We start from the raw sequence: 72,089 nt of genomic DNA, 5'->3' as shown, positions 1-72,089 counted from the left end.
GAGTATTTTGGTTTCCCTCCAAAATTGACCCCCTCCCCTGCCCTCAGAAATAGGGGAACGAAGGGCCTCTGAGCCTTCCCCTTGAGGCAAATCCCATTTATTTTTGATTCTGAGTATTTTTGGTTTTCCCTCCAAAATTGACCCCCCCGCCCTTCCCTCAGAAATGGGGGAAGGAGGGGCCTCTGAGCCTTGCCCTTGAGGCAGATCCCTCTTATTTTTGAGTCTGATATTTTTTGATTTTCCCTCCAAAATTGACCCCCCTCCCCTGCCCTCAGAAATTGGAGAACGAAGGGAACGTTAAACTATTTTAAATTGACAACACTGTCCAAACATCACATGTGTATTATACAGTACACAATCACCCCATCTCCTCCAAAACACTTTTCAGCCATTTCTAGTTAAAAATTTTTATTTCTAAACTATTTTAAATTGACAACACATTGAAGTATTTGCAAATGTTAATCCCTTTTCTTTTTTCTCCACCTTAATAGGATCAAATACGGGAATCCTACACTCCAATTCACAAATCTCATTACCCCTTTTTAAATGTACCAGTTTCATAAGAATGTGTACGTGAACTCATGACGTACATTCATTGTGCAATTGACAACAAAAACATAAAAAAACCTGTTTGACCACATTATGTCATTACGACCAAACTCTCAAAAGAAAAACTTGGAGTCGAAACAAACTTGGGTGCGGAATCCCCGTTTTAGCCCAGAAACCTGTCTGATTGGCCAAGAAACCTGTCTGGTAGGCCAATAAAGCTGTCTGGTAGGTTTTGTATGAATTCGATATTCAATTGACAACAATAGCAATAATCCGCCATGGAAAGGTGCCATGGAACGTAAAGGCCCAGAAACCTGTCTGATTGGCCCAGAAACCTGTCTGGTTGGCCAAGAAAGCTGTCAGGTAGGTTTTGTATAATTCCATATTCAATTGACAACAATAGCAATAATTAGTCTGGTAATCTGCCATGGAAAGCTGCCATGGAACGTAGAATAACATGGAGATTGCTATATGTTTACGCAAATCCAGACGAGGCACCCTACTTATAAAGCGACCAAACATGTTATATTTTGGAAGTAGATATTCAGGGACGAAATGGTATAAAGCAGCCAGACTGGTTTCTGTGGCAACACCTATTTTCTGGACCAATCATAGACAAGGAATATAGAGGGTACTTAATACATGGTAACATGATTAGCATAGTAATCGGATTCAAATATAAGGAGTGATTTTCATTGTAGTTCATATTAGTAAGAGAATCGAATTCAGAGAGAGAGTAGTTTATAATTATTTGAGACGATATTAACAAAGGAAATGAGTGCTATGTTTACACTATTGGAGGTTGATGGTGGAGCAGGTAGCAGCAATGATACAAGGGCGAGAGTACCAAGTGTAGCAGTGGAAATTACACGAGGATGTAGACTAAGGCTTGATTAGGACGATATGTATGCAAGATATGTGATATCATTAAGCAAATTTAAATTGGAGGAGCAATTATACTTTGCAGCGAACTGAACATTGTGTATATAAATAGACTTCAAGCTGCTTTAGATACAACGGTGAAATATATCGAGGAGAATAAATTCTATCAGTGATTACTAATATTGTTGTAATAAAATTGTTTCTAAATCGAAGATATTTTTTCTATAGTTGGTTAGCGTGTATTTTTAAAATACAAAAAGAATCCAGGTTAGTCTGAAGTTGGCCGTGAAAGTGTTAGGACTCTAAGAAATGGATAAATTTGAGAAAGAGAAAATCATGGGGAATCTTGTGTTTATGGAAAAACGTTTGATTCTAGATGATGATTTTCTGGAGTTATCTATTCAAAGGAAGATATTTTCTCCGGGAATGCTTGTTGATATAATAAAAACTGATTCTCCGTCATTAGACTATTGCATGAAGCTACTACTTCGTGGTCCAAAGGCATTTACACATCTATTGAAATATTAATCACGACAAGACAAAATGATATAGTGGATTTGCTTTTAAACACACGCTAGCTTTGCAATTTAAGACTATGATTTATTCACGAGAAGGATGTTGTTCAAAGACGATTTACTCCTTTCGCTCTCCTTTCTATCCCACTCAATTTGTTGATCGTAGCTCAGTTTCATTTTGGCGGTGAGAGTTTCAACACATGAAAAATGTTCCAAACATGTCCGCTATGCATGTATACACTGGGCAGCTGGTCATTATGTGAGAATTGTACAATGATTGATGAGTAGGATGAAAAGTGCAGATTATTCAACCCGTGTAAATTGCATAGAGGATATGCCGTACAAATTAAAGGTTGTAATTCCTGTCTTGAAGGGGTGTGTGACACTCATCCTAGAGGGCACCTTTGCTCTAATTGCCAGTATGATAAATGTAATCAGTGAGAGAATACATATCCTGTATGAATACATGTCTTGTATGGTTGGAAATAGTCCTAAAGTTGGTTTTAGTTTTTTACTACGAGACTGGTGTCGTCGTGGTTTCAGATTGCTTTGGGAGGAGGAGTCCGGTCTATATTTAAACTGTTGGACTAACAAAAGAATTTATTTTCTACGTCTAGTCCGCAAAGACAATGGCTGCTATGATTACAATCTTATTTATTTTTATTTGGCTGTTAGGGAATGTGATTTACCACTTTAAGATACTGTATGTGACATTGCTTCAAATAAGCAAATTAAAACATGCGAATTTTACAAAATGAATGAAAATAGTATCATTGACTGTTGGGGTCTCACCCCTGTTTTTTTTTCTTTTCAGATAAATGACCTGTTTTCGTTCCGTAATTATATTTGCGTAGATTTGCCCACAGTATAATTTTCAATGACTGTTTAAAAGTCTCGTCGCTAAGCTATAGTTGTTTTGCAATAAGTAAGCATTGAACTAAATTCTATTTCGTACTTCCTGGTTTGAGTCATTGAATAATAAAGCTAAGAAAGTAGAATTGGTTTTGAATGGGGATTTAGAGGATTGGCTGGGCCAAGCTGTTTTCGTTCCGTAATTATATTTGCGTAGATTTGCCCACAGTATAGTTTTCAATGATTATTTAAAAGTCTCGTCGCTAAGCTATAGTGGTTTTGCAGTAAGTAAGCTTTGAACTAAATTCTATTTTGTACTTCCTGGTTTGGAGTCATTGAATGATAAAGCTGAGAAAGTAGAATTGGTTTTGAATGGGGATTGCGAGGATTGGCTGGGCCAACCGAAGGTCCAACCCTGTGAAGAGTTGCTGTAAAGAACATTATTTTTGAGTTAGTCTGCATTTAGATCCCGTTCGGGGAAGCATATTTTTTGGTTGTTATACCGTTTGGAAGAATACAAGTAAGGTATTTTCTACAAACTGTGTACTAGTTTTCCCGGAACCCAGGCAGGGTAGGAATAGAGTTACGAGATACCGTCATTATTATATTGACAGGAGGCTCATTACCTCTAAGGAGAGAGTTAGAGATTTTTAGTCGTAACCCAGAGCGGGTACACTTGACTTTAGAAAGTGGCCATTTGACCACTCAATCACGTTTTCATACCCTGGGACAGGGTATACTGTAAATAGGGTAGTACCAAACCCGATACTTGCAGAACATGTGTGATAGACGCGAGCATCACATTATAATTTGGGCCGGGGCTTTCCTCTCCAATAAGTGGTGACACCCGTACATTACCATACCAATACTAGTGGCATTGTAGCTTACCACTATAACACTGGTGGCATCTTAGCCCACCGGTATAATATTGGTGGCTAAATATCAACCCGAACATTGACTATACAAAGAGATATGATAAGAGTGAAGTTACATTATACTGTAGAAAACGTGATCCTGACATTGCAGTACATCAGGATACGTATACAGTGAATTCTGATGATCTACCCGCATTAGTTGTTCTCAACAAATACCTATATGTAGTAGAAGATGAAATCTAAAGAGTAAAGAAGTCGTTTTTATCATGTATATATATATATCATTTTTATTAATAAACAATTTTACATACATTTTTAGAACATTTTATTCGTAGGGCACTAAAATCAATATTAAAGACGCTTGAAGGAATATTTTCCACTAGGAAGTCGTTGAATCAAGGAAAGTCAACGTAAATGCTGAGAAACTGCTTTTAGATATAGCCACGACATCTGAACATGAGAAAGAGTAGTGCATGAAAGCCACATGTCATAGTCGTTAAATCATGTACTGTCCTTTGATTTTGAATAATAGTTTTCCCACTGCTCTCAATAAAGTTGTTGATGTGTGGAGTGTGGAATTTATATGATAGGCCAAGAGGATCAAAAACATTCGATATTCTTCACTGTTTGAAAGATGCATAGCCAATGACCTATCTTCAAAGTCGATGGACTGCTATTGGCAATGATTAGGGTATTGTTAACTCATGGAATTTTTTCAATGAAGTTTGATGGTATGCAATAGGACTTGTACTGGGACATGTATAAATCCATATTAAATACGCTTATTATTTGGTTTGTGTTCTTGGTGCAAGGTCTAGTAGAACACTGCCGTCGAGTGTGATTTCCCAATAGGTTTCAAATTGACTCAATGATATTAATATGATACTTTCAGTCAAAGTATCGGCAAATATGCACTCTAAACGTACATTCCCCGTTCGAACTATGCTTATATCTTGAGTGCCAGACAGCTCCAAAACAATTAAACCATGATTTTTTGAAAACATTGAATCAGTTACTCCATTTTCAAATAGTTGTGAATCACAACTATTTCATGGATTGCATGAAATATAGAGTTCTATAGTATTTTTTTATAAAATGATAGAGTTTACAGTGGAATTCCATTCACTTTGCACACAAAGCTAGATAGACCAAAAAATTAAAATCATGGGGGGATGTAGTCCAGGATCCAACGACACTGGCACTCTTCATAAAGGCCAAAACGAGTTTTGATGGTATTTCTCCATTGATAAATGATGACTCGGTATAACTGCGAGAGCCAGTGAAAATGTGACATTGACTGGTGATCGTATGGGGGACAAGATGGTTAATATTCTTACCATTGGCCCTTAGCTTTTCCACTGCCAATACAACAGAGCTCATAACCTGTTGTTTTCGAACATGTAGAATTGCATCGGGTGCTGAAGCAAGTGTTTTTCTCAAAATATAATTCGATGGAGCTAGTTGTAACTTTATGTCAATCTTGACACTGGCGGTAACCATTGGGATATATTGAATATCTCATGATTTAAATTTCCAACTAGATGATACTCCTTGGCCAATACAGCAGTTAACTCACCGCCAGTATCCACACCTGATTGGTATTAATAGCCCAGTGACTGTCCTCTCAACTCCTTATAGGCCTTTGGAGTCATCATCATAAATTGTATGTACCTTGTATAGTTGGATAAATTATTGCTAGTGCTCACCAATGTTTCATTAATGAATACATTAATTTGTTTGAACAAGTTGTGTAGGATACAGTTTTCATAGGACTGGCCATCGGCAGCAGCGGGATTTGCATTGTCTGACTTTTTATTCACCGCAACGTTTGAATCAATAAATGTTGATGACAAATCAAGGAAATAGTCTTCATTGGAAAATATCTGAAAGTGTAAATTTTCCGAGAGGGGTTGTTGAGGATGAAATTGTTCATAGTAGCCATACTTGACACTGACATCAACATTTTCAGCATTGAATAGATTCAATGAGGACCTGATTGATGGATGCGATTCTTTGTAGGGGAGATAGTTCATCTTAAGAGAATAAATCCTTCTTTGATCTAACAATCTTTTTCTTCGTCTTCTGCTTATTGGTCTTCTTCCTTTTATTCTCAAAGTCGTTGCTGATGTCTTTCGCTTCCCACCTGGGTAGAGACTGATGAGTGAATGATGACCACGCACCCTTTTTAATCCTTTCATATTTTCCTGAGATTTTAATTACTCACCAACGGCTCTTGCTGAAGATCTAATATTTTCTTTAACACTCTCATTGAAATTTTTACCTGATCCCCAGTCCTATAGTGTTGAGGCAGCGAAATTTGATGCAGCAGGTACAAGATATTTTCTGGAAAGGGGTAGTGCAGAACGAAATAACCTAGCAAACCAGCAACCAAGACCATATCAAGACATTGGGGTACGCCCCTTGTAATAGTCCAATCCATGACCTATTTGACGAGGACTCAGAGCATAGCAGTCAATATCAGGACAGACAAATTGAATTCTTCTATTGTTCATCTTAGGCAGTGACAATGGGTCGAAAATGACATGCAATCACAGCTAAACCTTTTGTTATTGCTAGTGGATCAGCCAATTCGCTTCTTAGTGTTAACTGACAGAGTTCCAAATATGAAGTATTTACAGGAGCATACTGAAGATGCTTTATATTATAGAGATGAACATGTTCGTGGGTTATTGTTCGCTTAAGAACACGTAGGAGGGGGTACATTTGAATTACCAGCTCTCGATGTTTCAACAAAGGACGCATAAAGAAATATACAAGAGTCTGAGGCGAAGCCAGGTGGGTAGTCTGCAAAAATAACATGAATCATCCCAATAACACTCCCAGCCTTTTTGCCACTGATTATATTGTGTTTAAACCAAGAACATCTCTTAAATTATCATTGCGAATAACATTTTCATTGGCAATTGATAAACCAATATAAATCCCACCCTCTTTTTTTGAATAGTTGAATTGAAAGGCTTCTTTTTTATGATCGGAAATTCTTTTATTGATAGCACGACTCAAATCTTTCATACAAGTGAGTTCTTCATATGGCAATACAACATATGGATATTCAAATGAATTGATCTTATCAATTTTATCTCGATCGCTAACGAGTGGCCAATCATCATGTTGATCGCTAACGAGTGGCCAATCGTCCAAGAGGGGTTGTTGAGGATGAAATTGTTCATAGTAGCCATACCTGACACTGACATCAACATTTTCAGCATTGAATAGATTCAATGAGGACCTGATTGATGGATGCGATTCTTTGTAGGGGAGATAGTTCATCTTAAGGGAAGAAATTCTTCTTAGATCTAACAATCTTTCTTTTCTTCTTCTTCTTATGGGGCTTCTTCCTTTTATTCCTCAAAGTCGTTGTTTATGTATTTCGCTTCCCACCTGGGTAGAGACTGATGAGTGAATGATAACCACGCACCCTTTTTAATCCCTTCATATTTTCCTGAGATTTTAATTGCTCACCAACGGCTCTTGTTGAAGATCTAATATTTTCTTTAACACTCTCGTTGAAATTTTTACCCAATCCCAAGTCCTGTAGCGTAGAGGCAGCAAGATTTGATGCAGCAGGTAAAAGATATTTTCTGGCAAGGGGTAGTGCAGAACGAAATAGCCTAGCAAACCAACTACCAATACCATAGCCAGACATTGTACTACGCCCTTTGTAATAGTCCAATCCGACCTATTTGACGAGGACTCAGAGCACCAACATAGCAGTCAATATCAGGACAGACAAATGGAATTCTTCTTTTGCTCATCTTAGGCAGTGACAATGGGTCGAAAATGACATGTAATCACAGCTAAACTTTTTGTTATTGCTAGAGGATCACCCAATTCACTTCTTAGTTTTAACTGACAGAGTTCCAAATATGAAGTATTTACTGGAACATACTCAAGATGCTTTATATTATAGTGATGAACATGTTCGTGGGTTATTTTTCTTTCAAGAACACGTAGGAGGTGGACATTTGAATTACCAACTCTCGGTGTTTCAACAAAGGACGCATAAAGAAATATACAAGAGTCTGAGGCGAAGCCAGGTGGGTAGTCTGCAAAAATAACATGAATCATCCCCCTAACACTCCCAGTATTTTTACCACTGATTATATCGTGTTTAAAACCAAGAACATCTCTTAAATTATCATTGGGAATAACCTTTTGATTGGCAATTGGTGAACCAATATAAATCTCGCGCTCTTCTTTTGAATAGTTGAATTAAAAGGCTCCTTTTTTACGAGCGGAAATTTTTTATTGGTAGTACGACACAAATCTTTCATACAAGTGAGTTCCTCATATGGCAATACAACATATAGATATTCAAATGAATTGATCTTATCAATTTTATCTCGATCGCTAACGAGTGGCCAATCATCATGTAGATCGCTAACGAGTGAACAATCATAGGGCCTAATTTCTATATTGTATATGTCATCCTTCCTACGGATATTATAGGTATATTTGAGCATACAATTGACAAGAGCCACTTCATACATACTGTTGAATTTGATGGTGGGGGAGAGTTTTATCCAAAAATCACTTGTTTTATTCAAGTCATTGTAGAAAGTATCGGAGACGTTGGACATAAAGATAACATAGAAATCGTTGGGCATTGTTCATGTCTTCAACATCAATCCAAGAATCAAAATCGGAGTTGTATTCGAGCCAACGAACAAGTAACTGTTTCATACCCCTGTGAGTATGGCTCTTTAATATCTTTTTAATTTGATAGATTTCACTACTGTTTCTAACTTTTTGTAGTTCATAGTCACAAAAGCCGCCGAAAATCTCTTCCTCTTTGGTGTCTCGTAGACGATAAGGTATGGGTTTGGTGTCTAGGTTTTTTGTCACTTTAAAAAGTTCAGTGGACCACAAGTAATTGCCCTTTTCAAAAACATTAGTTGTTCTATTAATTCGAACAGTATCACCAACATTGCATTTTTTCTTCACAAGAGTTTAATTGGAATATTGTTTAAGAAAAATATCAAATGTGTCATGATCAGAATGATGAACTCCCGTTGGGGTTGAGTTGGACCATGATCGATGGGGTCCTTGATTATAAATCAACATGATTTTATCTAAACCATGAATGAAAGCAGGTGTATCTTTCAATGTACAATATCTTGAAACTAAATGTCGAAATGTTCTTATCAGTCGTTTGGCCAATTCAGCCTTTATAGGACCATGACGATCATAGAACAGTGTATTATATTTCATTAGTAATTTTTCGAAATGTGGATTAACAAACTCACTACAGCGATCCATTTGAATTTTTTTATACGAATCCTGTCCAAGAATACTTTCTATAGCCTGAGCAACTTCATCACATCTCTTTATCCGCAGTGGAATGACATACGCATAGCGACTAAAAACACTGATTGCAAGTAGAATGTACTTGTATGGTGTATTGTGACACATTTGAACCTCATCTAGAGTTAAGAGATCTGCTTACATTATATATAGGGGGAAAAGGATTCAGTTTTTGAATAGTGATTAGCACGAAGCCTATGATTTCTATGCAGAGTGTAGCTTGTTTCATTTTGTAGATAGTCTTGTACACTTTTAGAGTGGTGGGGGAACTTAAACTTCCCTCTTCACCAATATTTTCATAAACACGTTTCAGAACTTCAACCAGTTTGAACCTAAACACGTATTGTAACATCCACTACCTTTTCATGTACTAGTGGGTGGTGGTGGTGGTTACTTTGAGTTGATATCAATACGTCTTCAGTTTTTTATAGCTATCAGCAGTCTGCTCCTCCTCATAGTCAAATCAATGTTTCCTCTAGGTGTGCTAGTATTTTCCAAGATTGATTTAAAATCTTCTTCTTCTTCTTCTTCAAGTCTTAATGTTGACGATGATGATGGAATATGTTCATTTAATTTTTTTTAGAATTTTTCTATTGCTAATAAGGCTTTTGGGGAAGTTTAATGTATTTAGAAAGTTGTATAGACGAGTGTCAAATGATAAAAGTCGTTTAGGTTTTGTAGCTATATCATTGATAAAATAAAGTAGATTATAGCTCTTACCTTGCATTATAATTCGTTTCCCATTGCTATCAAGTTGAATATGATCTTGACCATTTTCCATGAGATATGTTATGAGTCGTTTACTTTGTTCACGATATGATTGTTACATTATATTTCCAATGCTCGACACTATTAAATCCAATTCCTACTTCTTTAATTGTGATCCAGCAGCAGTAGCAGTAGAATCCTAAGGAGATTTTTTTGTGATCAATGAAATTTACATTGACTGGTCTTGCACGATAAGGCTTAAGTTTGTCCACTTGGCGAAGTGCATCTTGAAGTAAAAGTAGTTTTTATCATCGTCAATATTCTCATAGTCAATGAATTTACTCAGATTGTCCTCAAAGTGTTACACAGGGGAAAGAGCGAGTTTTATTGGGGTCAATTTATAGGGTTTATCCATCTAGAGAAAACTGTTTACAAGTCCTCAATTATTGGCAGTAAAAGTGTAAAAAAGCTACCGCTCGCTTGAAGAAGACGTTTCCTTTTAAAATGTTTTCCTTTCTTTTTACTTGCCAATGCACGTACAAATGGAACGATGTTGCTTTACCTGTTGCTTAACTACTTCAGGCAGTTGAAGTAGTAGTGAGTAGTTAAGTAAGTAGTAAGTAGTAAGGATGGCTCTAAGGGGGTTATCATCCTAAAAGACCGAATTTCCAGAATTTTCAACTACGTTGAACAAAATGGATATCTCAAAATTTTGATTGGATGTGTTTGGGAAAATGGTGGGTGTGTCTTGCACGATAGGGCTTATGTTTGTTGGGGCGTTAGTCGCTATCTAATCACTTTCAACTATTAAAAAAGGAACTAGTCCTTTCAATTTCCAATTGAATGAGCCCTTTTGAAGTTTCTACGACAACGCTTTCAATAAAAACCTTATATGCCCCCAGGGCATAACTTACAACCCTTGCCCTGATGGCTGTGGGGGGAGGAGGGGCTGTCATCATTAAATACCTAATGTCCAAAACTTTCAACTACGTTGGATAAAATTGCTATCTCAAAATTTTTTATTGGATGTGTTTGGGGAAAGGGTGTGTGTGAGAGGGGGGTTAGTTGCCCTCCAATTACTTTCGACTATTAAAAAGGGCACTTGCCCTTTGAATTTCCAATCGAATGAGACTTTTTTGAAGTTTGTCCGACAACGCCTTCTATAAAAACCGTTTATGCTCCCAGGGCATAACTTACAACACTTGCCCTGAAGGCTGTGGGGGAGTGTCCTCGTCAAAAACATAATTTGTATCTGGAAATCAACTACGCTGAACAAAATGGCTATCTCAAAATTTTGATTGGATGTGTTTCGGGAAATGCTGGGCGTGGAAGCGGTTTAGTTGCCTTCCAATCATTTTCGACTATTAAAAAGGGCACAAACAACTCCAATTTCCAATTGAATGAGCTCTTTTCGAAGTTTCTACGACAAATTCTTCTATACGAAGCGCCCTGCTCTAAAGAAAAAAAAATAATAAATAATAAATTATGCCAACATTGTTCTTATATGCCCCCAGGGCATAACTTAAAACCCTTTCCCTGAGGGTTGTGGGGGAAACTGTGCCAACATTGTTCTTATATGCCCCCAGGGCATAACTTAAAACCCTTTCCCTGAGGGTTGTGGGGGAATGTCCCATTCAAAAACATATTTTCTATCTGGAAATCAACTACGCTCAACAAAATGGCTATCTCAAAATTTTGATTGGATGTGTTTGGGGGAATGATGGGCTTGGGGTGTCTGCTAGTTGCCCTGCAATCACTTTCGACTATTAAAAAGGGCACTAGCCATTTCAATTTCCAATCCTATGAGCCCTTTTCGAAGTTTCTACTACAACTCCTTCACTACGAAGTGCCCTGGTATGGAAAAAAATTGTTCTTTACTTAGGCAGCGCGATTGCGCTGCCTATGAAAAACGGCTTTCCTTTTTAGTGACACCATACAGACCCAAAATTCCTTGAGTGAGCTTTATAGTTCTATTTAATCACTCTTAACAACTTATCAATTTAAAAATATTCTTTAATTAAATTGATTTTGAAACAGCTAAATTATACAGTTTCACATTTAGATACTCGGAAAGTGGGGGATGTGGGGGGTACTTGTTTAGAAAGTTTTACTTTGTCTCGAAAGTAAATGCATTAGATTAGCTTTTTTTCACAAAGTATTGGTTTGCCAAATTCAAATATTCCTAAAGGGCAACAACCTCTACATTCTTCCATACAACTTGTTGTTTTTATAGAAATATTCTAGAACAGTGCAATATTAATTTGGCTAATTCATGGCTATAACAATCTAAGGTAAAAAATTTCTACCCTAAGACAGAATTCAAAGTCGATATTAGCATTTGAGGGCTGAAAGTAGGTAGAGCTCAGAAGCAGCAACTGCTTTTGAAAATTCATTCGGTTTCGCTTGACAGAATATAAACTTGTCCCTTAAGGCTCAAGCAGATCGGAGATTGTAGAAAGGAAATAACCTCTGTAAATCATTAGCCTCATTTAATTTATTTGTGAACATATATTTGGTTTCCCCTTGACGAAATGTAAACCTGTCCTTTAAGCTTCGAACAGATTAAAGTTGTGGAAAGTAAATGAGCTCCTGGGAATCATCATTCTCATTTTTCAGTGGCCCATGGTACTTATACCTTAACTTTCAAGCCATCAATGCAACAGCGACAGCCCATCTCTGATAAAACATTACCAAAAAGAGTTGATCTTGGAAGGCCCCTGGGCTACTTTGGGCCTCAAATTAGATTGATAAAAAATTCAAACAATCAAGGGGATGGTGTCGTCAAGGTCCACGTGCCTATTTTGCAACTGAAATCATACACATGAAAAACCATGTAATTTTTCTATTCAAACAATGTGCAACATACGCACCTTTGAACTTAAAAGTTGGACATCTGGAGGGGGATTGAAAATCCTTATGTTTTTTCTTTTAAAAGAGACAAAAAATGCCAACGAGTTTTTATATCAATAGTGAGCCAAATTACCAGTTTCAATGCGGCAACAAAATTAACTGACAATGCAAAAAAGTAAAATTTACATTGCTAACCATAAAATTGGACTATAATTGTTTAATACGAAAACTTAAAGGGGAAGCATCAAGTACATAACTTTTGTAGTGTAAGAAATTGTTTACTGTAATATTACGATCACTCTAAATCTTAGCCTCTTGAGAGGTCTAAAATAGCCGATAGTTAAAATTAGATAGGAGCTCAAGCACCATTCTGAGGCTAATTTGAATGATTCTGCATTAAAGATGTGGCAAGAAAGAGAGTGAACCGAAAAATTTGTGTTTGATATTTGTTGTATTAATAATATATTTGCAAAACAAAATTGATTTTTTTCTACCAACGATGGGTTAAGTTACGAGTTCCAATGCGCCGCGAATTTAACTTGTAATTTTAAAGGAAGAAAATACGATTTTACTTTGCTTACCGTGTAATTGGTCAATAAATGATCAATAACTCAAATGGGAAATACCATGACCTTATAACTTTCATAGTGCAAAATAGTTTTCAATCTAAATCTTAGCTTCTTGAGAGGTCTAAAATAGCCGAAAATAAAAATTGAATAGCTGCTTAAGATCCATTCTCAAGCTAGTTGACAAATTTCATATAAGAAACAACAAAGAAAATGCAAAAAAAATACTTAAGTCATCCTTTACCTGTGACATTACATCGAGTAAGTTGTTTCATTTCACTTTCATTGTTTGATGAAAACTTTCTTTTATTTATTGATTGTAAGTGTAAAAGTATACATCCACTGAATACCCGCAGAAATATGGGTTCTAGCATGTCGTCAGTAATATCCTTATGTGTGCATAGAACAAATAAATTATTTTTGAACGCCAATGGTTCCCACAATTCGGCTTGCCTCCCTGAAAATGTTTGCCTAAAAAAAATAGATGGCGTGTCCTTCTGGGCAAAGTCGAAGAAGAAATAAATGGAATGCCAAGCCAAATAGCCTTCAAAATTTTCCGAAATTTCTCAAGAGGTTTGTTGTTAATTTTTAGGGATACCATTTGGAAAAATGGTAAAGTTCTACCAAATCATATTATTGAGTTAGAAATAAAGTGAATACACCATTCGATACCTTTTTTTATGCTGATAACGAATATAATAATCATTTCTATTGGAAATGAATTTCAGCCCCCCCCCTATATATACCTAACCCTAAATTAGCATATATAGGGGGGGGGGCTGAAATTCATTTCCGATAGAAATGATTATTATATTTGGGTAAAATTCTGCTTTAGCTACTTTTGACTATCTTGGAAAGGAGTTTTGTTAGGAAAATTAAACTTTCAGGGATAGATCTACAGGCTAAAGTATGTCCCAGGAAGGTATTTTGAAACACCTACCTCCACTCCTTCTCCCTCTAAAGGGTCCTGACCTTTGATGACCTTTAAAAATCTGTGTGTTATAAAAGTGAAACCTTGTAAAATAGATCTTCTGCTTAAAATGAAGTCCAACAAAATTGTTTTCAGCCTCACAACTTTGCTCAATCCTGATTTATAGAGTTTTAAAGATATGCAAATACATTTCCTAAGTTTTGAGAATTAACACTGATATGGCTTTAAATACTACTCAAATGACACGAATTACACTTTCAGAACTAAAGCCAGAGAAAGAATCTTATAACTGAAAATTAAGGTTAAATGTTGTTTTGTCAAAATTTCAATAGGTATAGACTTGTCATATAGGCAAATTTCAGGATCCTCTAGAGGGAGAAGGAAAGGAGATAAGTACTTCAAAATACTTCCTAGGACATATTCTAACCTGTAGACCCATCCCTGAAAGTTTAATTTCCCTAACCTCACCCCTTTCCAAGATAGGTAAAAGTAACTAAATTAGAATTTTACCTTATATTTGTAATCAGCATAAAAAAGGATTGAATGGTGTATTTACTTTTGTCCTAACTCAATAATATGATTTGGTAGAACTTTACCAAAATGGAATTAAATGACGTTTTCACTTTCATCTTAGCTAAATTACACGGCTAACTAGAAATTTACCCACTTTTATAACACAAAGATTTTTATTGGTCATCAAAGGTCAGAGCCCTCTAGAGGGAGAAAGAATAGAGGAATAGGCTAGAAAGAAGTTACTTCAAAATATCTTCCTGGGACATATTTTGGTACTTTTGCATTATGTGGGCCTCTCTAAAAAGTCAAGTTTGGTTAATGCTAATGAAATAAAATAAAACAGGAGGAATATATAATAGGCCTAGTTTAGAAACAAATTTGACTGATATATTTGTAAATTAGGGAGGGGGGTAAAGCATTGCATATATTAAATATGTAACCTAACCTAGGTAACTTCGCCCCCCCCCCTGAAATCCAAAAAACACAGTTTTATATCTTATATGCAATGCAAACCATGCTATCATTGCCTAGTCTACAGCAGTTATCATGTCAAAAACAGGTTTTATCACTGCCTTCTCTATAGTGATTAAGCCAAGAGGCCTGGGTAATGCAAAAGTACCCATACTTTAGTCTATAGACTCATCCTTGAAAGTTTCATTTTCCTAACCTTACCCCTTTCCAAGATAGCAAAATGTAGCTAAACTAGAATTTTACTAAATCATGGCATATTTTGGTCACATATACAGTGACCATCACCAGCAGATAAACTAAGTTTAGCTGCTGGTAATAAATCAAATAGGTCAAAATGATTTGTCTCAAATAAAATAAAATGATTTGTCCCTGCTGAACTATTATTTGTTTGTGATGGGAAGGTGTGTGGGTGGGGTCTTCAAAAATGCATAATAGACTACACAAAGCAGCAAGGATACTCCTTAGTTTCTTTTTTTTAAAGGCACAATAAAGTGTATCCAATGTCCATAAGGAAGCAATATAAAAGCAGTAAAGCAGTAAAAGCAATAAAGCAGTTCCAATGTCCATAAGGAAGCAATATAAAATTCTGGAAACTACTTTTAAACATTCTAAAATACTGACTTAGGGTAAAAGACCTCTTTTTGGGAAAGGCCACTTTTTTGGCATTCCAGAAAAAGAGATTGGCTCTTGGACCAACCCTAGGTAAAATTATTGTTTAGTTACTTTTAGATATCAAGCAGTAAAAGTTACATTTTTAGAATTAGAAGAAAGAGAATCAGGAAATGCATGGGAAATATATAATTTGGGCTAGGATATATTTCCACATGATGGGGGGGGATAAAGTATAGTGGAGTAGCAGCTGGAATCTATTAAGATTAAATGCACAATTATTCTACATATGATGAAGCTGGGGTGGATCTAGAGCAAGATCTTAGGAGATGCCCATTGTGACAAGAGTGCCAATGAGCAAAATCTTGGGGGAATATGACAAAGGTGCCAATAATTGACCAAATTGACAAATTTATTCTAAAAAAAGAGTAAAAAAATACAGGGAAAGAAGGCACCAGGAAAATCTTGGGGGGGGGGGGGGGGTTTCAGCCCCCTGGATCTGCCATTGTGACAAAAGCAGAGTTTTGTTTGTAACCATCTTATATTGTAAAAAATAAGGGAAAAAAGTATCATCTCTGAGAGGTCATAATGGGCTTAAAATTGAACTTTTAAGAAGAGAAATTATTATATTCAGAAAGAGCATAAAAAGTCCTTCAGTGGTATGTTTACCTTATTCCAATGAATTAGTAGATTTGTCACTGATGAAAGTTTTAGTTTATCCAGGGACTATCCTTCTGAAATTCTATGGAACTTTTACCCTTAACTGGGTGGGTAAGGTATAAAATTACCCAACATACTTTAATTTTTAGATTTCTCAATTACTTATGGGGCTATGCCACTGTGGTTCCATATAATCCTGAATCTGCAATGAGTCAGTCAATTATTTAAGGTAACCACAAATTGAAATTTCATATTCATGCACAAGCAACTATTGGGAAGGCTAATCAGACTCTTGGCTTAATCAAAAGAACGTTCACTAGCAGATCTCCAACTGTTATGACCAAGCTATAGAAGAGTCTAGTTTGACCAAGGCTAGAGTTTGGAATGTGTATCGCATGCCCAATCAATAAGACAGACCAAGCAGCTCTAGAATCAGTCCAGAGGAGGGCAACAAAATGTATTAGAGACCTCTATGATGTCCCTTATCCATCCCGTCTCCATAAGCTTAGAATACCATCTCTAACATATTGTTGCAAACGAGGCGATGTGATAACAGCATACAAGCTTCTAAATACTGAGAATACCATTCCTGGCCTTTTCCAACCAGACAATTCAAACAGAACTTGTGGTCATTCTCAAAAGCTTTTTTGGAAACAAGCCAACACCAGACTAAGGAACAAGTTCTTCTCAAATAGAGTTGTCAGCTTGTGGAACTCCCTTAGTGAAAAAACAGTAACCTCTACCAGCATGGATGCGTTCAAGTCATCAGTGGATAGGGAGTGGCTCAACAAACCGTGGTGCACCATTTGGGATGCCACAGATGATGATTAACTATCATCACTGAAGCTGGCGGACACAGGATTCGTCCTATCGCTAGCAAGTGTGATTTAAGGTAATTTAAGGTAACAAGTGAGTCAACTTTCATTGTCTATCCAGAAAGAAGGTAAGGGGGTCTAGGCTAGTTTTTTGTCCCATCCAACCACTTGCATTGCAAAAACAAAACAAAAACTGTCAGGTTCAAATATTTTGAAAAAATGGTCATTAGAGGGTCTGAATGGCTAACATTTTATAGGGAAATTATAGTTGCACTTCTTACATTATTTATATTTTCTTATATACAGATACTGATGATTTTTTAACCTTTTTAGCACAAAATATAGAGTTCCTACTGGTCCAAAAGTATTTGTTGCCAAGAAGGTGTCTGGTAACCTGTATTCTGCAGGTTAACCTATAAAATTCTGGAAACTACTTAACAACATTATAAAGTTCTTACTTAGGTCTATATCATTCCTAAGTACATACTGCTTCACTTTACCCCTCATCCCTCATGGACCTATAGCTCAAATTATACATACTGATTTAATTTCAGTTACACAACTTGTTTCTTGTATAATCTGGGCTATGTGTTAGGTAAATTTTCAAATTAACTCACTAATGAAATAGCTAAGAAATAGACATACCACTAGAATCAGAATTTCACCCTGAATACAAATATAACATTGATATGCACTAGAAATAAACTTTACCTCCATCCCACCATATGTCCAAATATATCCAGAATTGAATATATGCAATGGTTTTCCCATTAATTTGACAAAGCATTAAATCAATTTGAAGAAGTGACTCACAGAGAGTTCAGTGCATACATACAACTCAGGGTACATATTTTCATATTAGTGGTTGGGGGGTGTTGTTAAAGCTCATTTTCAAAACAAATGAATGCCATATTTGGATCAAGATAAATTCTAAATATAGAATTATGCCTATTTCGTAGCTATCTTCTAGTGAGTTAATCAGGAAATTTACCATATATTTTTCCACTATGAGGGAAGGATAGAGGGTAAAGTGAAGGAGTCTGCATTCAGAAATGATATATATGCTTAGATATGTTTTAAAGCAGTTTCCAGAATCCTACAGTGGGTATCTAGTACACAAATACAAGTGTGTGTCTGTCTACTTTAGGATTTGCAGCTAAATTATGTCAGCTGGAAACCCAGAATTTTCTGTAGATTATTCTGGAACCATTGGAATGCAGAATTGTCTATATAAATTAAAATATATATGCACACTGGAAACATGATGCCATGAAGGATAGTATTTGTATAAAAGTTTAGTTGTATTTAACTTTAAAAAAAGAAGCTGAAATTGGTGACCTAGTTCCATTTATTTAAATAGTTCTTAATTTTATCAGACTGAAGATACCCCAGGACCTGGGGTGACTTAATCCCATACCCTTTTCCTTTTCCTCTCCTTCATAATTATAGAATATTTTATAGGTCATAATATAATATAAAAATATAAAAAGGGCAACAAATAAAGTAATACAATGGCAAACTTATGGGTCGTGAGTTTGTTTGATTTTATTTGTAAAAAAGGGAATAAAAGTTTTTTATAACGTAAGGTAGAAAAGGGTATGGGAGAAAGGATGGGGCTGGGAAACTATATGGGCTGGCAATTTCTTATGGGTGAGTGGCGGCTAGGAAAGAGGTTTTTAGTACAGGGGTTTATTTGTGCTGACTTCCCAAAACAGAGGCATAAATTTTTTCTTCTGGACTTGAGGGTATCAAGTTTCAAGGAGGTAGGAATATGGGACCTTGCCTTCTTTATAAATAATCCTCAGGGCTCTTTTTTGAATATTTTCAATTTTTTTGGGTGCTTCAATTGAGAGACCCGGATGCCAGACAGGACAAGCGTACTCGACCAAAGGACATACAATAAAAATATATACCTTTAGTAACTGAGATGGGGGGCAACTAGGTTTATTCAGAAGAAAAAGTGACAAGTTTGCTTGATGGATGATGTTATTTACATGGGTGTCCCACTTCAAATCAGAAGATATGGTAACACCTAAGAGTTTAAAGGAAGAAGCTGAAATCTCAGGAGGAATAGGATGAAGGAAAAGAGGAGGGGACTTTAGGAAACTGACAGATAATATGGTGGATTTATAAGGATTAACTGTCATATCAAGAGAAGAAGCATCGCCTGCAATGGCATGGAAGATACCCATTGGATTACTATAAATATTTTTATAACACGTCTCTACAACTGTTAGGTCGTCGACAAATTTCCATCTTTCAGGGCAATCCATTGAAAGGCTGTTGATCATGATGGAAAACAGGAAGGGGCAAAGTATAGTATCTTGGGGAATACCATTGTGAATACGAAGGTGGATGGAATAGCAATCTTGATATTTGACTACCTGTGATCTGTTAGAAAGAAATGAGGCAACAAGCTTTACTAAAAATGTTTTGACCTGGAATTCTTCAATAAGTTTTTCTATCAAGATATTATGGTTAACCAGGTCAAAAGCCTTTTGTAGGTCTACAGAAATTAGGTTTAGCCATGTGTTTGGTCTCTCAAGTAGTCTACCCATGGAGTCAATGAGGTAGATAAGGTAATGTGAGGTTGATGTAGATGTAAGATTTCCAAATTGCCTAGGGTCAACAAGGGGATGGACTTGGTCCCTAAGGCAGTCCGTAAGGAAGCTTTCATATAATTTTGAAAAAGTAAAAGTCATAGAGATAGTACGAATGCCATTAAAGCCAGGCTTACCGTTTTCTTTTTTATTGGAGTTATGAAACCTTGTTTCCAAAGGAAAGGGAACAGTCCAGATTGAGGGCATTGATTGAAAAGAATAGAAAGGGGCTTTGAGAGGTAATCACTAAAGGCTTTAGTATGCAGGACAGGAATATCCAGTGGGCAAGTGCTTAATTTTTTAATTTTTCAATTTTTTTTACCATGGCAAATGGGGAAATGTTAGAGAGATTAAAGGGGTTGCAACGATAGGAGTTACATATAATAGGGGACGGAGGCTTTGGACAAATGAAGCAAGGAGCTCGGTCAGATTACTTGATGTCGTCTTTGGAGGTTCATTGAAATTAAAGTTTAGTGGATCTGGTCTGTTGCCAGCAAGTATTTTAATCTGGGAATACCAATTTTGGGGTTTATCCTGGCATAGGTCTTTAACTTTTTTTTTATAATAAGTTCTGGCAGATTTTCTAATTTGTTTTTTTTAAGCATTTTCTTAAATTATTTGCTTCCTCTATTTTACCTCTTTTGAATAAGTTTAATTTTTTCCGGATTAACATTTTAATATGATCATTTATATAGGCTTTATCATTAGAGCATTTCCTTAACTTTTTTTGGGGAAAATGAGATATATAATTATCATTCAGTTTTTGTGGAAAGTAAGGATTTTGTCATCAAGATTATTCAGATCATAAATGTTGGACTAACATTCCTTAGACAACCAAGAGCCAAATGAAAAAAAGACCCGAATGACTGAGGGGACGGTAAAATCCACTTATGGTTGTGAAAGAGTGTAGGAAAGACAAGGAAGGGGGTAAAAGAGACAGTAATGGTAACTACCACCTAATGGAGGCAGGGCTTGGGGAGGGCTGTAAAACTTATTCATATTTGAACAAATGATATCAAGGGACGTATTTCCTCTTGTTGTCGGAATTTTAACTAATTGTTTAATACTAAGACAGGTACAAATAGAGTCCATCTTTAGGTCATTTGCATCACCTAGTAAAAAAAATACCAGCATTTGGATAAAACAAAGTCAACCCTAGTCTGGAATTGCTGTACAAATTTACGTTTTTGGTTGATAGAGAACGGATTTTGCTGGGAAAATGGAGTTTTTTTTTCTGGGTGGTAAAGGTGGAAGTTTTTTGAATGAGCAGGGTGGATTTGTTATAAAAAAGGAAGAGTATGCGCTGATGAGTTAATTTTACTAATTGAATGAAGGGGGCTCCGCTTGTGGGTTGATTGAGAATTTGTAACTATTTTCATATTAAAAGTTTTACTACGCCTGGCTATAGCACAATAATCCCTGTTTTCCAAATATAATAACATGCACTTAGTTCGAAAACATAGGCCACTTTGAAATTTATGGCAGGGTTTGGAATGGGGAAGGGAGCAATAATTGTTGTTACAGTGGCCAGTAGTTAAAAAAGACATACGTGGGTGAACAAAGGTACAATCACTCTTTTTTATACACTCGTTGGCCAAGTGCAATTGGCAGGCAATAGAATTCTTCCCTGATTTGACTTCAGGAACCAATTTACTAATAATACTCAAGTTGTCACTGACCTCTGTGTCTGGAATATTAGCTGAGTTCACACTTAAATTGTCACTGACCTGAGGATCTGTAATATTGATTGACTTTTTGTTTAAGTTGTCACTGACCTCTGGAACTAGGTCACCGATTAAATTCATGTTTGAATTGACACTTGCTTCATTAATATTCATGTGTTTGGAGTTTTTTTGCTTCTGAATTGAATTGTAGTTGGTTTCAAATTAGCAATTAGTTGATTTGTATTCTGTGTGGATCTATGGTAAAACTTTAATATATGTTGTGGTAAAATACTACCTATCATGTTGGCATAGCTAGAAATGTATGTATTATTATTTATTGAAAACCCATCTTCATACAAAAAGAGAATGACAGAGCACTATAAAGAGAAAAAACAAAAGCAAAATATCAGCTATGACAGTGTAATTAGAGTTGAAGAAGTTGGCTCCAAACGTGTTGTGAAATCTTATGGTTGTATTTCTCCATAAGCTTAGCAGCAGCTATAGTAGGATATGCTATGTAAAGACTATTGATGAGTTTTGAATTACATGTCCAATTTGGATATCTTGGTAGGTATTTTTCAAAACAGAGGAAAGTGGAGCGGATTTGCAATTTATCAGCATTTATAAGAATCTTCCAGAAGGGTACAATGTAGAGGATGGGAGAGCAACAGTGTTGTGCAGCGTTGGAAGATGACGGCGATTGAAATGAAGCTTAGCAGAGACTTAGCAGGAAGTATATGAGGCTGATATGCAGCATTTGATGACTTCTGTTAGGAGATGAGTGTGAGAAATGATATTTCCACTGGGAATACCAAGGTAAACGATTTGGTCAGAAGGATAGATCTTTGAATTCCCGAAAACAATTTCACGAGGAAGTGGGCCTTTCCAGTTAAAAAGCACTACGTCGGACTTTTCAGCGTTAAATTCAAGACCAGATTTTAAGTATTCTGCTTACAGTTTTCGGAAAATTTCCCAAATTTGTCCAAAGTTCGGCTATTGTTAAAAATGTCATCAGCATAAGTGACTAAGGAGATATTGATATCAGAAAGAATGCAAGACATTTCGCACTGGTCCTGAGCTTCGAGGACATAGTTATTGAAATGACAAGGTGAGGCAATTGCACCTTGCCTGGTTCCTCTCTTAACTGGTACAGCTATATCCAGTGGATTTGCCATTTCATCTTGCTTATGAGGGATTTTGAGATGGACTCGTAGCTTAGCATGCATATGGCTTTGAGATTTGATGATAGTCGGATTTACTCCCCTTTTAACAGCCCTTAGAAGCATAAGGGGGTGGATCAGGGATTCGAACGCGTGGTGAACTACCTGTGCAAGAAGCATCAAGCAGAGCATTAGTAACAACTGCAAGGGCGTCTACACATCTAATGCCATGATGAAAGACAAATTTATGTGGAGGTATGTAAAATTTTTCTTCAAACTCTTTTATAAACAGTAGTTCATAAGGCTTGCATAGACTGGTTGAAACAGTTATGGGCCTGAAAGATGTGCATTGATTGGAAATTTTTCGTATTTATGGTATGTAAATAGCAGGATGGGTCTATTCAGCTGACTGCTTAATTTATTTATGAATAAATTGAATAATTATTTTCTGAATGTATTCTTGTGTCTTAAAATAATTAGCAAAATTTTGACACCTCTCTACATTATCAGACTTAACAGTTTTTTTTGTTATTTTTAAATTGTTTCAATTCCAGGATTGTTCACAATGAAGGCAGATGGTAAGCTTTGTATTGGAACACATGATGGAAACTTTCATTGTGATGAAGTCCTAGCTATATCAATGCTGAAGAATCTCCCAGAATATGCAGATGCAACAATTATTAGGTAAATTTAAAGGTAACTATTTGGTAAGGCGACAGACGAATCTCCCAGAAAATACAGATGCCAAAGTTATTTGGTAACTTTAATGGCAACATACTGTCTAAAATCGAACGACCATTTCAGAGAAACTCCATGCAGTCAATTTATTCGCCTATCTGTTTCCTCAATGTTGCACCAATATCTGCAACTTAGTAAAGATTGAACCACAAACCACAGTATTCAAAAGTTTGAAAACATGTTTTTTGGAAAACAATTGTTGAGTGAGAAGAATTTTTTGGGTATTTTTTTCTGAATAATTACTATTAATTACATTTATTGCATGGTAAATTTTTTTCTGAAAACAGGCTCTCGGGAATTTTGAAAGAAAGCTAGGCACCCTTTGAAATGACTGATCCAATTAGGATTACCATGGTCAATAACTGTAAACCAGAGGTTTTGACCAACTCCCCTGAAAAAACAAGGAAACTTGCTTTTTTTGAATGGGTAACAGTGAAGTGTCTCCTATTTTTTCTTTATTTTTTGGAAATTAATTAAAAAAACTTTTTCCACAAAATAAGTTTTTCAAAAAAAAGTAAAGAACTTCATTAAACCAAAAATGGACAAAAATAGAATCAAATGTTCTACTAAGTATACAACTACCACAAATCAGTATCAATAAATAAATGAAACCCTTTTTGAAGTTTCTATGACAACACATAGTATAAAAACTTGATATGCCCCCAGAGCATAACTTACAACCTTAGCCCTAAGGGCTACGGGGGGGGGTTGTCATACTCAAAAGCATAATTTTGGACCCATCAACTATGCTCAACAAAATTGCTGTATCAAAATGTCGATAGGAATGGGCGTTGGGGGGGGGGGAGGCATTCGCCCTCCAATCTCTGTTGACTATTAATAATGGCACTAGCTCTCTTAATTCCCAATTGAATGAGCCATTAATTGGGATGAAATGAGCGTATCTCAAAATTTTGATTGAATGTGTTCGGGAAAATGGTGGGCGTGAGAGGGGATTAGTTGTCCTCCAATCACTTTCGACTATTAAAAAGGGCATTAGCCCTTTTAATTTCCAATCGAATGAGCCCTTTTTGAAGTTTCTACAGCAACACTTTATATATAAACCTTATATGCTCCCAGGGCTTAACTTACAACCCTTGTCCTGAGGGTTGGGAGGGGGGGGGGTCGTCCTTTAAGACCTAATTTCTAGAACTTTAAATTACGTTGAACAAAATTGTTATCTCAAATCTTGATTGGATGTGTTTGCGGAAAGTGTGGGCTTGAGAGGGGGGTTTGTTGCCCTTAAATCACTTTTGACTATTAAAAAGAGCACAAGCTCTCTCAATTTTCAATCGAATGAGCCTTTTTTTAAGTATCTACAACACCGCTTTCTGGCGGTATATAAATCCTTATATACCGCCAGGGCATAATTTACAACCCTTACCCTGAGGGCTGTGGGAGGTTTTCATACTTAAAGACCTAATTTCTTTAACTCTCAACTATGTTGAAAAAAATGGGTGTCTCAAAATTTGATTGGATGTGTTTGGGGAAATGTTCGATGTGAGAGGAGGGTTAGTTGCCCTCCAATCGCTTTCTACTATTAAAAAGGCCACTAGCCCTTTCAATTTCCAATTGAATGAGCCTTTTTGGAAGTTTCTACGACAGCACTTTCTATAATAACCTTATATGCCCCCTGGGCATAACTTACAGCCCTTGCCTGGAGGGTTATAGGGGGGGGGGGTCATCCTCAAATACCTAATTTCCAAAACTTTAAACTACGTTGAACTAAATGGTTATCTCAAAATTTTGATTGGATGTGTTTGCGGAAATGATGGGCGTGAGGAGGGGGTTTGTAGCCCTTCAATCACTTTCGACTATTAAAAAGAGCACTAGCTCTCTTAATTTCCAATCGAATGAGCCTTTTTAAGTTTCTATAACACCGCTTTCTGTAAAAACCTTGTATGCCCCCAGGGCGTACTTTACAATTCTTACCCTGAGGACTGGGGGGGGGGTCATCCTTAAAGACCTAATTTCTTCAAATCCCAAATACGTTGAAAAATATGGCTATCACAAAAGTTTGATTGGATGTGTTTGGGGAAATAATGGGCATGAGAGGGTTAGTTGCCCTCCAATCACTTTTTACTATTAAAAAGGGCACTAGCCCTTTCAATTTCCAATTGAATAAGTCCTTTTTGAAGTTTCTAGGACAGCGCTTTCTATAAAAATCTTACATGCCCAAAGGGCATAACTTAATATCCTTCCCCTGAGGGATATGGAGGGGGGGGGGGGGTTGGCATCCTCAAAGACATGATTTCTGGACCTTTCAACTAATTTGAACAAAATGGCTATCTGAAACTTCTGATTTAATGTGTTTGGAAAGGGTTGGCGTGAAAGGGGGTTAATTGCCCCCCAATTACTTTCGACTATTGAAAATTACACTAGTCATTTCAATTTCCAATCAAATGAGCCCTTTTTGAAGTTTCTACGACAACGCTTTCTATAAAACCTAATATGCCCCAGGGCATAACTTACAACCCTTGCCCTGAGAGCTCTGAGGGGGTAACCATGCTCAAAGACCTATTTTCCAAAACTTTCAACTGAGTTGAACAAAATACATATCTTGAAATTTTGATTGCATGTGTTTGGGGAAATGGTGGGTGTGATAGGGGGGTAGTTGCCCTCAAATCACTTTCAACTATTAAAAAGGGCACTACCCATTTCAATTTCTAATTGAATGAGCCCTTTTTGAAGTTTTACCGCGACGCTTTCCATAAAAACCTTATATGCCCCCAGGGCATATAAGGTTTAGAACTTTCTTTAATTTCCAGAACTTTTTTTTAATTTCCAGAACTTTCAACAACGTTGAACAAAATGGCTATCTCAGAATTTTGATTGGATGTGTTTTGGGAAATGGTGGGCGTGAGAGGGGGCTTATTCGCCTTCCAACTAATTTCAACTATTAAAAAGGGCACTAGCCCCTTGAATTTACACTTAAATGAGCCCTTTTGTAAGTTTCTACGACAACGCTTTCAATAAAAACTTTATATGACCCCAGAGCATAAATTTCAAGCCTTGCTCTGAGGACTGTGGGGGGAGTGTCCTCCTCAAAGACATAATTTCTAGATCTTTCAACTACGTTGAACAAAATGGCTGTCTCAAAATTTTGATTGGATTTGTTTGGGGAAATGGTGGGCGTGGAAGGGGTGTTAGTTGCCTTCCAGTCACTTTCGAATATTAAAAAGGGCACAACCCACTCCAATTCAATCGAACGAGCCCTTTTCGAAGTTTTTACGACAACTTATTCGATACGAAGTTCCCTGGTCTAAGACCAACCAAAAAATAATAAATAATACGCTGTGCCAACATCGTTCTTTACTTAGGCAGCGCTATTGCGCTGCCTATGATACCAGGCTGCTGCGAGATCATAAATATATGTTAATGGCTCATTTACAAGCTAATTCTACAGGATCCTTTCCAAAAAAATAAGAAAAGATAGCGCTCAAGTAAACTGCTGAAATATATGTATAAGTTTTGTTCCTTTTTCAGTGGACGCCTCTTTCCGCGTATTTATATCCCACCATAGTCTCTATGAAACATGTATGTAGTTTGGAAGTTCCATGATTTTTGTGAAAGGTCCTATGGCTAAATCTTTCTGGGATCAATATACTCCGTTTCAGAAATTGTAAAAAGACTGAAGTCTGCTATCAAAGCACAGCTGCCCGAAAATTGGAAACGTTTTCTCGGAGGTCATCAGAAAGATCGGTGATTTATGGTAAAAGGTAAGTAAGTAAGTATGACAGCACTAGACCCTCAAGGTTCAAACCGGCGTTGCTTATCTCTGTTCCGTGGCCCTTCAGCCAGGAAGTACAATGGAGGGCTGGGGGCCAGTCGACCTGTGCTTCCGCACACCCTTCCTGCTTACCTTCCCCAGAGTTCTCCAGGTACCCATTTAGAGCTGCGTCAACCCTGGCTGAGCTTACAGAATCACCCCACTGACCCCCGTCCCAATATGTTAAAAGGTGATGTAGAACCGCTTGGAGGCCTCCATTTCTTTGGTCGGCTCTGGGATAGAGATTGGCTCAACCACGTCAAAGCCGTTGTATATGACCGTGGCTCATGGAAGACTTCTATTTGTGGAATTATGAATGCCGGTCGAGTCGGAGCAGCGTCTAGTTCCCGTCAGAAGTAGAAGTACGTCAGTGACTCAAAGCCTTCAAAAATTCAAGTATCCATTGTAAAAAGTATGCACTATAAATCTTCAAAATATTCAGCTTCTATATAAACCTTATCGCAGTCTCATTTTATTTTCCCTAAACTAGATATCATCAATGAAGGACCTACTGGTAACCTCAAAGTACTGCCGATAACTGCAATAAAAATGCCAATAATTTAGTGCCAGTGAAATGGCAGCTTTGTAACCATGTGTAACAAGTAGAAAGTAATTAAAAAAGGAATATTTTCTTGATTTTAAATCAGAAACTTTTCATTGAAGGTTAATTTCCAGAATTATTCTGGAGAATCTTTTTAAGGAATTTCTGACACTCTTTTGACTTAATATCTTTGTTATGAGAAAAATGAATTCCTTGGAAAAGCAAAAGCTTCTAATGTTTATGTTCGTACCATAGAACAAAGAGTATGGGTAACTTATAAGAGTGGGAACTGGTGCTAGTGTGGATAAGAAACAACACCATCTAGCGTTTGCCGACGGTTAATTTTTTCAGTTTAAAATAGGAATAAGTAATTTAATTAGTGTGTAAAATTAGAGCAGTAATAAGTGTCTGATTTCATTTCCTGACACAAAAATGACTACAGAGTTTGAAAAACATTTCAAGTGTCGCCATGCACTAGATGGCGTTGAGAGTTTCTTTGTCAACACTTGCGGCAGTTCCCACTCATAAGTTACCCATACCCTTTGCCTTGGAATATAGTCATTTTGGAGCATATGTAGAGCTCTGATGTTGATAAACTGTCCTGAATATAATTACGTACGGGTAACATTATAGTTACAAATTGCGCTCTAATACAGCGCCAATTATGTATTCCATTTGTAACTTATCCAGTTAAACATTCCTCAGCTTCAATTCATAAAACTAATGATTGACCGACCAGAGCGAAAATTTTTGGCAAAGCTTTTTGAAATTGGGAAACATGGAAGCTTAAAAGGGCAGTCCTTCCGTCGATACCATGAATCTGGCGAAAGATACAAAGGCATAGTATTGGTAGGGAATAGCTGAGAACGCATAAAACCTTATTAAACCGATTTCTTTCCATTTCAAGTTTTTGCTTCTGTTGTTTATCCGTGACGTTAGTATCTAGATAAATGTATGCCAATCTTGAACATCAGTTTTTCTAATGCCAAGGGTGAAAATTGTATATTGAAATGAAAAAAAAAAATGAAAATGATGAAATAATTATGAATTTTACTAAGATGAATGGAAAAAATGAATGTGTAATAATAAATAAAACGAGAAATGACGTGACGGCCATTGTTTTGGTACGACCTGTGCTAAATTGTAAATTGTTTTCCTTCTTCTACATTGAGCATTTTATTTAAAGCTTCTTCCGTCTGGATGAATCCAATTTTATATTTAACACAATGTCTTTTCTTGCTGATCATCTTGTATTAGAAGCAGTAGCAAAATATAAAAGACAAAAAATACAAGCAATTATATATATATAATCACTTTAGTAGAGATTCAGACCAATTGTCCATATGGTCTAACAGATTAAAAAAGGTAATTTACTTCAATTGGATTACCAAGGACAGTGTAAATGAAATACGATTGTTTGAATGGGCTAAGTGGAAACCTACGCAGTCGCAGGCTATATACCGCATATAGGCTATTACACATATCACATATATTATACACAATATAGGCTATACATATTTAAAGTGTTGTGAAAATCGAGACTTCAGTTTTAAATTAAATCAAAAGTCTTTGGGAATCAATAGATTGTTAGTGTTTTAATTTTATGTCTAATTTAACTATTTGGCTGGTCTTATTTATTATCAAGGTTCAACGTGTCAACAGTGACGAAAATGTGGTACTACCCTACAAACTTTATAAGTTTGAAACAATCCGAAGAAAAATCTTAAAAAATCATAGTTTTCTGGTATCAATAAAACTAAGATATGCGCCGTGAGGGGGAGGGAGGAACGTAGTTTTAGCTTTTATGTCTTTGGTACTCTAAATGTTGGTTGTGCCACGTTGTAATATTAGAACATAGTAGAAAGCATTGGAGACTCAATAGGGAGATTTGTTGGAAGAAACGAAAGATCACGGATTATATCGTGGTGCAAGAGGTGGCTATGGTTAGTTGATTGTGTTAGGCCATATAGTTTCTTAGGCGCACGCATTCCTCGAGGAAGGTAGTATTTGATTTTTGATCCCTTCATGGAGTACCGTGTATAGTAAGGTAATACTGGCTGTGACAACCCTGTCTATGTATGTAATTTTTTTTCGTATTGTCTCGTCGTTCATTGCTCTATTTTTCTTTAATTAGCCTATGTTCTGAAGAATAACCTAACCCTGATTAGTTAAAAATACATGACCTAAAATTAAAAGCAAATCATTCTATGTACTTTAACAAAATTAAGAAGTAGAACTTCATAAAACTAGACCTTTAGTCAAAATACAAATTGAAATTAAAGTATTAAAGCCTGTTTTGAATTTTTTCGTTTGAATTTTCTTAATGCTAAATAGTCAAGTGAAAATACTAACATTAGTATTTTATTCACATAATTTGAGGGTAAATTATAAGGGTAATTTGTTTGAGAACAAATTTGTTCTCAAACAATTTTGTTATGAAATTACCTAACCCTAAGTTCAGATTATTTTCCTGGCTGGAAGAGTAGACAAACACACAAATGTACATTTTTAACCAATTATTTTTTCGTTCTTCTCATATAGATGATTCCTTCTTATGTACAGGCTCATGTTTTTGATGATGCCAGGGGAAAGAAGTTCCCCTGGCATTTAAAGCGATTTGTCAAAATCAATTTTCATTTTCGCATTATCCGTTCATTATTTTTTTTTCCAGATCCAGAAACATGGCTATATTGGACACTTGTGATATCGTTGTTGATGTTGGAGCAATATTTGATCCTTCAAGACATAGATATGATCATCATCAAAAGTAAGATTTATTTAGGTAAAAGGTATATTTCTTTTAAATTAAAAAGCTATAATTTGCGACAGCGTAGTGGATAGTCGACAATTGTCTCCTCCTCATTTTTTCGATTTGTCAACCATGTTCTAAAACTGCCACCATGGACCCGCAAAAAATCTCATATTTCGACGTTAAAACTTAGGTGACCTTCACCTTCTTGTTGTTACACGTAATAGCCAGCCAAAAACTAAATATATAGTTATTGCAAATGAATGGGTAGGCTAAATATAATTTATCGGTTTTCTGTCTTTTTTTCAGGTGTTACGCTATTCCTTTTCTTGTTCTTATTTATTGATGATTCTTTAATACCTTTTCTTTTCCTCTGCGCTTCCTTTTCGGTCCCAATTTATCAGTCTCTTTTCTTTTGTACTGTGTCTTTTTCTCATATATAATGGGAATAGTATATATACAGGTTCTCATATATAATATATTGTATTATTGCTATTATTATAGGGCTGAAAACTAACGATACTGTGGTTTAACCTGCCTGTCGCAAGACCCTCTCTCGAGGAGAAGGGATTTCTTGGGTAAATTTAGCTAAGAAACTGATACAGCTCTAACTGATACAACTGTGCTTCCGTGATGTCCTCATATGGCTTTCTGCTGCAATAACTTGTTGATGGTAGTTATAAATATGCTTAGGGAAATCGCGCTATCGTTATTTATATCTTAGAGCCAACTTTTTGATGAATGTCAATGCCAAACTGTGCAAATGTTCCCGCAAACTTGGCGCAGATGTTCATAGCAACTCTATTCCCCATTCAGGGATGTTTGAAGAAGGGTTTGATCTCGGGGCCTGATCCCCTCGAAATGCTAAATATTTCCAGGTTCATCTTATTTAAATTATCAACTAAGGGTTTTTTATTGCTATTTGACTCCTTTCCATGTTAAATCTTGTGTATGTGCATTTAATTAATGTATTTATTTATTTTGTCTATTTAATTTGTTTTGTGGAAAGATGCGGTTTTTTGAAAAAAAGTAGAGGATTTAAAAAAAAATTAGTCTTTGAATGTAAATGGTTCGCAAAAAAAGAAGAATTATAACGAAATTTGGAATCGACGATAAATTAAGACTCCAAATTTTTACTGTGCAAAGCTTCTTATTGCCTCTCAGATAAGATTGATTTGTCAATATTCAAGTATTGTCCCGTTTGCCTTGAAGCAATCCATTGCAGGTTTCTCATGAATCAAATGTTCGCTTATTTTCGTTATGTTCGTTTGCTTGTTTGTTCCCTCCCCGTTTTTATGTGTTCTTTTTTAAACCTTTTTTAGTGTATATTTTATTTCATTTTTTTTTTGGTTTTATCACTTTTTACATTTTTAACTTTCTGACATTTTGCAGCTTAGTATTTTTGACTAATGAATGGTTTTGCCACTCTGATATTGCTGCTTTTTGGAATTGTTTGCCAGTTTTTTAGTTCTTGCGCTTTTTGTTTTTATGACTCCGAAAAGCGAATTCTGTCATTCGGGGCTTGTGACATGAATTTTTAAAAATAAATATCTTATCTTACCTCATATGTATCTTCTTGCAAATCGTTAGTCAGCACATATTCTCGTAAAAGCTCATATTCTCAAAAAATCTCAAAAATGTGGTTCTCAAAAAATCACATCGTTGTCCCACAAACATGGTATGAATTAATGAATAAATACGTTTAGATATAAACATATGTTAAGATAGATAGAGAATCACAAGTGGAGAAATAAAAAAAAAGAAAAAAATACTGAAGATAATACGATACATAGTGTGTGAAAATGTAGAATGTAGACGTAATAAAATTAAAAGCAAAAGTAATATGATTAATAATCCGGGTGTATTCAGAAAAACAGATTATGTTTTGGAACTCAAAATAAACAAGGAATAAAAAAAATTATATTATGTTCAGTTGAAAGCCAAACTTAGAAACTACTTTTCAACTTAGCTGCTGCATAAAATTAGGCACTTATCATAGCGATGAAAGAACGCGGCAATTCTTTCCTCGTAAAATTGTACTGCTAGGATCTTGATTTTCTGGGTTTCTGTCATAATTTTTGGTTCCCATCTTGCACAAAATCTATGCATAACCGAGCTTATCTGTGCATAACATAGCTTATCAGTGATTATTTCGTGCAACAAACTATACGAAATTAGTGAGAGTTCTGTTAAGCGATTGTTATGTGACCATGAATCTTCTTTTTTTTGGGCTTTTGTATAAATTTTTTAGAATAAATTCGGCAGTCACCATGCTGGGTGTTCCACTTCGCTCTTTATCATGTACATTTGTTCTTTCATTTTTAAATCAAATGCATTATTGGCGCACCCCACCTTCGGTGAGAAGGTTGTCCGCATACACTTGACAAAGCTGACGATAAATTTCTATTTTTTTGCAAACAAAACCTTGCTACTGCATGCACCTCACAGTTTGAAGAATTTTCAATCAAGCTAGACATTTCAAATGTAACTGCAGCTCGACGGTATACAACACGAACCTGTCGCTAGCACGGCTAGATGCCGACTGAGCAGCGTAACGCTCAAACACCAAGTTGTCTGAGCCAAACCCGCGTCTCGCAGGTACGGACGAAAACGTAATCTGCTTTCTGAATAACCCTCGTAGTTAAAAAAATATTTTTGAAATCTATATAAATTATAAAATAAAAAGATAATAAAAATTAATGAAAATGAGGCTGAGGAATATAAGTAGAGACCAGCTCTTATGCTACTCATGGCCAAGAGATGGTTGGTAATAATGTGAGCAGTCTCTTTTCAGAGAAAGAGTCTTGGATATTTTGAAGAATATTGTGAAACTAGAAGAGCTGTTTTCTGGCTTTGGTCCAATGGGCTTCCGATCCAGCTAAATTATTTTATTTAAGATAAAAGAAATGTCTAAAAACGGATTGTTTACCGTAACTATTTAATAGAAGAACAAGTTTGTAACCCTGATAGAAACTAAACTAGTTTATTACGCTTACTCGTTTAAGGAAAATCCTGGGAGGGTGTAAATAGGAGGGCTTTGGATAGATTGGGATGGAGGAGGAGCGTGCATGCCTTTGTTTGCCTCAGGTGGCTTGGTGCTGAAATGAGTTGTTAGTAGTAGTAGAAGTTAATTTACCAAAATTTTAGGGGTGGACGAGAGGCTAATTAGGTTCTGGCCTCTTGATCCTTTATCATTGGTGAGTTAATACTTCCTTTAATTTACCATAGATGTAAATATACAGAGATTTAAGCTATGTATTTTAAACCAGGAATTTTGCTCCAGTTCTAAGGTAAGTTCCACACTAAAATCTCGTCCCTTGCTAAAAACTCCAGAGCCATAAAACTAAGATATATGAGCTTTCTTAAAATATTGTACTTTAATGGAATATTGTACTTTAACCGGCTCTGAGCTAGTCATGTAGCTGTACAGTGCCGACTTCAATAAAAACTAAGGATGATATTCGTGGGCTGGCAAAGCCTTTTGAGCTTTTTATTTGTGCCGCTGGAAAGGTGCTGAACCGTTATTCGTGGGTAGACAAGAATTGGCTAGACTTAGAAGGCAAACTCAGCCTGATGGTGGAAAGTGTTCTAGGCTACTGGATACTAGGGTTAAATACAAATTGTCACAGTTTAAGAAAACTGACGAATTTAACTGCTTTCTTTATTTTGCGAATCAATAAACTCCTAAAATGAATAGTATTTTTGAAAACTTTGCAGGAGCATAGTGGAAATCCAATTACTTATGTCAGTCTATTGAGATAAACTTAGGACGATGGAAGTATGGTCAATTTTTCAAATAACTTCCTTTTTTGTATCGATATTTGTAATAATTGTCACTAATCTTATAAATCAGCATTACTCTCCATTCAATATGTGTAGCTGACATTTTTTGCTTTTCAGGAAATATTCATTATGAATAACTATTGGTATAACAGAGTTGTTACATTTTTGTAAAATCAAAGTTGAAAAGATACATCAAAAGTTAAGAAACAATTTAAAGAAACTTGTCGAACGCTAAGAGTCAAAAGATATAACAAGATAATTTTTAACTTTTCAATGTTTTTGTTTGAGGTCAATGCATCCCATCTTGGAGTATATCAGCCACATCAGCGGTTCTTGCACTTGGGGCAAAATCTTGACTAGCCCTTCCCCATGTCTCCCACAAAATTTTCGGGCCAAATTTTAACAAAATGTTCATTTATGAACAAAATCGTTTTCATTACATTGATTAAACAATATTTTTTTAGTTTATTTTTTAAATTATTATTATTTATTTGAATTTAATTATTTTAATTTTACTATTTATTTTGTCTCTGTTAATATAAATTTGCATCTACGGTCGACGCTCAGCAGTACGTTTTTACAAAATGGCAGAAGCTTGAAGCTTTTGCAAAGAACCCCAAATTTAATCCAAGTCATAACCGCGAGAAAAAAAAAATAATCTAGAAAGTGGCCATAAATATATTACAAAAATTGAAGTCTATAGGCTTATCCATTTTATTATTATGTTCGACAAAAGCTAACTAAAAAATATCTAACTGCTATATTGTTACGGTTTTATCATGCTACCCTAAGGATGGATGTGAGCATAAGTGTTAAGAGGTGGTTTTCACAATGGGTATTAAAGGTGGTCCATAACGCTGATTTATAAGACAAAAAAATTCGAAGGATCTGATTGGTTGGCTGAACAACACCATTGGCAAGTCTTTAGGTGAAAAAACATTGCCCAAAAACAAACATATTTACAGAAAAAATGAGTAAAAATGACTGGCACGTAGTTACGTTTTATAACGTAATATATACGTTTATCACGTTTTATAACGAGCAATTCATTTTCCGGGTATACCTTAATATTTTATTTTAATTAGTTAGGAACGATGAATGAAACGTCTAGAGATTTGCATGTATTGATATTTAATCTTATTCCTTACGTTATATTCATTTGGCCCTGTTATTTTTTCTTTAATATAGATGGAACTTTTTCCGGATAATAATTTTCTGGCTCTGTTATTTATCGAGCGGATTTGCATGTATTATGGTGGTTTCTGGTCTGCATCGCCTGTAACTACGAATATGTATATCGTAGAAAATATGTCATTTTCTGTCTCACCTTTTTTTAAGCTGTATTTTTGGTTGTATACAATCTTTCAGTAGATAGGTTGGTAGGTAGGTACAGGTTTATTCATAAATCTGTTTCGTAGCATTTGCTAAATTACACAGATTTTTACAAACTAAAAAAAAAAAAAAAAACAAGGGTAAAAATATCAGCTCTTGTTATACATTTTGTTAAAAAAAAACGGCACGAAAGAATCTTCATACCTTCGAGTGCGCCACATTGGTGGTAACAGTTTAAGTTTGGTCCGTGTCTTCATATTGATATGGGCATCAGGGGGTAGTATGAATCTATGGTGTTTGTTGTTTAATAGGAATATACCAAAATTTATTATCAATTTATCTCTTCCTTCGGACAACGATGGTAGGTCAATTGTTCTAAGTCCTTCATCGTATTTTATGTAGTCCCTTTCAAGAATCACTTTAACTGTGCGTTTTTGTACATTTTCCAGCATTTCAGATAAGGATGGTGAATTTTGCACTGCAGGACCCCACTGCACTGGACAGGCATATTCTAGGTGGGGGCAGACATAGATCACGAAGGCAGTTCTTAACTAGTCTCTGGAAAAACCAAAACGTTTCATTGTAATAATGGTTTGAAGGGCACTATAGGCCTTCGATGCCACTGATTCCACATGGGTGTTGAATTTACAATCCGATGATAATATTACACCTAGTAATTTGGCACTGGTGGACAGGGGAAACAGAGGGTTTGGGACATCAAGATCACGTTTTAGAGGGTTAAACCGAATAACTTTTGATTTGGTGGAGTTTATGGTTAGATCAGGTCGTGGGGGAAACAAGAGGTAACATTCGATTTTTAGCTTCATAGTTAAGCTAAAAATTCGTAGGAGCTTTGTAGTAGACATTTTGTTATGTCTTAGGATATTTATTTCTACTTCTGAGCATATTCTATGGGACCAAAAAATGCAAATATCGAATTAAAAAACGCTTTGGTAATGACAATGGAAAATTCATTGTCCTTTATATTGTTCATCATGTAATAATAATTCTTTAAGGATCTTCTAGAATACTATCCCTTTCATAATTTTAAAGACAAAATAAGCTTATGCATAGCCAAAAAATCGTCTTTGAAATGACGAGATAACGTAAAAACAACTAAAAACCACTTTCAGTGTCTGTAAAAGAATTGACTTCTTAAGTCTCAATTCTTTCCAAGAATTGGTATTTTGGTATGGAGGCAATGGGCTTTGTGGCCTGGATCTTGACTCAGTTTTTGTGAGTCAGCCTATAATAATTAAAACCGATGTGGACTTCGGGAGTTGAATTGTGAAAATTTAATCTTAACATTGAAGCCACACACTGGCGGTATCGTGATAAGTCTTTGTGTTTGTTGTGATCGTAAGGCACTATTAGGGCCCAGTGAAGGAAGCCTTGCTTAATACGATGAGTAAGAACCCGCCTAAAATCTACGTCTTCTTATAGCTTAGAGTTTTCAGCCTATAACTGTTTGGCCTTGGATCTGCATAGGGAACCACTGCTATGATGTTTTTTCTATCTGGGAAATATCTTCAACCAAGCTGATACCCTCTGCTCTGACCACCTTCCTGAACCTACTCAGGTTAAGGAATAATAACTCGTAATATAGGAATAAACTCACTTTAATTATCGGGTATAAACAAGCCCAGATCTCAATGTGAATCTACCAAAAAATCACACAAACGAAAACAAAGTAAAATCGCCTCAATACTTAAGAATGTACTTCAGTATTGTTCTAAGAGAACAATCTGTACTTGTTCTAAGAGAATATTATGAATGTTCTAAGAGAATATTATTGAAATATGCTGATGTATTTTCAACAGATTTGAGGCTTTGAAAACCAAATCATTTAAAGAGCAATGGAAAGCGAATGTATATGAAAGGAGAAAAGGACATTTATCTGGTAATTAATATATGAAATGCTATCAAATTCAAAACGGCCATTAGTTAGATTGCCTGAATATTCGCTTAGGCTGTAATATATATTTTATTCACTGTCTTCAGAAAATTCCTCACTATCTCCTTATGTTTTGTTACAGGTCCTTGGGGAACCCCTTCTTCTTAGTCTGATTTTTTCTTAGTTCTTGTGTTTTTTTAAGGTCATTTACCGAAACAATGAGTTCTTTGAGTCCTGATTTCCGATGGACAACAAGACTTTCCAGTGCTGGTTTAGTATATTATCATTTTGGAAAGCGAATTTTAAGCCAAATTCTGAACTGCCAAGAGGAGCCAAAGATGACTCACCTATATAAAAAAGTTTATGAAAATTTTGTAGAAGAAATAGACGCCATTGACAATGGAATTGCCACCCACGATGGACCTTCAAGGTATGAGACAGTTTCACTGGATAAACAGAGCTGATTTTTTTTTAGACCAGAACTTCTGCTCATACTCGTAGTACTTTTAAGTAATTTAATTGTAATATAAAATATTGATACATGGTATTTAATTAAAAAAGTATATAACCATTTTTTCTCATTGAGAAAAATGGAGAGGAATAAGAGAATAGTCCTTAACTCTGGTAAGGATAAAAACCCAGTTACTTATCGATGAGGAATAGTAAATACCGTGAAGTTATGGATATTATTTCTTTGGTAGAACACATCACAACGTAGGAACACGGTTAAAGCAGCACAAATAAAGTATAGCAAAAGTATTGGATTGTGATAATAGTTCAATATTCTTCGATTCAGCCTTAAGCAACCACATTTTTCATAACCCCAACCATTCCCTGGACGAAACAGTTCTAGTCAGCAATGATCTAGGAATCAAACAAATTGTCCCTGATGCAATTGAAATTAACTAGAAATATGTCTCTAATAGAGATTTGGGTGAGTACACACTTAATCCTATGTGCACGAATTTAATTTAAAAAAATGATTTAATATAGTATTAAATAAAATTAGTAGCCAATTAAAATGAACCCGTTTTCAAAAGGCATACAAAACTGGATGCAAAAGGAGCAAATATTGCAATTTCGGAAAGATCCTGAATCTAATGCATTTGTCTCCCAAGCAATTCTCCAATTTTTATCAGTTCATATAGTTTGAAACCTTTTTTGTCAGTCTTAGCCACAGTTTATATAATTAGCAGTATGATCATTTTCTATCTCACCCATTATAAAAACCCGGATCGGGGTGTGAGTGCTCCGGAGAACGTTTTTGCAGATATAAACATAGGCGAAGTCAAATTAGCAGGTAATCACGTTAGTCTGTTTCCGTCTTTTTCCATCAAAGTGCATTGAAACACTCGGAAATAGACTAACCTACATTCCCGCTAATTCAGAAATAAATGGGAGGAGCTTTTTGTTCACAAAGACAAGAAATGATCTGCGATAAGCTTACTGGGTATATTCTGTCTACTGTGGTCTTAGCTGAACCTTTGTAAGGTAAGGACGTTAACTCTATGCACATTTATTTTAATTTGATGATTTTAGATTGAAGTTTTTTTATTGATGCGTTTTTGAGTAAGGAAGTTCTTTTTCTTCATTTGTTTTACATTCTTCATTTAAAATGACTTCCCTAAAAACAAACATTTTCAAAGAAAATTAAAGAGCCAGATTAAAGTTAAGACTAGCAGAAATGAAGTCCTGTAATAGTCCAAACTTAAAGCGACTAGAAGTTACTATCAAATGAAACCCAAACCGCACAGAAATTAAAATAAGTAATCATATTAAACATGAAGATAATAGACACATAGGTGAATAACAAAATCCTAATACAAGTAAAAGTTAAATTGAAAACTAAAGTCAAGCTTAAAACGAGCAAAAATTACTATTAACATGAGTTTGGCTGCTGCCCCCTCCCCCTCCTTTAACAGTGAAAATTCTAAAGTCTATGAAGTGGTTCTGGGGGAAACAATAATACATTCAAAACTTATGGCTCTTTACTATAGGCAAAACCAGAGTTTGTTGCTAATACACCCGGAATACTCGTTTCGGTTGTATTCACTGTCTTAACAAAATTCTTCGTTATCTTCTTTAATTTGTATAATGAAAAGGCTTTGTTCTTCGTCATTCAAATTCTTACTCTGAAAAAGCGGAGAAATGTGCAAAGACTTTGGCCATACAAGAGAATTATATAAAAAGATATATTGTTTTCTTTTTGTCCTAAATGTTCCTAAATCTAGTTCTCTAATTTTTTGTGTGTGTCAAGGCGGCTAGGAGGACCATCCTACCCGAGTGGTTAACTCGCTAGACTTGAAATCTTTTGTCTGCAAGGATAGGGGTTCGAGTCCTGATTTCGCTGGTCATTGGTTTAGAATTGGGGTCAGTGGTGTGACTCTGTAAGCTCAGCCAGAGTCAACCCAGCTCTGATTGGGTACCTGGAGAAATCTGGGGAAGGTAAACAGGAAGGGTGCGCGAAAGCATAGGCTAGTTGGCCCCGAAACCCCCATTGCACTTCCTGGGTGAAGGGCCATGAAACGGAGATCGGCACCGCAGGTAGGGGCTTTGAAGTTCAGTGCAAAGAGTATGTGTAATTAATAAGGGTGGAAACTGGCACTAATATCGACAAAAAATATCAAAGCCATCTAGCGTTTGGCGGCACTTGACATTTTTTTCAAGCTTTGTAATCTTTTTTTTTGTCAGGAACTGAGATCAGACATTTATTACCACCCTATATTACCATTTACATTAATTAAATTAATCACTCTTATTATTGTACTTAAAAAATACCATATCTCGCCAAATGGTAGATGGCATTTATAGTTTTTTTTTGTCGACACTAGTGCCAGTTGCTACTCTTGTAAGTTACCCTTACTTTTTGGTCCAGTGCCTTATTCTTTGCCTTTTTTTACCTTCAGTTTTGTCCTCGACTACCTTAAATAAGTATTTCTAAAGCCTCTATTAGTAGATTGACTAATGGTAATGTTCGTTTCCTACGCATTCTGGTTGATGAAATCAACCAGATCTTTTAACGTAATATAGATTTGATTAAAATTTAAAAAACTCAAAAGGAGATGGAAAATACATTTTTCCTGTGCTAATTCGGAGTATGTTCTTTATACATTTTTCTTGTGCTAATTCGGAGTATGTTCTTTTAGAGCTTAAGGTTAGTACTTCCTGTCCTAGTTTCGGTATGTTTCTTTTCTGCTTTCCTTAGGGGAAAAAATGTATATTAGAAAGATTTCAGGAATACCCCAAGCTCCAGCTTTCACTGTTTACATTTAAAGAGTTGTCGATAGTAAGTTTCTCTTGTCGTTTACACATTGCTAACGTAACATAATAAAATAGAACAAAATGAAAATATAGAAAAGCGGGTAAGAGGTATAGGCTAATATTTAAAATAAGACAGTGGAAAATAACCTCCAATTTTATTTTTACTAATACTAATAAGAATCGGAATATTTCGGCTTCACGTCTCGAAGCCTTCATCAACGGGGGAAAAAAAGACAGAAATAAATTAAACAAAAGATACAAAGAAAAGTAAGTAAAAAAACCCATAAACTCACTTTTTATCACTTTTATCGAAATATTATACCTGTTTTCTATATTTTCAATTCGTCTTCTTTCTACTGTGTAATGAAATTTCTGAAATAGCCGAAATTAAATAAGTATTTTGTTCTTTTGGTGCAAATTACAGCTGCAGGCTTATTGCAAAATTGCGTGTTTCAGAGATAACTTTTTCATTTGTAATTTTCTTATTGCCCAACTATATGGGTATCCACTTTTTGCCATCTAGACCCAAACAAAAAGCAACTCGTCGCGTGCGCAGCTGTGTTTGCCTCAAGGGGTTTAGCGCTGCAGTGACTTATTAGTAGTAGTTTGTTTATTATTGCTCAATTATATATTATGTGCCCACTTGTTCTTCTCTTAAACCACTGTCTAACGCTTTTAATTTAGCCATAAATCTTATCCATGAAGAAAGATTTTCTACAGCTAACCTTTACTGCGTCTTAAAGAATATATATATTCTTTTCTGTGCATCATCTTTCACTTTTCTTGTGCTCCATGGTGATCTTCGTAGGTTCCTTAAGTTTAACACATAGTACATCTGGTTAGACGAGTTATCGCCTTCGTAGTCCTCAGGATATTTGAGTTCCGCTTGCTCCAGCAATGTCTGATTTTGAACGTTCAGTAGCGTGCCATGTTATATAGAACACTTCCCTGATCGAGTTTGTGAATATCACTCGCTTGACACGTTCTAGGGACTAATATATATATATTTTTTTATTTCTGCATGTGTATTGTTTATTATTCTCATAAATTTTTGTTTATTATTATTATAACTGTTTGATCTACATTGGAAACGGTCTAGTTGATGCTGAGTGGACAGAATAAAATCTTACAAGTTGCTGAAATAAAATTTTTCTCTTTTCCTCTCTCTTCCTTTTTTTTAGCTTATGAGTAAGTGTTTAAGTTGTATGTGTATCTCCCCCCCCCCTTTTTTTGTTGGTCATAGAGCCTTTTCAGAGATAAGTACCTTGTATATATCATACGATTTTCGTTTTTTGTTGGGGAATATATCTTATTTTTATTAGACTTTGTCCCTTATTAGCTTCTTTTCCCCTAGTATTTAACATATTTCTTTTACCCGTAGGTATAGAATTACGACGACATTGAGCTCTCGAGTGGGTGGCCTTAATCCCAATTGGCTGGAATCTGGAAAAGTTACCATTGAAGAGCGTTTTGAAAAGGCTTTACAACTAGTTGGATCTGAATTTATGAGCAAAGTTTCTTATTTTGCAGAAGTCTGGTATCCTGCAAAAATCAATGTCGAAAATGCTGTAAATAATCGGTTCAATGTGAGCTAATTTCTCTCTCTCTCTCTTTCCCCCTCTCTCTCTGTTTCTCTCTCCCTCTCCCTCTCTCTCTCTTTTTAAATACAATTATCTTTTTCGAAATCCAGGGGGGGGGGGATAATTTCGATTATGTCGATAGGAATACCAAAAACGGGTATTTTCCAATAAAAATACTCCAAAGGAAGTTTTTTTTTCGAAATATGGTGGGACAAATCCTCACCTCCCCCATTGGTGGCTCTATCTCTTTCTTGCTGTCTTTCTGTCTCTCAAATGCAAATCAAATCACGGCGTAATTGCAGACTAGTATGGGTCCAGATCTGCCAAATTGAAGCCTGTCATGTGTCCAAATTCTTTGGAAATTGGTAGTCCTTAACAAAAAGTCATAATTTCTAATTTAAGGATTATTCCTGTTTTCCTGCAGGATACTAAATTCAGCTATCCTGCCAGAATCAGTGGAGACGATTATTAATAAACCAGTTTAATGCGAGTTTCTTTCCTATTTTTCCTCTTTTCTCTTTTTTAGTAATGTACTTTTTACCAGATTCAGTTATTTTTGAGCACAATGGGGGCCGCTCCGAATTTATTTAATTTTGATCCATTATGTTTCCTAAAAGTCATAAAATATAGACTTTTTATGTGAGTCAATCTGAATTAAAAAAAAAAGTCCTATGTGGCTTCATGAACTTTCTTTATATATTTCAGTTGATATAATTGATATTAAAATAAGATTTAGGTAGACACATGCTATTTCTCTAGACTAGGCAGAGTCTATGTGCCATCATGTGTTCAAGTTCTTTGTTATAATCTCTTACTAGGTTGCTAGCTACTGCTGCAACCCGGATGACAATAATATTGTTCTAGATAACAGTAAGCAGCATCTAGACGGCAGCAGTACTCGGGCTGCATATCGTAAGGAGTCGACTATGCTACTGCCTATGTTCTTGGGTTGAATGAATATTAATGGGAATAAGCGACAAATACTTTTTCTCAATGCTTTGCAAATAAGTTTCTTTTATTATTCCAGCCAATTTAAGGCGGGAAATTAGGTTAGGCTGCAAGATAGTTTAAGTGAGAAATATATAAAAGACTGATTCTAGCAATGGAATATAGAAAGCAGCGAGAAGACTTCCTAGCTGACGAAAGAACTCCAAGAGATGAAGATTCCTGTCTCCTCTCTGACTCCTCGACTGCTCTGATTCTTAGACTGACTCCTCTGACTCCTCGTGATTCCTAGACTCCTCTCTGGTGGTATGTTGCAGGTTGGATTAAAGTTACTTCTTACCTTGCCTTTCTCCTATTCATATTTGCACTTCACATCAGAGCATAAAAGATAGGTAGTACAAATTTCAGATATTGTGCCAAAACAGTGACAAAGTATGTCAAAATTTGACACAGTGGCGAAGCATGTCTAAATTTATCGGTAAGTATTTCATATTTGCCAGTATTTCAAGTTGTGCTTACCTCCTAATTGTTAAAAAACGGTATTTGCTTCTCTTGCCAACTGAAGCAATTTTAGAAGCCAATTTTTTTGATGCAGTAACAATAGCCGTCGTAATTGTTGTTTATGCTTTTTCTAATCAAGAGCAACAGTCATAGAAAGGGAATCCCTTGCTCATAAAGCTTATATCCTTTTTGTCTTTTCAAGGTTGACCCAAGTGGTGTGATAATTGAGTTTCCAAGTGGAGGAGTTCCGTGGAAGGAGCATTTGTTTACTATAGAAGAAGAGAAGGGGATAGAAAAAACTATTCAGTTTGCTATATTCCCTGACGATAATGGTGGATGGCGCGTTTGTGGAGTTCCAGTTGCAATTGGCTCCTTTGAATTAAGGACGCCGCTTAAGTCTGAATGGCGTGGCATTAGGGACCAAGAACTTTCTAATTTATTAGGGATGGAGGGTGCTATTTTTGTACATGCCAATGGATTTATTGGAGGACATAAAACACGCGAGGGAGCCATTGTAATGGCTAAACTGTCATTGAATAAATCCTAATGAAACCAATGTGTTATTTATTGTTTGAGTAATCGAAGGATCGTACTGAAAGGACAGGATTGTAATAGTCCATACGTTTTTCTTTGTGGCGAGCAAAGTTATATTTTTGGAAGGGGTCATGGCCTCATATATGACTGACTTTATCGTGGCCAAAGAGTACGGGTAACTTATCACAGTTTCTAAAAAAAAAAGATATATTTCAAAATTGAAAAGATGCCAAGAAACGCCATATCCTAGATGGTGCTGCTGATTTTTTCTAATATTGGTGCCAGTATTCACTCTTATAAGTTACTCATACTCCTTGCATATGCTTTTGAAGTGAAATTTTATGAGGAGGACAGCGTTGTAGCTAGGGTTTTCAGGGCCTGGGGGCAATGTTGCCCTTTCTTCAACCATCACTACGACAATATAAGTAGATCATAGCGTTGTTAAAAAAAAAACTCAGTCCCCCCCCCTAGAGGCTGTGACCAGGGAAAGCCCCCCCCCCTTTCCTCCCTCTAACTACGCCACTGGAAGATGGAAGAGGCCCATCTATTGTATAAAAAACAAACAAAAAAACTGATGGATCAAAGAGACCCTTCTTAAATTTTGATCCTTGATGCTATCTTCGAAGATAGCGGTTCAGGCTCTACTACTAGTGCGGTATTTTTGAGGTTCTTCTGATGTGACCATGTGAATTTTTGATTTTTTTCTCTCTCTCATTCAAAAAGATCAGTGACTTTTTAAGTACCAATTATTCTATTTGAATTATGTAATAGTGCAGTACAGCGTTCCCTAAAAAACTGGATTTTGTAGGTTTTTATTTTGCCTAGATCTTAATTTGATAAAAGTAGGGCTGCAGCTGAGGACGCAACATTATCCAAAAATGTGCCCACAAAACGCCACAAGGTTGGGAAAAAAAATCTAAGATATTAAATATTGATAATATATGTATATAATACAGTTTTAAGGCCAAATTCAAATAGTAAGGGAAAATGATACGGAATATAACACGGTAAAAGTGCGGTAAAAAGTATATACGTATTATAATAATTGTCAATAATGATTGTTAAAATATGTATACTTGATAGGTTTTTAATAGATGATTTTGACTTAAATATTATGTTTGAAAACAGGACGGAAAATAAATAGGTTATTTGTATGGAAAAGACAAGAAAGCGCAGGAAAAGTTTAAACATCTAAAGATTTGAGGGGGGGGGGGGCAAGGTAACCTCTTAACGAACGGAAGACATTCTTTTTCTCGAGGTCTTAAAATTAAAGGACAAATGAACTAAAAATTTTTTAGTTTACCACTAGTACTAATATTACCACCACTGCTTCTACTACTACTTATAAGGCTGAGCGCATTAAAGTGAAACTTTCAGGGAATGTTAAGGGGTATGTTAAACTAATTCAAAACACACGCAGTGCATGCACGGTGTCAAAAAAGTGTATCAGCATTATCCCGGGAATGGCTTAAAGCATTAAGCAGAAACTTTCAGGGGATGTTAAGCTAACCAAAAGGCCCCCTGTGCATACTATATATAATTTCAGCTGCAAAAAATTAAAGAACAATAAAATACAAGTATTTTTGGCTAAAAAGCGCTGGATTCTAAGGTTTTGCCCATCGTAAGGGGCTAAAATTTTTTATAGAGTTAGAAGAAAACTTCAAAATCTCCAGAGTAAAATTAAAATAGAGTTAAAAATAAGAACAGAACCATCAATAAAAGGAACGCTTTTGCCCAGTCTTGGTGAAAGAGCAAGGTATCATTAATTAAAAACAAAAAACATCACCCTTTTTCTAGGGTTGGGCCCAATTACAGTAAATTTTTTAGATAGCTTCAATTGGTGTATTTTATTGCACGCGCATGATTAGGGGAAATAAGGTCTGAAAAAGTCCAATCCCATGTTTTTTTTTGTCCAGGTGCCAGCTGTGTTTATTGTGCATCTGACAGCTGGGTTATATCACGTGCGTTACTAGCCTAGGTAGCTTAAAAACTAGACATACGGAATATGCTCGTAATTCATAGTCACATTGTCAATGCTGCCAGACATGACCTCTTACCTATAGCTGATGAGCTCGGAAGTGACTGAGTTTGTAGCATTTTGTTATCGGAAGTGACCTCTTATGTTGCATCTAATATGGATCAGATCTAATCCCGTTCTCACCCCAAAAATAATTTGTCATATGAGTGTGCTTCACCGTGTTCTCGTATCAGAATAAACACATGATATTAAACCTGCAAAAACTATCCGAGAGAGACCATTTCAAAGAGAGACTTTGCAAAGGATCCTGTTTAAACGGATCAATAATGCCGTACCTCCACAGTTATTGTAAGATATAATACAAACATGTTAAATTTTAGCACAAGGGTACCTTCACCACTAGATGTAAGCGCTTTTTGATAGAAAACAAGCTAAGAGTGAAAATTAAAATCGCTTCTTCAAGAGCACATCAGAGACTTCGGAGTGAAACTGACTGATAGGGTCATTAAAAGGGGTTTTTCGTTCTTAGGAATAAGGAACTTGCTTAAGGAATTGGAAAGAAAGCCAAAGTTGTCGCACTGTTAAAGATTGCCCCGAGTTTTAAGGTTAATCAGCTTAGCGTCGTTCCCTTGTTAAAATCATAAATCTCGTTATATAGTGGTTTAAGCCGATGACACGAATTTGGAGATATAAGTGCCTCATCTTTGCTCCGATTTTTGACATTCTTAAAACCAGAAAATGAGTTCTATTTCTTATATATTGAGTTAAAAACAAAGAATTTCTTGGAAATGGTGTGAAGCGGGGCAAAGCGCTCAGTACTTTCATAAGAATATATTTGAAAAGTACACTTGGAGGAGGGGACTTGGCGTTCGTATTCCCCTTCCCAGAATCTCAATATTTTTACCTATATGATTCACCTATTTTTGTTTTTAATAAATTATCTAGTTTAATGATAAAGAAAGGAAAAACGCATTGTTGTGAAATGCCAAAGAAGATATAATATTCCTTGTGAAAAACACAATATAGTGAAACAAAAACGTTATAATGAACTTAATTGAAATGAAACAAGCAAAACTTATTTTTGACGGACAAACTGATGAGTAAGCTCGTAAATCCCAACGGTTTCCTTTGCCTTTTCATCATAATCAACCCATTCTTTTTCATTTAAATCAACATCATCGAATCTTGTACTGGTTTCTACTGCTTCACACTGCCATCCATTCTGAAAAAAAAGGTTCAATATATTCACGAATTTTACAGATAAATTATATACATATATATATATATATATATATATATATATATATATATATATATATATATATATATATATATATATATATATATATATATATATATATATATATATATATATATATATATATATATATATATATATATATATATATATATATATATATATATATATATATATATATATATATATATATATATATATATATATATATATAAAGCTTGCAACCATATGTCATTCAAGACTGGAATTCGAGTCTTGGTTTTGCTGATTATTTGGTTCGGGAAAAGGGTTCGTGGCGTGACTCTGTAGTCTCAGCCAAAGTCAATCCAGCTCTTAATGGGTACTTAAATAAATCTGGGGAAGGTACAAAGGAAGGTTGCGCGAAAGCACGGAATGGCTGACCCCCAGCCCCTCATTGCATTTTCTGACCGAAGGACCATGAAACAGAGATCAGCACCACTGGTTGGGGCTATGAAGCCTAGTGTTGTCTACTTTAGCTTTTATCCTTAAAACATTTTCGAACGCTTTTTCGCACGCACGTCCACAGATTGTGCGTATTTTTTGTGAGGGGGGCGGGGTCCAATAAAAAATTATAATTTGAAGACGAGGTCTCCAGAAATCCAGAAAATTGAGGATTTGGGGGTAAGACCCTAAGGCTCCCCTCTGCGCAGGTCCCTGGCTCACCCTATCCAAACATTTCTTTTTCATAATACAGAACAAAATAACACATACTTCTAGGGATTTGTTATCCCAATAAGCAGACATTTGTTTAGGAGGGGTATTCATTTTAAGCGAATATTATTAGCGATTATTTTGACAACGAAAAGAAAGAAAAAATAACCTGTATAAACTAACATTATTCCCCATACAATCTTATCCTAATAGAATTATTATATTTGCTGGTGAAATGTAATCTTAGTATTTTACTAGGATAAATTCCTAAATTCAAGAACAGGACAACACTGGACCATGTTTATGAGCCAAAACGAGAAAGTTTAAAGAGAAGCATAACTGTAGAAAAATCATATTCATAATCTTCAGTTACTTATTTCTAACCTCAGAGCCACCATATTTAAGAAACTCATTTACCACCCTATAAACTTTCCAGGAACAGTTGAATACTAAACTTAAGAGTTTAAAATTTGATAATGTGGAAGATGGTTGGAATAATTTTAGAAAAATAATATGTGAAGCGAAAAATGTGGTTCAATACCGCTCTCTAGGGCTATGATGAAAGAAAGGTTGAGGTGGCCAGGGCACGTTGTGCGGATGAAGGATGACAGATTGCCAAAGATTGTTCTTTTCAGCCAACCATCTAGGGCTAAACAGAAAGCAGTTAGAGGACGTCATAAAGAAAGATTTAAAGGAAATGGGAACTTCGTGGCCGGTGTAAAAAGGGAGGCTTTGAATAGATTGGGGTGGAGGAGGAGCGTCCGTAGCTGTGTTGGCCTCAGGTGGCTTGGTGCTGCGGTGAGTTTGTTAGTAGTAGTAGTAGTAGCAGTATTGGGAAACTCCAGCAGCCAAATACTCGCCTGAAGTATAGTATTGAGATATCGAATCGCTTCGAGCTTCTTGGCACACTTAGCAGCAGTGAAGACGCAAGGAAGTATTTTAAATCGCAAACAAGCGAAGCAGCACAATTGGTGCTTGGCAAGAGAGGTTTTCCAAAGAAATCTTAGCTAACAAATGAAACACTGGAGGTTATAGAGCAAAGACGCAGGACAAGACTCCTTGGGGACATGATCACTTATCGAAGGCTAAATGGTCTGCGAAACCGTGTCATTCACCGGGACCAAATGCAGTTTGTTACAAGGAAAGCTGATGAAATTGAATTAACAGCAAAAAAGAAAGATGTGGGTAGCATCTCCGAGATCTTACGGAAGATAAAGCTCCTACATTGGGACCTGTCCTATCCCTGTATAAGACACTTGTCTCTGATGAGGGCAATTGTCTTGAGAGGTGTAAGGACCACTTCTGTAAGGTGTATGTTACGGGGTTTGCCCCCCCCCCCCCCCGCTGAAATTTTTGTCCAAGTCGTACAAACGTAACAAATATGCAAATAAACACATTTTTCATGTATTTCTTAGTTTTTTGTACCTCCCCTCTCCCAGAATAAAACCAAGGATATGCCCTTGATCCCAAAACAATTCTAGTAATTTCTGTGTCAGGTGCTGGTATTAAGAACATTGACCTAACATAGGATGGCCCAAGATAAGACCCAAGTTAAGGTATGCATCTACCAACCTTGGGACAACTAGACAACAATCTGCTAAAATTTTAGGATAACGTGTTGCGTAGACAACGTACAATAAATTTGTATAAATGTAATAATCAAATACTCAGAAATTTGACAAGCAAGAATAATCTCAGTTGGTTCGCTTTTCCGTTCATCCACAAGTTGACAATGGTGTTCCCCAAGGGTCAATTCTATAGTCAGTACTTTTTCTAATTTATGTAAATGACCTAATTCATTATTACCGTCTATATTATCCTTCATTTTTTCCTGTCTATAACCGTAGTTTGCTTATGGATTCTCTTGTTGCTTTTGCTGAATAATACACTGATGGCGCTTATAGTAGAGTGGAGATTAAGGTTTGGACAAATCTCATGGGCCTGTTTGAGGGTTTTATTTTGTTTAATGTTAATTCCCATGTCCTTAATGTTTCTAAGTCCAGGTTTCCAATTTTTTCGTATGCAAACCAGTTTTGGCCTCAACTATCTGAAATTCATCTATCAAAAAGCTGTATAAGCAGACCAAAGGACGGACATGTTCAATTCTGCGGTATCCTTCTTGATAGTTTATCTTTTCAGCGCCGTATTGATTTGATTAGAATGACAGCAGGTAGACAGCTTGGCATTCTAAGGCAGCTCAAACGTATTTTTCTTGGGCAATTCTAAGAATCCTCTATTACTTTAATTCAACGATGTCTGCCTTATTGCCCAGTTGTGTGGTTGTCTATTTTACCTTCTGTTCCTAGACCCCTTTCTAAATTGTACAAAGAGGCCATAAATCTAAGCTAGGAAACAAATCGTTCTACAACTAAACTTACTGAATGCTAAAAAGCTTTATATTCTTTCCTATGTATCCTTAATTTTTCTTTAGCTCTACAGAGATCTTCCCAGATCCCTTAGGTTGTTAATTGTTCTTGACTGACAATTGTTCTTGAAACCGTTTGAATCGTTATTGTTATTTACAGTTATTCACAGTGAAATTGTTAAAATCTTAAATTATCCTTGAAAGCTTTTGTTTTTTCCGTTGCATTTTTACTCCAGTGATCTTCCCAGGTTCCGTAGATTTAGTATAATTCAAATAAGATTTAGTATGATTCAAGTTTTTTATTCCATATAATTCAAATTATTTAGAATAATACAATTAGTATAATTCAAATATTAGTAGCATAATTCAGATTTTCTTATTGGTTTTACTAATTTAGATCGAGAATGACACTCGTTTGGCACCTTCAAAAGACGTATAATTTTTTTTTTTTGCTTCCATATGACTTTTTTATAACCATAAGTATTTGTATCATGATAGTTTACCTCCCATTAGACTACCATGATAGTTTGTGATTAAACTATCATTATCATGTCATTAAGTGTCCTTAAACTATCATGATAGTTTGTCTTCCATTAGAGCCGGTCTCTTTTTTTGCTAAGCGATCAGAATAAATTCTTACAAGCTGCTGAGAACTCAAGAATGGCAGATTGCCCGGTGAAGGTGGCATAACATCAGAAACAGTCAAGGCGTCAGTGATGACAGGTATTTCCGTTTGGACAACACTGACCGCATCAATTTGGCAATCTGAAAAAGTCCCCAGTAACAGGACCAAAGGCATAATTGCAAAGATTTTCAAGAAAGGCCATAAACTTCTTTATGACAACTGGTATCCTGATATCTGATACCAGAGACCTGATATCTGGTCTCATCATACTAGGAAGACTGAAAAAAACACTCGAGCCGTATTTGAGAGCGAGATAGATAGATAGATATTTATTGCAAAAAAGACTATCACAAACCCTAGTGGGACGAATTCGTATTTCTCAGTAAAAAATAACACTAACAAAATAATAAAATAACAACATATAGTTACCACTGTAACGAAACAACAGGTAACAGTCAGAAAATACAAAATACAAAAGTCATAAATATAGGCCATAATTATAAAATATTTTATAGGTCATAATATAAAAAGATAAAAAGAATAACAAATAAAATAACCAACTTTTCAAAAATTAAAAAATAATATATAAAAAACAATTTAAATTTTTGGCAAACTTACGGGTCAGGAATTTGGTTGATTTTATTTGTAAAAAAGGGATAAAATTTTTTTTTATAACGTAAGGTAGAAAAGGGTATGGGAGAAAGGAAGGGGATGGGTTGGGATACTATACGGGGTGGCGATTTCTTCTGTGCGAGTGAGGGCCAGGAAAGAGCTTTTGAGCACGTGGGTTTATTTGTGCTGACTTCCCGAAACGCAAGTCAGTACAAATGCAACATGCCTTTCGTTCATGGTTTTCGTTCTGGTAAATGCAGCTTAGACGTCATATTAACCCTACTAGCCTATATAAGAAAAGCCAATGAGTGGTCCAACAAGACCTACACGCTCCTCATTGACTTTGTAAAGGCCTTTGATTCAATGGATTAAGACACTCTTTGCAGAATCCTGAAGTATATTCCTAAGAAAATAATAAGCCGTATCATGGCTTTTTTATGAAAACACTACATGTTCCATTAAGGTTGGGAACGGGACGCCTGGATATTTCAAAATGATATCAGGAGTGTGGCAAGGATGCGTTTTCACACCGTTCATGCTTGTCGTTTTGATAGATTCTGTTTTGAGGGAAGAGACTGGCTTTGGAGTAATAGTCGGAAACAAACTTTTGTCTGACCTAGACTTCACTGATGACGTGGCAAATCTGGCTCCTCTACGAAATGATTAATAAAGCAGAGGGAGCCGGCGGTCAGAAATATATGCCTTAGGAGCATATTAAACGTCGGCTGGCGACAAAAGTTAGTAACGTCGAGATCCACCGGAGAACTGGCCAGCCGCTCATTTCTGAAGTGGTAAAGAAGAAAAGACGGAGTTATGTTAGATAGATACTCCGCATGGAGGAGTCAAGGATCCCACACCAAGGTAGCACCATAAGTGGTTATTTGGATTCATCAATATACATACTCAGGAAACCCTTGAATGACTGTTATTATTTTGTTCAGCATCCTGAAGCTAGTGGTCAAGTTTAAGTTTCCTTTCTTCTCCATGATAGTTGATCACTTAATTTTGCAACACTCCCTTATTCATGGGCGTGACATCGTATGTTTATTCAAATTTATGCTGAAGAGGCTGTCCGTCGATCCGAGTTATCCTGATTGAATTTGTTCTAAAAATGCAGATAAAAAAAAATCCTTATTTGAAACCGTTAAACAAAGTTCAAAGGAGATAAGCCCTTTCTTCTCGATTCTTTTTGCCTGCCACCCCTGAAAAAATCATGGACACAGCCCTTCTCTGGGCGTCCTTTTTTATCGGATTTTCATATAAAAAGAACAAGAAGCAACATTCCTTTTCCTCGCATCATGTGCATAAACTTCAAATGACAGGGTTGTCAAGTTTGCACAGGCATATACGCTGGACGTTATATAAGATCACATGCAACTTTTCGTAGGGAAGGGGGTTCTAAAAACAAGTGAATTATACAAAGAAAATGAAAAAATATCAGCAGGATTTACATTTTAGAAGTCTACAATAAAAAGCTTTACAAAGTGCAAAAAAAAAATTACATGTTCTTTTGATAATTTTGTACGAGCCAGACAAAATTTCGGTAGGGGGGTTGAACCTGGTAATCCCTCTGGAAACGTCTACGGCCCTGGGTACACACATAAAACTTTCACTTACTCTTGGAGAGAAATCTACTGGCTCCATCCCACGACAATCGAAGCTGACAATTGTTTTCATCTTACGATTACTGTCTACTGTATAGGGCTTGACACTATCAGGAAATATGTCTAGGAAGAAAATACACAAATATATAAAAGAGACATATGGTAATGAAAAATTAGGTTTGCTACCCCTAGTAATTTATCACTATTTCTAGTGATTTTAGAAATTGCCTAAAGCAAAAAAAAATCACTAAATTAGAACATAAATCACTAGATTATTGAAGAAAACACTAAATCAACCAAAAATCACTAAAATCTGGTGATTTTTTCCACCGGATGGCAACCCTGTGAACAATTCTTCAAAACAATTGGCTTTTGATCAGATTTGGAGGGGGGGGGGTATGGTTTTAAGGTCACATTACTATCTAAAAATATGTTTTAGAGGCTAACAATCAAAATAGTGACCTTAAAATTTGAGCAATGACGCCATATTTGGCTGCGAAGGGCCCAGAGAGCGCGGTATGGGCCTTATAGCCCTTCGATTAATTTTGGATCTTCAAAAGGGCATGGAGCCTATTAAACGAATCTACAACTACTGGTCTGATGTGACCACCCGTGATGAATAAAAGCAGAACAAGTAAAACGAACCCCAAAAATATATATAAAAAAAAACGAAATTTCATATTTTGGCAGTTAGTGGCTTGAAAGGTCTGCTTGGGAATTCTTGTACATTGCACAATTTGAAGGTAATATTTTCATGCCGGTACATTTTCATCTATTTTCCCTTTTATGAAATGATAAAAAGTTTCTTCTATCATTGACTTCAAAACTAATGACATATTTGGAATCATTCTTTATTTCGGTTATTATTATCACGGGTCATGTTTTTCTTGAATTTTGTGACCCCCAACTTTATGAAAAAGATCGGATGTTTAAGTTTTAAAATTTATTTCAAATAAATTAATTTGTTTAAAATTTACTGCTGAAGTTAAACTATTTTACTCTTGATAGGATGTGAAATTCTATTCAAAAGTTTATTTCTACAATTTTTTAGAGGGAGTCTATGCGTTCCAAAACAGACATAAGAAGAAGATGTTGTAAATGAGGGAAGGGGGGAGGATAAAAAAATAATTGAATCCTAAAAACAATATGATTGATGTATATTTTCCCAAAAAATGTTTATATGCTTCATGAAGTTCATCTTTTAACTATGTTTTTTTTTTCAAATTTGAAGTAATTCACAACTAAAACCTTTTCCTTTGGCGTAGTTTAGACAACGGGAGCGTGTTAAATCCTGCATAATAGTAAATAGTACATGTGAATGTTAAACACATTCATTTACGCTGATACACCCAATACAAATAAGATATTGATTGTTTCTTTCCCTCTGGTGTAAGATCTTAAAGTTGAAAAATCGAAGGTGATAAAAATAATTTGCAGGTGACAATACTAAAGTAATGGAATGAAAATAGAGAATTACGAAAAACAAAAAAGACTGGGAAATTATAAACAAAGTTGCAGATTGTCAGAAAAATCATGAAACTTGTCAACTCATTCACATGGGTCAATCAAAACAGAGCAAAGGCTCCCCACTCTGTTAAATTGCGTTCAATTTTGGCTTCCGTTCCAGTAACAATAACAAAAAAAAGTTTCTTTCCACAAAAAAAAACAAAACAACTTCATCATATTGAGCTTCCTAAGATTTCAAGAAAATAATTTCTACAAATAAGATTTGGTGTTTCTTTCCCTCTGATGTAAAATAAGAAAATTGAAAAAATCAAAGGTTCCACAAAATGTATTTTTCAAAATCTAGGGAAGAAATTTAGTAACTTTTTAAATTTTTGCAATGAAAATGTCATTATTCAGTGAAAAACAAAAATAAAATATATTTTTTCATAATCAAGGGGGGAGGGGACACATAATCATCCTTCAATTGGTGCCCCTGGTTGTCGTTGTATCGATCTGTATTTCCAGTTCTGGTGCTAATCCTTGATAGTTTCAAAATTTTTGCTTCTTTTTAGTTCATTTTTCATTTTGTCTCAACCCAAATACTATAACAAAAAACAAACCAGTAAGAAATTAATTGTTTTCTCTCTGTTCAACTCGTCTCCCTCAGCAAAATAATCAAAATTTTAAAAATGTCTCCAATATTTTTGGCATAATTCACCTGTTTTGAGGGATTTTGACGCAGATGCAGCAGTCCAAGAAATATTTCCTGCACAAAAGTCCAGGAAAGACGATAGCGCGATCTTTGCGAAACAACAAAAAGTATACGTAAAAACGTTACAAAAATACACATGACCAAATTTTTGATAAGTTTTTTTAAAAATATAAATTGCTGTAACGTTAACTTTACCTCTATTATTAACTTCAATTTTTAATTCAACTCATCAGTTAGGAAATGCCTATTCTTGCTTAAATTTTGAAAATGTTTGATTCTTGCTTTTACTAAGTTAGGAAATGTAGGAAACGCTTATGGACATATCGAGGGCAGGGGTGGGCGGGTAACGAGGTTTGACCCCCCCCCCTGAAATTTTCGTCCAACACCTAAAAACGTAACAAAAATGCACATGACCAAATTTTGATGAGTTTTTTAAAGTTTTTTTTGTACCTTTTTTTCATTCCGTATTTTAGTATTTAGTAAGTGGGTTCTTGGGCATCCGGAATTTGATGATTCAAGTTTCAGTAAGATCAAATTATTTTTTAAAGACATTTCCTCTCTTTTTTGAAATATTGAAAATGTACTTTGCTAATAACCAAACTCTCTCACAAACCTTATTCGGTATTTAAGAGGCTTATTCGCTTCTTATGAACCGGGAATCTTTGTCCATGCTTCCCACCAAACTACCAGATTGTTTTCACATTACTCGGGCTTTTTCTTGTTCATTATTAAGGTCCCCCCAGAAAGTCTTACATACGTGCCTCTCGCATTGTGTTTAGGGGTATACTGTTTTTAAAATGCATTATGTCCTTTTTCTCGCTTACAGAAATAGTGCTTTCGATGTTAAAATTGTGTTTGCCGTATCCTTAAGGGATACGTCGCATTCCCCGCGCAGGTTTTTTGTATGTTATTTTTGGGCCCCCCCCCGAAAAATTGCCCCACATGTAAAATTGAGCAGCCAAAGAGGAAGCACAAACATGTACCTCAAAATGTCAATCAGCTACCCATTAAAAGTTACGAGCCTGAGAAAAGTTTCCTGATTTTCGAAAAATCCTAAGAAGGCATGACTTTGCCCCAAAGAGAACCAAGTGGCTATCAAATGAAAATTCTGAGAATGCCAATCGATTTAAGTATGAATAAAATATGTATTGAGCTTGCAGCTGCAAAGGAAGAAATGTTACATGGTGACGCATTCGTCCGTGAAAAGTCAGGTAGTCCATACAAGACAAATTATTAATGAGGATATTTATCTTAATGCTAGATTCAAATGTTGATTCAAATGATTTTACATGAAATTATATCTGGTGATGCACAATTACGCATCAGGTACTATAAAGGAGGGGTGGTGGGTCATTGTATAGACTGGGGATGCCAGATGTCTAAAAGAGCATATTTCAATGCCCGAATCTTCTAATTCTGCATGAGCCTTCAGATAAATATAGGAAAGGGTCTGGGGGGTGGGGGGGGGGGTGGTGGTAGAAGTTGATTTATTATTTTCCTTCATTTAGACTAAGCCTGGATAAGAGTGCTGCGGGGAGATGCCTCCCTTTTTATTTCACAAAACATTTCTAATATTTATTTTTTAATTTCGTTTAACTAAACTGATTTGCCTCATATTTCTTAAAAATTATATGAAGTAATGTGTAAGTAAACATCAGTTATATGAAAGAGTGGCAAGGGGCAGGTGCCTCAAAGAGCACGTTTTAATGCCCAAATGTTCTAACTCTTGTTGAAGCTTCATATACATATAGAATGATTTGGGGAGAAGGAGGGGAAGGTAGAAATTGATATCTAGTCCCTCTTGATTCCTGGGAGTATTTTGGTCTACACCTTTATTATTGGTACTGGGGGTGGGGCAGGGGCGTCATTCCGGGGGTAGGCGGGCAGCTACCCCAGCTACTTCTATAGTCTCGTCTTAATCTTGTCAATTCCGGATTCCACCACCTTGCATACTTTTTTGATCTTTTACTACCAAAAACTAGGGTCAAATCAGCAGTAACATCAGGAATCAACTTTCCAAAACTTTCAACCGCTACCTCTAACTCTTGTACGGACGACACAGGAAGCGAGTACACATCATCTATTCTGCTAAGTAAAACTGAACTAAATATTCCCCAATCTGTTTTACCATAATCATACTTTTGAGGGAAAGTTTCAACACCATGCGCAGCATCTAACACTATTTCAAAAGAAATATATAAATGATCAGACAGAAACGGGGAATCCGAATGAACCTTACATTCCTTAACAAACTGAACTAAATTAGAACCTACAGCTGTGACATCTGGGCTAGAAGAGCCGCATAATACGTCGGCATATTTGGCTCATTTATTACAAGTAAGTTCTTATTTGCAAAACAAACTTCTAATTCTTTTCCTCTTCTATCACTATTGCAACTTGGCATCCAAATCCGGCTTTTAGCATTAAAGTCACCACAAACAACATGATTACTATGATTGCTTAACGCATCAGTTACAGCTAATACATCAGATACTGACTGAATTGACAGGGGACAATTTCATAGACAGCGCAATAGCGCTGCCTAAATAAAGAACGATGTTGGCACAATGTATTTTTTTTATCCATACCCGGGCACTTCGTATCGAAGGAGTTGTCGTAGAAACTTCAAAAAGGCCTCATTCGATTAAAAATTCGAGCGGCTAGTGCCCTTTTTAAAAGTCGAAAGTGATTGCAGGGCAACTAGCCCCCCCCACGCCACTCAGTCCCCCAAACACATCCAATCAAAATTTTGAGATAGTCATTTTATTTGACGTGTTTGATTTCCAAATAGAAGATATGTTTTTGAGGAGGAGACTCCCCTACAATCCACAGGGCATGGATCTTAACTGAGGCCCCTGGGGAATATAAGAACAATGCTGTCACAAAGTATCATTTATTATTTTTTTTTCCTTTAGAGTAGGGCACTTCGTATCGAACAAGTTGTTGTCATAAAAACTTCGAAAAGGAATGAATCAATTGGAAATTGGTGTGGCTTGTGCCCTTTAATAGTCGAAAGCGATTGGAAGGGAACTAACACCCCTTCCATGCCCAACATTTCCCGAAACACATTCAATCAAAATTTTCAGATAGCCATTTTGTTCAGCGTAGTTGATTTCCACATAGAAATTATGTTTTTGAGGAGGACACTCCCCCACAGCCTTCAGGGCAAGGGTTGTAAGTTATGCCCTGGGGGCATATAAGGTTTTTATAGAAGGCGTTGTTGTAGAAACTTCAAAAAAAGGCTTGTTCAATTGGAAATTCAAAGGGCTAGTGCTCTTTTTAATAGTCGAAAGTGATCGAAGGGCCCCTAGCAACCCCCCCCCCCCGCGCCCACCATTCTCAAAACACATCCAATAAAAATTTTGAGATACCCATTTTGTTTAGCGTAGTTGATTTCCAGATAGAAAATATGTTTTTGAGGAGAACACTCCCCCAAAACCCTCGGGGCAAGGGTTTTAAGTTATGCCCTGAGGGCATATAAGAACCATGTTGGCACAATGTATTATTAATTATTTTTTTTCCTTTAGAGCAGGGCACTTCGTATCGAAAAAGCTTTCGTAGAAACTTCGAAAAGGGCTCATTCAATTGGAAATTGGAGTGGCTTGTGCCCTTTTTAATAGTCAAAAGTAATTGGAAGGCAACTAACACCCCTTCCACGCCCACCATTTCCTCAAACACATCCAATCAAAATTTTGAGATAGCCATTTTGTTCCACGCAGTTTAAAGTTCAGGAAATTATACCTTTGAGCAGGACACTCCCCCCAGAGTCTTCATATTAAGGTTTATAAGTTATGCCCTGGTGGCATAGAAGTTTTTATTGAAAACTTTGTCGTACAAACTTCAAATAGGGCTAATTCAATTGGAAATTCAAAGGTCTAGTGCCCTTTTTAATAGTCGAAAGTGATTTGAGGGCAACTAGCCCCCCTTTTCCTTAAACACATCCAATCAATATTTTTAGATAGCAATTTTGTTCAGCGTAGTTGATTTCCAGATAGAAATGTTTTTGAGGAGGACACTCCCCCACAGCCCTCAAGGCAAGGGTTGTAAGTTATGCCCTGGGGGCATATAAAGTTTTTATAGAAAGCGTTGTCGTAGAAACTTCAATAAGGGCTCATTCAATTGGAAATAGAAATGACTAGTGCCCTTTTAAATGGTCGAAAGTAATTGGAAGGCAACTACTACCCTTTCCACGCCCACCATTTTCCCTAACATATCCAATAAAAATTTTGAGATAGTCATTTTGTTCCACGCAGTTAAAAGTTCAGGAAATTATACCTTTGAGCACGACACTCCACCACCGTCTTCAGGGCAAGGGTTATGAGTTATGCCCTGGGAGCATATAAGGTTATTATTGAAAGCTTTGTCACAGAAACTTGAAAAAGGGCTCATTTGATTGAAAATTCAAAGGGCTAGTGCCCTTTTTAATAGTCGAAAGTGATTTGAGGGCAACTAACCCCCCTCTCACGCCCACCTTTTCCCCAAACACATCCAATCCAAAATTTATATATTGCCATTTTGTTCCCCGCAGTTTAAAGAACAGGAAATTAAACCTTTGAGCAGGACACTCTCCCCACAGTCTTCAGGGCAAGGTTTATAAGTTATGCCCTGGGAGCATACAAGTTTTTATTGAAATTTTTGTCGTAGAAACTTGAAAAAGAGCTCTTTCGATTGGAAATTCAAAGGGCTAGTACCCTTTTAAATAGTCAAAAGTGATTTTATCCATTTTTAGCCATTTTATTCAACGTAGTTGAAATTTTCGGAAATTAGGTCTTTAATTATGACAACCCCTCCCCCCCCACAACCCTCAGAGCAAGGGTTGTAAGTTACGCCCTGGGGGCACGTAAGGTTCTTATAGAAAGCAATATTGTAAAAACATCAAAAAGGGCTCATTCAATTGGAAATTGAAAGGACTAGTGCCCTTTTGATAGTCGAAAGTGATTGAAGGGCAACTAACCCCCCTCTCAGCCCACCATTTCCCCAAACACATCCAATCAAAACTTTGACATATCCATTTTGTTCAACGTAGTCGAAAGTTCTGGAAATTAGGTCTTTTAGGATGATAACCCCCTCAGAGCCCTCAGTGCAAGGGTTGTAAGATATTCCTTGGGGGCATATAAGGTTTATATAGAAGGTTGTTGTAGAAATTTCGAAAAGGGCTCATTTGTTTGGAAATTGAAATTGTCCTTTTTAATAGTTGAAAGTGAGTGGAGAGTAATTGACCCCCCTCCAACGCCCACCATTTCCCCAAACACATTCAATCAAAGTCTAGAAATAGCCATTTTGTTCAACGTAGTTGAAAGTTCTGGAAATTATGTATTTAAGGATGGCAAAACCCCCAGAGCCCCAGGGCAAAGGTTGTAAGTTATGCCCTTGGGGCATATAAGTTTTTTATAATTAGAGTTGTCGTAATAACTTCAAAAGGGGCTCATTCAATTGGGAATTGAGAGGGCTAGTGCCCTTTTTAATAGTCAAAAGTGGTTGGAGGGTAACTAACCACGCGCACCATTCCCCTAAACACATCCAATGAAAATTTTCAGATAGCCATTGTGTTCAACGAAGTAGAAAGTTCTGGAAATTAGGTCTTTGAGGGTGACAAACCCCCCCCCCAGCCCTCAGGGCAAGGGTTGTAAGTTATGCCCTGGGGGCATATAAGGTTTTTATTGAAAGCGTTGTCGTAGAAACTTCAAAAGGGCTCATTTGATTGGAAATTGAAAGGACTAGTTCCTTTTTTAATAGTTGAAAGTGATGGGAGAGCGACTAACGCCCCTCTCACGCCCACCATTTTCCCAAACACATCCAATCAAAATTTTGAGATAGCCATTTTGTTTAACGTAGTTGAAAGTTCTGGAAATTATGTCTTAGAGGATGACAACCACCCTAACAACTCGTAGGGTAAGAGTTGTAATTTTTGCCCTGGAGGTATATAAGGTGTTTATAGAAAGCGTTGTTGTAGAAACTCAAAACGGGATCATTTGATTGGAAATCGAAAAGCCTAATGCCCTTTTTAATAGTCAAAATTGATTGGAAGACTTGAAATTTTTATAGTACAGATCGATATGGGAATAATGTATGATTTTTATTTTGTTGTTTTTGTTTTGACCAGGGCACTTCATATCGAAGAAGCTGTCGTAGGAACTTCGAAAAGGGCTTATTTGATTGAAAATAGAAAGGGCTGATGCCCTTTTTAATAGTCGAAAGTGATTGGAGGGCAACTAATCCCCCTCCCACGCCCTTCCTCCCATTTGCCTTTATTATTAAAAACTAAACGTTGCCTAAAGATTAAATCAAAATGCACTCTGTTAATGCTAATTCCCAATAAGGCATCTCAGCAGTATCCCAAGAACGACTGAGGGTATTATGTTCAAACTTTTGGGGCTACTTCTGCTCTTAAAATTTAACCAACAAAATTTAACGAACATAATTTGCACTTTACTGAAAAAAATAAAATGAATGTGCATTGTCAGTTTAATATAAATATACTGATATTTAGTAATCAAAATGTTAATATTATTTGATTTACTAAATTTATTAAAGCAAAAACTTTTGTATTTTTTCAGTAAAGTACAAATTATGTTCTAGCCTTGGGAAGGCATAGGGGGTTTGAGCCCATCTTATGTTAATTTCTGCTCGTTTTGAGTTTGACTCGGTTATTTATTGTAATTTCTGTTCGTTTTGGGTTTCATTTATTTATCGATGCTGATTTGCGGTAGTTTCACGCTTCGTAGATTATTTGATCTTATTTTTGCTAATTTTTTGTTTAATGGAGTTCTTTACTTTTCATTGAAAAACTTATTTTGTGGAAAATGTTTTTTTTAATTAATATTGACGAAACAACAACTTTCATGGGCGTAGGGAAGGGGGGCACGGGAGGGCAGCTGCCCCCCCCTAGAACTTCAAATTGACGCTAGATATTAACGAAAACTTGTCGTATGTTGGAATTTTTGTTGGATGTTACCTGGTAGATGGTTAAAAAAGCTGGAAATAAACAGAAATTTCCAAATACAGTTTGTGATATCAACATTTACGTTCAATCTTCAGTATTGATTTTCGGTCTGATATATAGATAGGAGACTGGCCCACGATCGGCTGATTTTGACTTATTTAATTCTCCATGAATTGATTCAAGCGATAAAAAGTTGCTGAGCATGCCAAAGCAAAAGTAACTCATTCAATACCATCCTTGAAAAAGACAATTAGAAATACTCCGCCGTTTTTCCACCTGGATGCCCTTCTATCCAAGTGGTCAAGAGTGCCAAACCTGGACCACCTCGGTACTGGTTCGGCCGTCTCTGGCTTATGTTTGGCCACCGGACAAAAGAAAAAGGAAAGTGACCAGGGGAACATTAAAGCTTGTTTTTCGGCTATAAAATTAAGAAAGAATATGGTCAGTATAAAAAAAACTATCAAATGAATTTTATTAAGGTTTAAAAATAAACTAAAGAGCATTAATTTCAAATTATTCATTGACTGATCAACACCAAAAGTAAGCCGCTCCGCTGATTTTGGTTTTCTACCTGTCAGTGGTGGCAGTTTTTTTTTTTTTTCAACTTCTGTCTTTAAGACACTATCCATCTCGTCAGTTAGCGCATAGTTTCTTGCTCTAGTCTCGTTCCAAAAGTGGACCTTAAGTTCTTCAGTTGCTACTTTTTGATAACCCTTAAGGCGCACCATGGCTATCATTTCTAAAGGTTGTAGTTTGTGAGTAGTCTGGGGAAGGACAGTTAAAAGGACAACACTATTATTTTTTAGCTAGATCAAGCAATTCAATGGTGTATCGGTTGATCTAGTGTTCTAATTTCAGAGGTACAGATGACTGTTTGGAGGGTTTGACTTGATAGATAAAATTTTGCGGGTAAAGCAAAGAATGAAAGGCAGTCATCCAGCCAGAAGTATTTTCTGAGCCGATCAGGATGGTTCCTGGTAAAGCTCCCTTGAGTAACATTTCCGGGCACTGTTTTTGTGGGGAAAGAAGTAGAGGAGGGACTGTGTTCCCAATGCATTAACGCCAGCACTAATCGTGGTCAGCAGACTTCTTTCTGCTGATGTGACCTTCCCTAATTACTTCTGGCCTCGCTGTGCAATGATTTTACCAGGCTTGTGGATGTTTTCAGACCTGATTCGTCAAAATTTAAAATGTCTTGTTGTCTGAACATGTGTTTATCTAGACCTCGCTCCAGGTTATTAAAGAAAGCTCCAACACAGTGATGGTTGGAAGCAGTTGTCCATCATAAGCTTGTACCTTCTGGCATTCTTACTGATAAGAGTTTTAAGGCAATCCATAAAAACACTGTACCAATCTTTACCTGTAATTCCTCCACTGTCTCCACTGCCTTTGCAGTTCCGTTATCCGGTACTTTTATATTCTTAATAATGGCATAAGTGTATGCAAATTTACACGCTTCTAGGGGAATACAGTCGAAAGCATATCAGATATCGTTTTCAAGTAAGTTTTTAGTCTTTTTCTTGTTCCTCTGTAAGTATTTATCATGTGTTGTAACAGGGTGTAAAGAAACTCAGGAAGTACCCATGGTACTTCCAGAGAATCCAAGTGACTTCTTGTAGAATAAGACAGAAAAAAACTACTGTTTCATTTTCTTCTGGATCACAGCCACCTCCCTTTCTTTTCTCATCTGTTTTACTTTTAAGCATTTTATCTTGAATGAAATTTAACAGGAAAAAATAGAACTCCAGTTCACCTACTGTTCTGACAGGATTAAACAACGCCTGAATTAACACAGTTTTGGGTTTTAAGCTTGCCTTCAACCTTTCAATATGCTGTTTACACAGCTTTTACAAGCATAGCCCACTTTTTGGACACCTTGGTACGGCATGCCAAATTTACCCTGGGTATTGTGGCCGAACATAGGAGTTCGCTATCCCGCAGGATAAAAAAAATACTAACAACAAACTGGTGAAGATGGCACTTCTCGGAAGCTGTCAAAAACAGGCAAATAATAAGAGAATACAATGTGAGTTTACACCGCGAGTTTTCTTGTATTCATAATTTGGCGTAGGCTTTTAGACAAAATTGAACAACATTCCAGAGTTAATCACCATAAAACATGATCCAGTCTGATATTTTTGGTAAAAGTATTAATTAAGGTCAGACATTTTGAAAACATACACTGCCATCTTTCAGAGCTTTTATAATCCACCAGAAGCCCCATAGGTTTTTATGTTGAAACTGTTTGCTTTTGCTAAACGTGGGCCGGTCTCCCCTATACCAATTTTGATATTTAATTTTGCCCAACTGTAAACTTTTGAATTGAATTCTTAGAAGAAGCTGTTATCTAACCATAATGTGATTTGTATCAAATCGCTTTTGTGGTGTTTATGTTTTCTGGAAATTGGAAGTTGGATAGTGGATTTCTTATATTATACTGTTGCAGGAAAAGTAGAACATGGAAAATGTTAAAGGCCGAGTTTTAGCGAAATATAGAATGACTAGTTTCTAAAGACCTATATTCAAAGGACCTCGGGAAGTGTTAGTAAGACCCCTCTCCCCTCCATCACAGAAGCGGTTGCCCCCCTCTACACAAGATGTTGCCTACGCCCATGACAACTTTATGACTTGGCAAATAAATAGACACATTTACACATTCATTAGATGAATCATCAAAATAATATTTGCAGGAAAACATTTTTAACTTAAACAGCTGCACTAAAAAACCTCTTATCGTAATCAATTTTTGAAAAACAACCATATTCTCTTGGAATACACGAAAGCTTTCCCAACTTATTAACATAGGGTACCTGCAGCAGAACAACTTCTGGCTTTCTTTTTGCAAGGGTTTGTTGTAACTGCACCATTGCATAGAAAGAATGCTGCAAGTTAATCTGGATGAAAGACAATGATTTATTCACAACATTTACACTGCCTGATTGCAACATTATTGACCGTCGTCATACAGAATTCGGTCTTTCAGTTTTGCTATAATCTTTTGTGCAGTTGGGCACTTTTTCAATTTTGTACGACGCATGAGGGCTTCCATTGGTTTTGCTATGGTGACAGGCACTGCACGATGGGCGATCAGAAAACGATTTTGGACAATCATCAAATGAATGGTTACCCATACAATAAGAGCAGTACTACATACCTCTGCACTCAGTTGCTCGGTGGCCATAAAGTCAACGTTTTGAACACTTTATGAGGAACACATAGTCATCAAAGCGCTTCATCAAGAAGCCAGGCTCCACATGACCTTATAGCAGGATGGACTTGTAGAGTTTTGGGGTAACTTCAAGTACGACGTTAGCACTGTTTCTATCTTTCCTCAACATTGTGACAACTTTCAGTAGCTCACCTTGATCAACCATGTCTTTAAAATTATCGTTGCTTCGCATGAACTCTGTGCGGAACGAATCGGCATCTTCACAATCCGTGACGTAATACACGATTATTCTCGGCATCTTTTTCTTCACTTGCACAGCTTTATACTTGTTACCTCTACTTTCTTGTTAAATGCAGAAATTGCCTCTTCTGCATCGGACTCTGAACCCAGTTCAAGCATAATTTTGCTACTCTTCACTGGTACTGTCTTTTTCAAAACAAAACTTTTGCTGTCTTCGTCAATAGCCCGATGAAAAATTTTGGTCAGCTTTTCTAAATCATTTCAGCCCAGAGGTTTATCACTGATTTTGTCAGATTCCACGGGTTCCAGAATAACCAAATAAAAGCGTGGGCCACGTACCGCCGATGCAAACGAACGGGGTAAGGTCGCAGTCTACTGTGCAACCCCAAACACAGAAATCGGTGTTTTATTCAGATCACCAATGCGTTCTTGCAGTTTCACAATTGTTTGTAGATGGCAATTCTCGGTACGAAGTAGTTCTGAGTTCTCTTTTATAACATTCTGATGTAAAACGAGGATCCGGTCGCATATTTCTTTGACATTGTCCTTCCCGCCAGGGACTTTTTTTTACATTTCCGAAAACTTCTTTCAGCAGTCCTAATAATACAGCGACACTTTTTTGTTGTTCTATTGGAAATAGAGTCATCATTTTGACTGGCCGCGTCAATGCCCGAGGCCATTGCTAGTGCCACTTGGATGAAAGTGAGAGTCAAACCCGGTCAGCAGTAACCGTGTTCATTTCTCGGATCGCCAATATTCACTAGATTATTTATATTTTGTTTGTGTGATTTGTACACAGATTAGACCGAATAATGTGACAGATCTTTAGCTGTCCCGTTCTGCACTTATTTGTCTACAGAGTGAGTTAATTCTTAACACTATTCACTTTGTGGATAAGCAAGACATGTGTTTTTATCCAAATCTTGCATGAATTAAATAAAAAAAAGTTTTTTTTTAACAGAAAGTAAGGAGCAACATTAGAACTTAAAACGAACAGAAATTATTCCGTATATGAAGGGGGTTGCCTCCTCCTCGACACATCGCTCTTTACGCTAAAGTTTAAATTTTCTCCCAATTCTTTAAGAACAACTTCTGAAAAATTATGTTCGTTTAATTGAAACAATGAGAAGCTTTTCTTCAAAAGCACTAAAAAACTTTAGCGTAAAGAGTGAGGTGTTGAGGAGGAGGCAACGCCCTTCATATGCGGAATAATTTCTGTTCGTTTTAAGTTTTAATGTCGCTCCTTACTTCCAGTTAAAAAAACTGGTATTTTATTTGATTTCTGAACGTTTTTGAATTAATGCAGGTTTTGAAATAAGCGAACCGTATATGAATAATTAAAACGAAATTTGCATATTAATTTTACTTCGTTTTGGATAAATGGCTTTCTGAAAATTTTGATCGTACGAATTTTAGAAAAAAGGGGCGGGGGAGGATGCCTAGTAGCCCTCCAATTTTTTGGGTTCCTTAAAAAGGGCACTAGAACTTTTAATTTTATTTACGAACGTTTTTATTAGTAATAAATATACGTAAATCTTCGTTTAATTTGAACAATGAGAAGTTTTTTTCATTATAATACTGAATCAGCATTATAAGCCCATTCTTTAGATATATGATTATTGACATAAAAATTCCGTTTTTTAAAGTTTTAATTACTACTGAGCCGTATGGCTTGTTTTTTTTTTATTACGTATATGTTATTACGTATATCAGGGGGTTCACCCCCTAGTCAATACCTCGCTCTTCACGCTAAAGTTCTAATTTTGTTCGAATCACAAACCCCTGAATCACAAAGGCTGTTTAATTAGAATAGATAGCTCTTTTGAAAGTACTAAGAAAACTTCCTCCGTGGAAAGATACGCCCACGTAATCCTCTCCCCCCCCCAGACGCTAAACGTCTGTATACTTCCCAATAACCAATACTATACGTAAACAATGGGCAAAGTTCATATCTTGCATCCCTTCCCCCGGAAACTCTGGGGGATTAAGTCATCCTCAAAGATATATTTCTTATACTTTCGACTATGCTAAACAAGATGGGTATCTCAAAATTTTGATTGGGTGACTTCAGCAAAAAATGAACGTGGGAGGGGGCCAAGTTGCCCTCCAATCTTTTTGGTCACCTTAAAAGGGCACTGGAAATTTTAATTTCCGTCCGAATGAGCCCGTGATCTGTGATCTTTCTTCTGGCAAAAAATACAAAATTCTACATTTTTGCAAATAGAAGTTTGAAACATATACAGTAGGGTTTTCTGTTACGCTGAATCTGATGGTTTGATTTTGATTAAGATTCAAAGACTTTTTTCAACTGAAGGAAAGGAGTACCATTAAAGCTTAACACAAACAGCTATTAATTCGTATACGAAGGGTGATAACCCACCCTCAAAATCTCACTCTTTATTTTAAATTTGACTTTTTCTCGTAGTTCTATAAAAACGACTGCTGAAACACAAGGGCCGTTGAAATAGAAAAAAACTTTTATTCACCGTAGTGGGTAACAACTAGTCGAAAAGCAGGCTAATTTTTCGAAAGGGGACTGAAGATTTAATGTTTTGACACGACAGTCCTTCTTTAAATGATGCCACACTTCTAGGATAATAACCAATTGTAAATTAACAATGTGCGAACTTCAAGCAATTTGCGAATCTTCTAATTTTGCTGATCAGATATTTGGTGTTCTGACACGACAGGTCTTCTTTAAATGGCTTGATTGAAAGAAATGTCGTGTCAAAACACCAAATATCTGATTATCAAATTTCTTAAAGTTTTCGTACTGTTAATTTGCAATTGGTTAACATCCTAAAACTGTGTTTAGAGAAAACCTGTAGTGTCAGAACACCAAATATTCCCTCAGAATTTAGCATGGCAGATTAACAGATTAAACAGGAAAACGAGGGAGTACCTAAATTATTCCTAAAGAAAGAAAATCCTAAAGAAATTCCATAATCTCCTAAAGAAAGGAAAACTGTTTATGTGAGGACTAACCCTTCACAAAAGAGCGTATCAGGGTCACTCTAGTCTCCACGACTTCCCCATCAAAGCCTGAGCAGATTCTACAAATAATTCCTAGACGGCAGATAATTATTAGAATGTTAATGGCATAAATGGGAATAAATCAGTTTATTAGTTTGATATTCCTCTTGCGGTATCTCCAATATAAGTCCTTGGACCAGTAATCTGCAACGGAATCTCAAAATTATTTTGTCATTTGCAGGTCGTTTTAATCCTCGCATAATTTTACCGGGTCATTAATTAATTAATTAATTTTACCGGGTCATTAATTAATTTTTCCTATTCCAATTGCACGAAAGCTCTTATGTATTGAACTTCGATTTCAAAATTTATTCAGTATATGCTTAATTACCTGAATTATTCATAAAAAGCGAAATAGCCTAATCATTAGTTTATCACTGATATTAATCAGTAGTCGTTTTTCATCCTCAATTACATATTCATTAAAGGACAAGAGAGTTCGGCTACAAATTTAAGTATGTCAGTTACTTCCAAACAGTGAGACAGGACGAAACAATGGAATCTAACAATGGATTCCCTCCTGGTTTTATATTTTGTTTTAGTATTACTGTTGAGACAAAAAGAAAGATGAGAAAAAATGAACGAAAAAGGAGTACAAACGCCGAAAATTTAGAACAAAAACGATCGAGAAGTTTGCCACCAGAAATTGAAAGAAAGGCCATTACAGAATCGAAAAATTGGGAAGCAAATACAGATTGGCCAAGGAAATTAAACGAGAAAATGACTCAGCTGAAAAAAGAGGCAGGAGTTGAGAAAGCTTACAGTAGTGAAAGAAGCCTACAAGTTCTTAATGAGCCAATAAAGCAGAGAGTAGGTTTTGTTTATATTGACCTGTGCATTATGATATTTTATAACATTTTTTATTTATTAAAACAAAACTGTAGTAAGCTGGAGAAAAGAAAGCAAAATAGATTCTAGGTTGATCCCTCCCGAAAACCCTCTTCTCGTGGAGAATCCCACCGGAAACTTTTCCCCGTGGAGGATCCCCCCTGTCACGCCCCCCCCCCCCATAAAATTCAATCTTAAAAAAGAGTTTTAAAATTTCTTACACTTTTGCTTTTTTTTACCTAAAATAAAGAATTTGGTTCATTTTAAATTTGCTTGGTTCTGACTCAGAGTTAGACTTCATGTAATTTAAACTGAAAAAAATCCCTAGGCGTAGGATTACCCCCCGTCACGGTCAATTCCCTGGGGAAATTCAAATTTCAATTAAGGCCTGAAATACCTAAAGGTATTTCAGGCGGGAAAACCTTTGAAGCAGACTAAATGGATGCATTCCTAATCACCAGGGGTGAACTAGAGTCATCTAATACAGATGACGGTGCCAGACAAAGTCCATGGAAAGAAAATAGCCAATAAAAAACAAAACTGCTCCTTTGCTTTTTTCTGGAAGATTCTGTGCTATTGTTATTTTAATAGCGATTATTTAGATTCTATGTCTTTTTTTTAAGTCTCATCTTCTTTCTACGACATAAAAACTAGTTCTTTTAAAAACTATTCTTTAACACCACCTACTGTATCAGTGATTAATTTCTAAACAGATGTCATGAAGCAAAATAAAGGCATACTGCTACTTGATTCCTAATACCTCTTAGTCCCAGCTGGTATCTCTGTGCGCTTCTATCATAGGGCACCCATTTCCAGTGGCATTGTTTCGGAGGGGGGGATGCAGTTACCCCCCAATAATTTGGACAAAAAATTATTATTTAGCCTATGTTCCTTGACTCTCCGGATGGACACCCTCTCATGACCACCCCCCCATAAAAATGCTGGAGCTACGCCCCTGCCCATTTCCGCAGTTGCCACTAGTTTCAAATTTCCAAGTTCTTTAAATTTAATCGTATCCTACTATGTTAACTCAACCTCCAAGAACACGAAACAAGGAGTCAAAAGAACCAAAAAAACAAACAAATGCTATAAAATATTCTGCCAATATTTGGAAAGCAGGTAGAATATTAAAAAATCCCTTCTTTTTTTTGTTTTACTTGTCTTACTTTCCCTATGATGGCCCAATTTAAATCATATGGTGAATTTTCCAGGGGCTGTTTGTCTCCTGAGTGAATTTCCTGAAAGGAACCAATTTCCTGGGGAAACTTTTCTGGGGGGGGGGGGGAAGGCAGATATTGACAGGGGAGGAATCAGCCAGACACCAACAAAATAATAGAAGTCAATCACTCAGTGAAATAGCAAAGGGCCCCAAATACCCTTTCCGGTGTTTTCACTGATCCTCCACTTAGATTTTCAAAAAGACTCTTTTTAACTTCATTTTTAAAAACAATGAAAGATAATCCTTGCGCTCCTCCCCCTACATTTTCATAATTGGTGATACTGTGGTTGAGACACGTTGTCAAAAGCCTTTGGGAAGTCAGCGTAGAGATAATAAAATTCCAAGTCATTGCAGCTGAACTTCAAATGTAGTTGTAAATAAATGTTAATAAAAAAAAAATCATTCCTTGCTTCTTAGTGTGTGCTATAGTAGCTATCGGATAAAAACAAAGGAATTTTCTAAAACTCGACCAAAGCATGCACATTTTTCGCGGTGTTGAATTAGATGGACCCTATACAGTAGCTAACTTCTGTATCGATTAGAAATGATGGAGGAATCTTGAGAACAAATGCTTGGGTTAAAATGCAGAGATGCCAATCTACAAGAACTGGGAGGGGCCAAGGATTATAACATTTTCTCTTAATGAAGTGCTGTATTTTCTGTATATTATTGTAGTACTGTATATTATTGAAGTACTGTAAATGTATTTTCAATATTTAGAGGGAGGGGACAATTGTTTTTGTCTTTTTCAATTATTTTAGTGAAATTGGAAAAATGCAATTTTAATAAATGATAAAAAATAATTTTAAAAATATGGAGGGGGTAAGAAACCCTCCCGCAATTGATGTCCCTCGTTCAAAGGAAAACAACCCAGACAAGCTCCCTGGGTGCCATCATTGGTGGATACCACGTTCAAGATATTTTCAAAGGTGACTGTTTCACACATTTGCACAATTTTTAAGAAGGAAGAGGCGAAGGGCAAAAAAGTTAATTTTGATTAGGGAGCCACCCAATCTAAGAAGCATCCTGGTTAATTATACAGAAATTATGGGAAATGTTGTACAAAGATCTTGTCCAAGTCCACTGGAATACGATCTTTGTTTCTGGCAATAATTTTTAGTATGTTTCAGAGTGTTGCCTTTGAACAGGGTGGGAAGAAAAGGTTTGTTGATAATCGTCGAAAAGTTCGGTAATCAAGTTGCATAAAAGACAGATT

General features: G+C 36.2%; 2 protein-coding genes across 2 annotated transcripts in view; one reads left to right on the top strand and one right to left on the bottom strand.

Annotated features, from left to right (window-relative positions):
* Positions 1-13,634: 13,634 nt before the first annotated feature.
* LOC148955900 (MYG1 exonuclease) lies at positions 13,635-44,191 on the top strand. The gene is made up of 6 exons (XM_089086204.1): positions 13,635-13,695; positions 23,100-23,229; positions 30,262-30,357; positions 37,551-37,778; positions 41,991-42,195; positions 43,838-44,191. The coding sequence occupies exons 1-6, from the start codon at positions 13,650-13,652 to the stop codon at positions 44,180-44,182; spliced, it is 1,050 nt and encodes a 349-aa protein (XP_088942330.1). The 5' UTR covers positions 13,635-13,649; the 3' UTR covers positions 44,183-44,191.
* Positions 44,192-47,170: 2,979 nt separating this feature from the next.
* LOC148955898 (CXXC motif containing zinc binding protein) overlaps positions 47,171-72,089 on the bottom strand; it is a 46,275-nt gene continuing 21,356 nt past the window's right edge. Inside the window, exons 3-4 of the mRNA XM_089098274.1 lie at positions 53,297-53,406; positions 47,171-47,369 (exon numbers count right to left, since the gene is read on the bottom strand). Of these exons, the coding sequence (XP_088954400.1) occupies positions 47,223-47,369; positions 53,297-53,406 (257 nt within the window). The 3' untranslated portion in view covers positions 47,171-47,222. The remainder of the gene's footprint in view (positions 47,370-53,296; positions 53,407-72,089) is intronic.

The sequence above is a fragment of the Artemia sp. Qi Xiang Cuo genome, chromosome 1, assembly GCF_049724085.1.
Source record: "Artemia sp. Qi Xiang Cuo chromosome 1, ASM4972408v1, whole genome shotgun sequence".
Lineage (NCBI taxonomy): Eukaryota > Metazoa > Arthropoda > Branchiopoda > Anostraca > Artemiidae > Artemia > Artemia sp. Qi Xiang Cuo.
Note: the sequence above shows the minus strand (reverse complement) of the source record. Positions and strands in the feature narration are given on the sequence as shown.

Coding starts and splice junctions, on each gene's coding strand:
- LOC148955900 (XM_089086204.1), top strand. CDS start 13,650: ATGCCAAGCCAAATAGCCTTCAAAATTTTCCGAAATTTCTCAAGAG. Junction 13,696..23,099: donor TTTCCGAAATTTCTCAAGAG/GTTTGTTGTTAA, acceptor TTTCAATTCCAG/GATTGTTCACAATGAAGGCA. Junction 30,358..37,550: donor AGATATGATCATCATCAAAA/GTAAGATTTATT, acceptor TGTTTTTTTAAG/GTCATTTACCGAAACAATGA.